Here is a 72,089-nt window from a genome sequence, read left to right as displayed (position 1 = left end):
GTTGAGAGGTTTTCCGGATAATGCACTCCATCTCCATCTTTTCCCATTCTCCCTAAAGGATAGGGCAAAATATTGGTTGAACTCCTTCGTTCCCAATTCCATTACTTCTTGGGCTCAATTGCAACAAGAATTCCTTAAGAAGTATTATCCGGCGAGTAAAACCAACCAAATGAGGCGTTCCATTCTAAGCTTTTCTCAAATTGATGGAGAACAACTCCATGAGACTTGAGAAAGGCTACAAGATCTTCTTCGGAAATGTCCTCATCATTTGATCCCAAAATGGTAATTAGTGCAAGCTTTCTATGCCGGCTTGACCGAAACCCATAGATTCATGGTTGATTCTTCTTGTGGTGGGATGTTCATGTCCAAGAATGCGGATGAGGCTTGGACCCTACTTGAGAATTTAAGCGAAAATTCACTTCAACATAATTCTCGTAGGGCTCCGACCTCAACCATTGCAAAGAACACCAACCCTTGTCAACCAAAATCAATAAGGGAGGAATCATCTCAAGTGGATGTCATCGCTCAAAAATTCTACTAATTGATGGCACCACATCTTCCTCCTTCATTGTCTCAAAATTCGGCAAGTTCAGTTTGTGCTTCATGTACTAGTCCATTCCATCTCTCGGAAGATTGCCCCACACCGGAGCAATTTCCCAATCCCAACCAAGAGCAAGCTAATGCCATGTTCTCAAGGCCCGAGCATAACCCGTATTCCAATACATATAATCCGGGTTGGAGGGACCATCCGAATTTTTCATGAAGGCAACAAGCCCCACAAAATTCCCAATTTCAAAATTAAGGGCCTCAAAATCAGCCCTCTTCTCAATATCAAGGTAGGCCTTTCCAAGCCTCTTCAAGCTACCGTCCTCCTTACAATCCAAATGTTTCCAATCAACCTCCTGTATGTCCAACTGACGAGATAGTGGCTGCAAACAAGCAAATGATGGAATCATTGAACAAGCAAATCATGGATTCCAATAAGCAACTCTTGACATCTTTGCAGCCTACTCTCCAAATGGTTCACTCCCATACTCAATCCATAGCTAAGCTCGAAAATCAAGTGGGCCAAATAGCTAACCAAGTGAACCAACTTCTTCAAAAAGATAAGGGTAAGCTTCCCGCTCAACCATTTGAAAATCCTATAGGAATGTATGTGATTGATGAAACCCCTCCTCCGAGTGGGCCGACTCATGAACAAGTTCAAGCTATCACCACCCTTCGGAGTGGTAGAGTGGTTGACAACAAGGTTGATGGAGACACAAGTGAGAAAAACCCTCCTTTGAAAAATCCAAATTTAAGCTCTTCAAGTCCAAATTCAAGCTCTTCTTGTCCAAATACCATTCACGGAAAGCCCACTCATGTCAACCCAAATGTGGAAACTTCTTATGAGCCAAAAGCTCCGTTTTCTCAACGTCTCCAAGAGTCGACACATTTTGGGAATAAGAATTGCAAAATTCAAGACATGTGGGAATTTTCAAGCAAGTAAAGATCAATCTTCCTCTCTTGGATGCTATCAAGCAAATTCCTCCCTATGCAAAATTCCTTAAGGATTTGTGCACTCAAAAGCGCACTTCCTGAAGTCATTTACCAAAGAAAGTGAGGTTAACCGAAAATGTTAGTGCGATCATTCAGCACAGCACTCCTCCGAAGTATAAGGATCCGGGTGCCCCCACAATCTCTTGTGTCATTGGTGACAACAAAATCGAGAGGGCCCTCCTTGACTTAGGAGCTAGTGTGAATTTGATCCCATACTCGGTTTACTTACAACTTGGGTTGGGAGATCTAAAGCCAACTCCGATAGTGTTGCAATTTGCTGATCGATCTATTAAGCAACCACGGGGAATTATTGAAGATGTGATCATAAAAGTGGACAAATTCTACTTCCCGATAGACTTCGTGGTTCTTGATACGGAACCAGTCCATGATCCAAGAAAACACATTCCCATAATTCTCGGACGTCCTTTTCTAGCTACAGCTAATGCTTCCATTAACTGTAGATCCGGATTGATGGATACCTCTTTTGGGAATATGAATGTTAAGCTCAATATCTTCAATGCTGTGCAACTTCCTTCAGATGACAATGAGTGTTTTGCAATCACTATTACTGATGAACACATTCAAAATCCAATCCCACCTCCTTCAACGGAGGATCCCCTACATGTTTGCTTGGTCCCTTTTGATTTTGAGGATTTTGGTGTGGACAAATCCATTCGGGAAGTCAACTCCTTGCTTGATATTCCATCACCATTTTCCTCTCCTTTATGGGAAGCACCAAATCCATCTCTATCTTGGGATTGTCCATCTCCTTCCATTTCTTCACCGGAGTTACCTTAACATTTTGAAGGTGAACCACCGGACAAGGGTAAAGAGAATGTTGGCAAGTTGCTGGAAATTCTTCTAATCATTCCGGCCCAATCTAGAATCATTGTCCATGATACTCAACCTATTAACAAACCATTTGAGTACAATAAGGTATATGACTTGGAGATTGCAAATATGAAAGGTCATGATCCTCCCATTGTTAGTCAAGACCGTGACATTCAACGAGCCTCCATAATCTCGAACAAACAACACCTTTGCTTAAATCTGAAAATAAAAGAAATGAGATTAAAAGCGATGCTCAAATCCTCTAAGGCCAAACTTGTTTCTCTTCGGAAGGATCAATATCCCTCACCATTCATTGATCCAAGTTTGAGACCATATGAAGAAGGCAAGTTGCATACGGAGCGTTAAGGATCCATCTCTCCAATGGATCCCGATCCTGGTTCGTCTAGCTATCGACATTAAATTTAGCAAAGCAAGGGAAGAAATTCTTTCGATGTTCCAAGCTTCCCTACCTTCTCAAATTGCTCGTGCCTTGAAATTTTCTGGGAAATGGTTAAGAAAAGCCAAAAATTTAATTTTTCTGGAAATCTCTTCAGTCGTGTTCCAAAATTTTAGACTGGCTTCTTAGACCTTCTCAACTCTAATTTTCCTTCCCGGAAGTTTCCATCGCTTTCTAGCAATTTCACCGCATCTTGGGAATGCTACTCATGTGCATAATGTCTCATTTTTAATGCATTTTTGAAGAAATTTCCCAAATTCCATCCATGCATTGAAACTCTTGCACCGTTTAAAATTTTTCCATGCATTTGCAATGTTTGAAAAAATTTCAATATTCTCCATGCATTAGAGAAAAATTGCAACTTGTGAACAATTTTCAAAATTTTCCATGCATTGGATTAAAATGAAGTTGCAAAGTTTTTTTTTTAAAAAAAAAAAAAAAATTCCATGCATTTGAGATGATGTGCAATTTCAACTTTTCCCTCCTTGCATTAGAATGGATTGAAGTTCAAAAGTTTAAGAATTTCCCATGCATTAGAAAGAAGTTAAAAAGTTTTCAAAATTTTTCTAAAAATCCATCCATGCATTGGATTGGAATAATGTGCAAAGTTTCAAATTTTCCATGCATGGCTTGAATTTAGGACTAACATGCAAATTTTCAAAAATTCTCTATGCATGAAAATTTCATTTTTGCAAATTCCATCCAGTTTGCATAAGGTTGCAATGTTTTGAAGCTTGAAATTTTCATTTTTGAGATTTCCATCCAATTTGAATAATGTTGCTATGTTGCATAATGTTCCTCATTTTTCAACTTCCATGGTGCTCACTGTCTTGCATGTTTTCCCTTTCACTCCTTGCTTCAGTCCTCATAGCCGAGCTCACCCCCTAGCCTACTGAGCCATTTTTAAGCACTCTAAATTCTAGTTTGAGTGCTCGAATTTCATGCACCAACCCACCCAACTCACTACTCTCAGTTCGAGCACTCGCCGAGCCTATTTGGAGTGCTCGAACTCCACCTTCTTTCTCTCTCAATAGCCAACCCCAACATACCAAACCTATTGGCTCCATTTTGAGCACTCGAGCTCCCCCTAGCGAGTGCTCGAACACCTCATGCCAACGCCCCGAGCACTCGTTGCCTCGCACACACAGCACTCTCTCTCTCTCGGCTACCTCACCAACAAACCAACCTCACACCAAGCCACTCCAAACCATCACCCCTAGGCAAACCATGCTCTTCTCTCTCTCTCACCCCAACCATCCCAACACTTATCATACAACTCCTTCTCTCTCTCTCACCTCACCACCATCCCCTCATGCATGCCCATCATGCATGCTCTCCTCTCTCTCTCAACCAACATCATACACACCTCCCCATCCACTCTTCACCACCCGGCAACTTCACCCTCACCACCATGCAATCTCCACTAACCCATCCCTCTTAACTCATCCCACACTCCAAGCCACACCTCTCGGCCACCCTCTCATCAACCCACAACCCATCCCCAAGACATGCATGCAAGCTCCATGCATGCATGCAACTTCAGCCTCAAACTAAACCATGAAACCACCTACAATCACACATATCTCCCAACCCATGCAAAGCTCTCCTCTCGGCAACTCAAACCAACTCAACCTCACCTCCCTTCCCATGTAGCCCCTCATGCATGCTTATCATAAATGCATACCCATCCCAACCTCCACCACCCTCTATCCTACTCAACTCACCATCCAAACCTAACTTCCATCCCCTTTAACCCCACCAACAAACCAACCCTGCTTGCTCCCTCGGCATCTATCCCATCCACCCACCATGAACCCAAGACCAACCATCTCACTGACCCAATTTCGAGTGCTCGAAGTGAAGCTTCAAGCACTCGACCCAAACCCACTTCCTACCTCTTTTAAAAACCACCTCACCCCACACACTTGAGCCCCCTCCTCTTTTAAAACCAACTCACCCCAACCACAAACCAACCCCCACCCCACCACCTTCCCCCTCTCGGCTTCTCTCTCTCCACACCAACTCAGCAACCCACCTCTCACTCCTACCAAACCACCACCACCCCATCACAGCACCCTCCTCCTCCCACATTTCTCTCAACATTCTTAAGGTCAGTTTCTTCTCCCTACAATTTAATTTCTTCTTTTCATTGACAGTAATCACCATAAGGAGGATGGGATTGCATGTTGGAGATTTTGTTGATGCTTGTGTTGCTTGTTGTTGATGATCGCTCTATGCTAGAGCTTGTTTTCTTGCCAAAATTTTTGGGTTTGCTCCTCCATCCCACTCACTTTCACCTTCTCCTTTTTGTGGTGCACGCCAGGTGTTCGCTGAAATTCCTCAACCAAGTCCACCTCTCTAAATGTCTCGTGCCGGTCCTTCTCGCCCTCCTAGACCCTCTGCGGGTGCCCGTGCTGTCAATCGTGAGCGACCACGTGATCCTTGGGATCGCAAACAACTCAACTACGAGCTTTCTTTTCTGCTCACAGATGCCTTTGACATTCTACCCACTACTTCGTGGGCTGTAGCCAAATTGACTAACCGGCGTCTGCAGCACATTTGCGCGCCCCTTACCAGGGTTGCCTACCCCCGTGTAGTGCGCCTCTTCTACCAGAATCTCCAATGCCCTGAAGAGCCACCCATTTCTCTCACTACATCCATTGATGGCACCACCTATGCTTTCACTATGACTGACATCATTCAGGTTTCTGGTTGCCCCATTGAGTGCCCTGATTACATTGTCAATCGTGAGAATCTCCCTTTATATGAGGAGCCGGATACATTAACTGTGGAGCGGGTTGTCACTGCCATTGGCAATGTTGACGATCCTAATAGGCCCCGGTTTTTTATCCGCAAAACCAATCTTCCGGAACGCCTCTGGTTCATTGACACTGTTTTCAAGCACAATGTCTGCCCTTTGGTGCATAGCACCGAGCGTGGGGGCCTCCTTTTGTAAGCCTTATATGCCATGGACCAAGGCCACTATTTTGTAAAGCAATAATAGTATAGCTTGAAACTTGTCGGAGACAAAGCATATGTTTAATACCTTGTGTATAGAAGCAATTGAGAATTTTTGAAAATAAAAAAATTTGAATTTGAAGTAATCATGCAAAATACAATGTAGTCTGTATAAATGCCTCAATTAAATTCTTACTGGATTTACACTCTTATAAGCTTCACAATGCACAGATGCACATTGGAAACTTAACTGTGAGGCATGCAACTTGATTGACCTTGACCTTGGCCTAGTTAATCTGATTTGATGAACCTGATAAATGAATATCTTTGGCATGATATAAGTTGTCAAAAAAAAAAAAAAATGAAGATGAGAAAGAAAGAAAATAATGACCAGTTGAAGTTCGTAGCCTTTCCAACTCGAGTTATTAAGCCCTATGGAGTGTCTCTACACTTAACACCCTAAAGTCGTCTGGTTTGGGAGTTGTTGGCCTAACGCTTGCTACATGGGTTGGTTAGAAAGCTTAAAGGACTTAAACATTGCACGGTCATTCAAAAAAATGTGTGTAATAAACATGGTTTGTTGGAATTCGTAGCCTTTCCAACTTGAGCTATTAAGCCCTAGGAGTGTCTTTACACTTAGCACCCTAAAGCCGTCTGGTTTGGGAGTTGTTGGCCTAACGCTCGCTACATAGGTTGGTTAGAAAACTTAAAGGATTTCAACACTGCACAACCATTTTATGTTTCACTTTTGAGTTATAATAAATTGTTAACAGGCAACAAAAGTTGTCTTGAAAATAAAATCATGCCTTAGGGACTTCATGTAAAGGGGAATTCATTAATTTGAAAACTTGTGCCTTGGAATTGGAAAAGAAAGTAAAAGCCGCATGTTGAGAATTCAATTCACTTTCACTGGAGTTTGAGTTATTTCCATTTAAGAGATGACAATTGAGTTATTTATATGGACGATGATGTTGATGCGTGCATGTTGAAATGGTTTTTGTCAATTTTTGTATCAAGGTTTCATATATGCATGGTAGTTTTCCCAATGACCCCGTCTCCAGCTCTTTGTCTGTTTCAAGTTGTATTTGAGCTATGTATATATTTATTTTTGCCATGGTGGATATTTTTGTAATAGCATTCCCATGTTTTTCATTCCATTGAGCTTTGCATTTTGGTTTTGCTAAGGGACTAGCAAAATGTAAGTTTGGGGGTGTGATAAGCGCCGAATACTGTATATTCAAGTGCCCTAAATTACATTAACAAAGTCCATTAATTGATTATTTTATGTAGATTATCTCCATTTGCATGTTTTTGTACATTTTCAGGTTAAATTGCAAAAAGGAAGCAAAAATGATGCCTTGTGGAATTTTGAACAAAAAGGGTGCCAATTCTGAAATTCTGGCAGCAGTAGAACCTGACTTTTGTCGCCATTTTCGACCTAGTAAACTCAAGAACTGGACTTCTATCATAACATGAAAGATTTAGACCTCTAAATCAGCTTTCCAAATCTTCAAGCGGTTCGTCATTCGGAGTTCGGAGCAGAGAGTTATGATCTTCTTACCAGAGGTGCGCAGAACTGCCTGGCAGCACTGAAGTGCTGCCTTTCTCCCCATTTTCGACCAACCAGACTTGAGAATTGGGTCTTCATCAAAACATGAAGTTTTTAAAGCTCTGAATCAGCTCTCCAAATCTTCAAACAGTTCATCATTCGGAGTTCGGAGCACAAATTTATGGTCATTCTTCCACAGTGGGTCAGTGATGGGCAAGAATTGCATGTTACACATTACACTAATTTCGAGTGCTCGAGGCCACCCTTCGAGTGCTCGAAATTTGGCCAGATTGCAGCTTAGAAATGAACCCCTCTTCAGCCCACTTGTGCATTGGTTTCCACATTTCCACCCTCCTTCTTTATGGAGTGGTTGGGAATGGCTTTGGAGGGGAGAGAGAGAGCCTTGACTTGAGCTTGATAAGAGAGAGCGAGGACCATATATATCATTAAGCTTCATTTTGGGAAGATAGAGGAGAGAGAAGAGAGCAAGGAAGAGGGGGTTCTTGGAGCAAAAAGAAGGAGCACGAAAATTGAGTCTTTCTTCAAGCTTCCTCCTTCCTCTAGTGCATCAATGGGTAACTAAACTCTATCTAGGGAGGTGATGAAGCCTCCCCTTGTTGTTCATGTTCTAGATTAGGTTCTATTTTGGGGATTTTAATGTATAGATTTTGGTCTTTTCATAGTTTAGAGCATATTACTTCTTGTAATGAACTCTATTATGTTTAAATGATTGATGTAAGTTATTTAACTTGACTTGATGATTCTTACATTAATCTTATTGCTTGTATTCTCGTGGTGACAATGGGGAGAAAACTATGAAATGTTTTCAAGGCATGTTGATAGAAAAATGGATAGTCCATTGCTTAGGAACTTCCTTTGATGGGTTATGCTAGTTTCCTACTTCATGTGCTTTGTCATTTGCTTGAATGCTTGATGGTCTTTAGCTTAAGATAATATATTTGACTCTACATCCTAGTTTAGGTAGTTCAATGTGTTAGCTTTTGAAGGATCATTCTTGTGCCAATTTAATGGATCTCTTAACAAATATATGGTAACTAAGTGTTGTCATATATTTCTTGACCATTGCATATATTGTCCATCCCCAATTTAGACTTAATCTAGCATGTACTTAGGGTGTAGTGTGAATTCATCTCCTTAGTCTTCTCTACCTAGATCTCTCTTTCTAAATTTCTTACAATTTTATTGTTAATGTATCTTTGAATTCCTAGTTTAGTGACAAACACACAAACCCTTTATAAACTCCTCATCACTCTAAAATGACTTTAGATACTTAGGTTGCCTTAAGACTAGCGCAGTCCCAGTGGTTCGACTTACCCGTCCAATAGTCCTATTTTACAATGATTCGTGCTATTGCGAAAAGGGTTGATTTATAATTGATTTCGACCGTCGATCATGACTTCAGTGAGAAAGTGTTGTCCGAATTTTTCAGGACCACCCTTTTTCCTCTCTCTTTATTTCAATTTCTTATCCCATTTACACTTGCATGTCCACTGTGCACTATTATTATCCCCTTTATTGTCTAATGAACTTTTATCCAGTGCCATCATTTCAGGACCACAGTTAATCCCAAGTTTGGGGGGGTTATACCACCCACTTTGGATACATGTGTCCCGGCCATTCTTTGCTTAGCTGCACTGGTTTACTCTTTCATTTGTTCTCTTTGGCACATTGAGGATACTGTACTATTTAAGTTTGGGGGGGTAATGGTGTTAATTGCAGTATTTACTTTCAATTCAAAATTTTAAGCATGACTTGTGTATTTAATGAATTTTCTATGATTGGTCCATAACTAGCTATGATTTTGATCTTTTGAGGACTATATTGCTTAAAATTTAAAAATTGTTTGACTTGAGAGTCCAATACTCCTTGTATGCCTTGTGGATGCCATTTACGAGTAAATTTTTCGAAAGATTGATGTCATGCTTGCACTTGTGATTCACATCATCCTGATTTTGTGATTGTTTTGAGATTCACTCTAGGATTCTACACTAGCACAGGCGCACACTAACATTCATTTATGGGGTACATGCTTTGTTGATTATTGAATTAGTTATATCCCAATTGGGCTAGTAGTGCATTGAAAGCTTTTATTTTGATAAAGGTGAATAACAAACCCTTTTCATTGAGTAATCGGGATTCTAGCCTCATCAAGCACTGAATTTCTCACGCCGAAAGGTGGAGGGCTCAAACTTTAGGTTAATAATTGAACTTGCTTAAAAAAAATAAATAAATAAATAAATAAGTGTTGTTGCAAAAGCAAATAAAAAAGTGAGGACTTCTCCTAAAAAGTGAGAAGTGGGAAATGATTAGATGGAAGTTATTTTGATTGTTGCCTAGTTGATTTGAGCTTGTAAGTCCTTAAGGGTGTTTGAACACCTAGTGCCCTAAAGCCGTCTGGTTTGGGAGTCATTGACCTAACACTCGACCTCATGAATCGCTAAAAAGCTTAATAGATCAACACATTGCACTATACATCCATCTTTGATCCTTAGGATTAAATAAATAAATAAATAAATCGAGTGAAAAGAATAAGCGCACCTAGTTTAATAAAGTTTTAATAAAAGGTCCACTCTTTGTTTTAATGATCAGATCTAGATTTGTGTGCTAGTTTGAGGGTAAGGATGTGATCATTTCTTTAGTTGGCTAAGATAGTAACAAATTTGGTGCCGGTCCACTCAAAAAGGATTCTAAAGTTGTTTTAATTTGCATGATCATTTTCTTGATGTGTAGAGGACCATATTTGTTTGCTTGATGTTAAAATTTTGGGAGATTGCTTAGAAATGGTTAAAAAATTGCATACTTGAGGTAGTTTTCTCCCAATGTTTGTTTGCAATATTGGTGTCTCTTTTGTGAGAATGAGCTTAATGTTTGTGGATATCATTTCTGGAAACCCTCACGAGACTTCACTCGTCTACTAGGGGTAACCTAAGGGTATAAAAGGCTTGTTGCATATGCTAAATGTAATCGTGTTCCCTACGAAAATAGCGTTATCTATTTATTACTTTCTAGTTCATAGTTGTACAGTTGTTCATTTCATTTCCTTACTTTGTAGTTCATTGCTAGGGACTAGCAATATTTAAGTTTGGGGGTGTGATGAGCGCTGAAAAGTGCGCATTTAAACCCCTTAAGTTTAGGTATTCTAGGACCTTTATCTATCTTACTTTTCCGTTTTAGATTAATTTCGTGTTATTACCCTTTTTAGGTGCTTATCCCCAAAATAAACTAATTCAGCCAAATAAGAGCTTAAAAGAAGCTAACTCAAGCTGGATGGAAAAAAGGAACAAAGTGGAAGCAGATTGAAGCAAAGTATGGATTCAGCAGGTTCGATCGATCTCAAGTATATTTCGATCGATCGAAAGTTCATCGATCTAGACATTTCAAGATGGATCCAAGCTCTTTTGTCCTTATCCAAAGATCCCACAAAGTTCGATCGATCCAACAATTCTCAGATCGATCAAAAAGATTTCATCTTATCCTGTTGTACCACCCCACCTACCACTTTTGTCTCTTTCCCTAAAATATCTCAAATCTGTCCTTATCCAAAAAAGCGCCGCCATAGAGGATCGATCTAGCTTAAGTTCGATAGATCTCAGCCATATTCGATTGATCTCAGAGAATGTTAGATTGATCGAACTTCCTCAAGCCCAAAAAAAAAAAAGACAAAATACAGCTCATTAAAGGTTGGCTCATGGTGTAATCATTGGAGGAATATTGGTGTACGAGCCTAGGTCATTGGGGGTGACATTTGACCTACCTATATAAGGAATATGAGCCATTTTTTTTTACAAAGAGACTTTTGACCCAATTTCCATATCATATTCTTAGTTAGGAAGAAAAGAAAAGAGGAGGCTAGAGACACAAGCTTAGAGTTCTTCCATCAACCAAGAAGAGGAACAATTTCTACCATGGAGTTAGCCCTTGAGGGTTGGAGGACACCATCCATAAGTGGCTAGACATCCTCTTGGGGTTAGAGTTAACCCTAAGCATGCTTTCTACATCTTGATTTATGTATTTTTGAGGGGATTTGTATTGTAATATATGTTTTGACATTTTTATATACATAGATCTTATTTATTCAATGATTTGTGTAGTTTAATACTTCCAATCCATATGTCTATGTATGAAAGAATAGATGTTCATGTGTTTGTCTTTAGATTTTGTATTATTGATGCATGTCTATGTGTATTGATGGTATAGATCTAGAGATTGTCAAGACATAGTGCTTAATAAAATGCTCTTGTGGTTTATTTGATGGTTCAAACTCATTTCTTGATGGATTGTACCTCTCCCTTAGTTTAATTAGTTTAATTTCATGTCATTAGCGTAATTGTAGTGTAGTTGTAGTTTAGATGTTAAATGTGAGGACAATCCATGCTTGTTACTTGATGTTTCATACTTATGAAAACAAATAGCATATGTCTCTAACCTTGTGATGTGTTTGGATTGTGAGCTTAAAGAAATGATTAATGGCTTAGTTTGATATATTGTGCTATCCACTATGTTAATTAGATAATATATACTTAATTAGTCATCCATGCTTGTTGAAACAACCATACACACACACTATTGTTGTAATACATGTTTTCCCCCTCATTAATCATTCATTAAGGGCATAGTTTAGCTATACTTAGTGGTGATCTCTAAACCCCAAGATCTCACTCTCTCTTATTTTCTCTCTATTGCATTTAATTGTTTACTTTAGTTTAAATTGCATCTTAGTATAATTCAATCACCAACCAATCTTTTGATCACTCGACCTACTAACCCTAATCTCGATTCCACAACCTAATACGACCCACCAATCCCTTGGGACGATCCCTACTCGCCCTAACTATATTTTTAGTGAAAGGTAGTAGTGGAAAATTATAAATATAAAACTTGGCCACACTCATCTTAGTCCACTTTGCAAGCTTTGGTCTCGTGACACACCAATGTGCAACTGTGAATGCAACACTCCTCTAAAAATATTAGTACAAATAAATTATTTCTGTGGTACCCGAATTTCATTTGTTTTCCAAGAGTGTTTCTTATTTGAGGGATGAAGTAGGAGGATTCATCATTTATCAAACAAAATAAAATTTTATATATAATAGAAGTTAAATACTTAACGACAAATCACTCAAGGGCGGGTAAGGAATTATAGTTTAGGGGGGCGAACTAAAAAATATATATATATAAAAGGGGGGGTTAATCTAGTGCATGAGATTCCCCTCGTTACAGAGTTGGGGGTCGAAGATGTTGTAAAGAAAAAATGTTGTTCAATAATTAAATTTTATTTCATAATTGTTTATTTTTATTCCACTTTGAAACAAACAGTTAGCAAGCACAAAATAGAGAAGTGCTTTAATAATTTATATAAGGAATAGAATTTGACGTTTAACACGTGACAACCAAAAAATAATAGCATTATGTGATTATATTTTTTGATAATGATTATATATTTTTGTAGTTGGCATTATTGTTATCTTTGCATCAGAATATCTTAAATATTTTTGTTTTTACTACTTCTTATGAACTGATTCACAAAGAAGGTTCATGTATTTTTATTAAGGGTTAATTACAACGACACCCCCTGAGGTTTGCTATAATGACACTTATATACAAGTTAGACATTTTTTGAACAATGACACCCCCTGACAAAATTTGAAGCCAACTAGACCCTTAAAAGGTTTAAAAAGACAAAATTGCCCATCAATATTTAACTAATTTTAATTGTAAAATATTATATTTTTAAAATGACACTTTTGCCCTTCTACTAATCTCTTCTAACCCATCGAGCCGGCCCTTTCTCTCTTCACCCACCGCCATCATCTCCTTAACCATAACCCCTTAACCACAGCCGCCACCACTTACCCTCAACCACATCGCGCCGCCACCATCTCCTCAACCACATCCCTCTGGCACTTCTCTTCAACCATAGCCGCCGCCACCATCTTTCTCCACGCATCGGTGATTACATAATATCACATCTCTTATCACCACCACCATGCTTGATCTGTGCAAAAATGTGCAAAAACAAACAGAGGAGCAACCCACAGATCAATCAAGATCCATGATTAATCCAGATCCATTTGCATCATGAGACCGTGGTCGGAGGTTACGACGGAGGTGGTGGTGGTATCACCAGAATCAACTGAATCAGATTCACTTGATTCATTTGCGAGATCTGAAATCTCGCTTGAATCTACTCCGGGAAGCAAAAGGCTCAGAGCACTTTGTTCTGGCCACAAATTAGTATATGTGAGTCGATAAATATATATATATATATATATATGGTCTGTAACTTCTATATATATATAATATCTCCTTATTGGCAGAGACCCAGATCGCATAACTGGTCTGTAACTTCTATATATATATAATATCTCCATATTGGCAGAGACCCAAATCACGTAACTGGTCTGTAACTTATATATGTATAATATATCTCTCTATGTTGGCAGAGACCTAGATCGAGTAACTTCTATATATATATATATATATATATATATATAGGTTAAACCCAAATCGCTTAACCTATATATATATCCATATTGGTAAACCCAAATATAGGTTAAACCCAAATCGCTTAACCTATATATATATCCATATATAGGTTAAACCCAAATCGCTTAACCAATATCTCCATATTGGTAAAAACCCAAATCGCTTAACCTATATATATATATATATATAATATATCTCCATACAGATCGCGCAAAGTGAGTTCTATAGTCTGCATATATATATATGTCAGGTTATGTATATATTGCTCATATTTGTATATAGAGAGATGTGAGAGTGGTTATTTTGGACATTTTAAATTTATTAGAATGGGTTATTTAGTAATTTTGCTATTCAAAAGTGTCATTTCATAAGTCAAAGGGCACTTAGGTTATTTTATCACATATCAGCCCTCAATGGATGTCTTTGTCAAAGGCAACAAAGCTTAGGGGGTGTCATTGTTCAAAAGTGGGCTAACTTATATATGGCTGTCAATAAGGTAAACTTCAGGGGGTGTCATTATAATTAACCATTTTATTAAATACGAAGAGAGATTAGCATAATTTTTTCTTCTCTCTCCTAAATTCATGTAATAGATATTATACTTGTGTATATGTACATGTAAATAAAACAATGATGTATTGCTATAAACTTCTACCAACAATGAACTTATATATTTATTTTACCAGATTTAAGCTTTCAAAGTAAGCTAGAAAGGTTTGAAATAAAATTTTATATGAGTTTTTAGGTGACACAAGTTATGCTTATTTCTGAATTTATAATTAGTGAGACCATAAATAAGTGATTTAAAAATTTTGGAGGGACCAATTAAAATTTTATATCAATTTTAGACGTCACAAGTAAGGGTATTTAAAAAACATAATAATTTAAATGGAGGTATAATAAAATTTTGAGGTGGCCATGGCCCCTTGTTGGCCCCCTCTAGCTCCACCCCTGAAATCACTTTTAAGTAAATGTATCCTGCATCCCAAAATAAATAAATAGAAATAGCAACTAATTTTTCCAAGGAGTACTATAAGAAGCTTTTAATTTCTTTCTACCATGTCCTCAAACAGCCTTAATAAAAAATGTAGAAATTTTAAAAGACAACCACAAACGCATACACACACAAGATGCTGCAAAAAAAATTAGGTACAAACCGAAAAATATATATATATATCCATACCTAATATGATGTTTTAACTAATAAAATGTCCAATCTATTGTATGGCATTTGTATCGATTCTTCAATTTATATTACGGGTGGGTTTGGGGTTTAAGTATTCATGGAATTAGATCAAATGTATAGCCAGACGAGTAGGAATGTGGTAACCTGGGAGCGAAAATGAGCAACCCCATTAATTCATCAGTCAACCAACGGTGATCCTTAAATTAGGACTGATTAATATTTATGTACCTCGTATTGTAAAAATAGAGAAATCTCATGATTTCATCAAAGAATAAATTAAATGGGATTACTATAAATAGACAGCTCATAAAATTTTATATAAGGATGGAAAAAAATAAATAAATAAATAAATTGGGTTAGGGAAGCAACTTCTCCAGGAACTATTTCTATCTATAACCCTCCTGGAAGCGAGGCTTGCTTTAGTCCCTTAATCCATCCCCATAAGTTTCACCAAGTAATAAAACGACCTTCCAACTTCAAAGTTCAACCCCCTTTTTATTTATGCAAAGATTAGAATTTTTTATTAAAACAATAAATAATAATAATAATAATCTAAGCATATACTACTAAGATGATTAAAACATATTATTGCAAAACAACTAAGATGTTATTTGGGCGCTGGATGGCTTGTTTATTGATGAATGAGTGAGCTTGAACATTGAGTTTTTTTCTTCAACATGTTGAGCTTGAGCAACACTTCCCTCGGCTTGGCTCGGCTGGACTTGGCTCGGCAAGTTGCAAGATGGTTAAGAGATTATTTTTCCGAGTAGGTATGGTTCAGAGATTATTGGCAAGGTGTAGGTATACCAATGATGAAAAGTTGTTTCTCGCACACAAGTTAAATGGAAGGAATAAAAGAACAGACTTAACCATCACACAATAAAAGAGTAAAACGGTTTGCAACTTCAAACTGAGCTTAGTACCAATTGATAACTTCGGTAATATTTAACAAAGGACTTTTCCTCTCCCTCTTCCTACTTTTTCTTTCTTTATGAATCTTCTTTTTCATTGGCTATTTTTAAACTCCATTAATTATTATCCAAAAAAAAAAACTCCATTAATTATTTGTAGTCTTATTAGTATCCTGGACATTAAAAATAATATTTTTAGGACAAAATTACCTTTTTTAACACCTCATTCTTATGGGCCTTTCTACCATTTCCTCTCTCCATTCATATTTATATAAAACAGAATTTTTTTCCTTGCCTTGGAGACGTCTTCTTCCATTTCAGTCATGCAACACAAGTGCACAGCATAAACCTGAAGTCTATTTTGTGACCCAGGCATAAATTTTATGGCTCTTCAATAAAATTTATTACTAGATACCATCCATTTTTCATTTCTAGATACCAACTCCTGCATGACAAATCATGTAGTTAAGTGTGGCAATCATTTATATATAAGGGCTGCAACAATGATACAGAGCAATACTTCGTTTTATATAATTTTTGAAGAATTCATAGCATCTTTTATATTGATATAAGAGAAAATTCGCTTGAGATATTAGAGGAAATTAAAAATATTACTTGATTAATCTAAACAACGAAATTACACCATCTTGAAGAGCCTCCCAACTGGAAGCCTCTCCTATCCGGCAGATGTCTCCTACACGCACTACTCTTGGCGCAGTTTATTTCAAAACTCCACCAAATTGTCCATTTCCAAGCCAGCCAACTCTTTCACTTGCTTTTGGACATTCGAAGCGACGGTTGAGGATGAAGTGACTTCTATTTGATGAGATTGTTTCCGAGATGTGACCTGATGCTCACATATGCGTGATTGCTAACACTAAAATTATCCTCCTACCCGTAAGAAGGATCTTCTTTTTGATTATAGATGACCCTAAGAAAAAACAACATTGTTCACGCCCTAACCACTGTAAAAGATTTCTTCTCTATCCATGGTGATTCCATATATGGTGAGATTGGGTGATTGGGTTACTTTTAATTTACTGAGGAAATTATGGTTAGGGTTGATGAGGGAAGACGAAATCTATGGTTAGTGTTTGAGGGCGGTGAGGGAACAGAGATTGGAGGGAAAGAAAGGGGGGTTTGACCATAAATACAGAAGAGGAAGGGTTTGCTTAGTCTCCTTGGAAATCCCCACTAAGAAAGGCTGTAAAAAAAATACAGGTCTCTCTTTGTAGATTGGAAACAACAAATTACGGTGTTTTTTTTACTGATTAACCCATTTTTTTCAGATTTTTTTTTTCGATCTAATCCATTATTAATTTTTATTCCCTCATAAATGCTGTTATATATGTAGTTTCATTACTTAAGAATAGGTGACTTGGGTAAAAAATTCAACCACAAGCTTTGGGTTTGCTAGTAACACGGAGTAATTGGATAAATGATTTTGTGTACTGTCCAAATAGTTTGTTAAATTCTGTCCTATCCAATTTATTGTTGCTACTGAAACAGGAATAAACTTTGTTATGGTTCTGCAATCTTCATGATATAAATGGACAATTATTTGAATTCTATATTTAAGGTCAAGCAATTTAACAATCTGGTCCTAACAAATCTGTGTAGTTGATAATAATATAAATCAAAATGTATTTATAGGAGGTTCCAATTAAAGGGTCTGCTGCAGGAAAATTTTACAAGTAACAAGCACCGTAAGTAGTCATTTGCAGTAATAGTTGCTGATTTTTGCTTTATCCCCAACTTTTAAGTAGCCATTTGCAGTAATAGTATTAAATATTCACCACTACAAGTCTTAAAAGTAGGGGATAAACCAAGAACCAGCATCAGATCACATGTTATCCTACTCAAAATGTGCAAGTCATAGCTAGTAAAAAGTTAAACCATTTTCATAAGCTTAATATGAATGATTAAAAACCATTTTCATAAGCTTAATATAATATGAATGATTAAAAATCATTTTCACAAGCTTACTATCATATACCAGACGTGTGACAAAAACTGGCTGTGCATCATTGCACCAGAGAAATACTGAAAAACTGACCTAACAAATTTGCATATCCCTTTCTCATGCAAATTATAAAAACTTTTCGCCTTAGTTGTTACTAGTTATCCATATTGAAGCAGTAAACAATGAGATCAGACAATGGCCTCAAAATTTGGAAAGTCTAACCGATGCTGAGACTGACCTCAACCATATCCCAATTTCGAACCAGGATTCAAGAGCATCACAAATAACCGTAAACAAAATTTGGCTTCATTCTTGTCACTCCATTCCCTTCAAAATTCTTGCTCTTCAGGAAGCCCAGCCTTTCCTGGGTAGATATATTGCATCTCCTCCGTCCATGTCTGCAAAACCTCCAAATTGTCAGAAGGAGATTCTCATGTTGGGTACATTTGTCTTCTGAATATCGTCCCCTTCAGGTCCTCTCTTGAATTACTAACTGCAAGCCAATGAAACTACAACATTAACCAACAAATGCAAAAGCTTTCTACAATTTTCCCCTCATCTGCTCATGATTAACATTAAATTTCTAACATCTTGCTGGCATATATACGCCCTTAATATTATTATAACTCGTGCTTACGCAATTCTTTCCCATAGCACAAGTTGAAATCTGGTGGGCTACAATTATCAATTCTATTTTAAATTCATTCTAATGATGCATTATTATTGGGCGAATATACTAATAGCGTGGTGTGAATGACGCACCCAATATCTACTCAAGTATACTAATAGTTAATTGTTGTCTCTCACGCACAAGTTCAGCGGAAGAAATTCAAGAATATACTTAACCATCACACAATAGGAAAGTAAATTGGTTTGCAGGTTCAATTTTAAACTGAGCGTATCATCAATTGATGACTTCTTAATTACCGAAAAAAAAAAAAAAAAAAAAAAAATTGATAACTTCTTAATAAGGGAGTTTTCCTCTCATTCTATAACATTTCCCCTGTCCCTACCTTCTTCTTCTTTTTATCATGAATCTCCTCGTATATTTAGAAGTATCGAATCGGTGTCTTAGATGAGAATTGAAAAAGAATTAATTTAAAATTATAATTAAATTTTTTTCGATTTCAAATTCAATGTGCAGATTCTATGCTACTAGCATCTATTTTCTCCCACCAGGTATGGATGTACTTGTGGGCTTAGTGGAGACATCCGCCCTCACTGAAATTTTTTGTTATTGCATTTTATATCCATAAATTTGTACTTTTTTTCATTTATACCAATAAAATTTTGAAATTACCCCACTGAAATTATGAAAAAATCTCTTTATAAATTTGCCCCCCCCCCCCCATTCCCTGTCTCCTACCATTACAAGTTGATTTAGATTCCAAAAGCTCAAAAAAAAAATTAATAACATTAAACGAGGGAGCTGAAAAATAAATATAGATCACTAATATATTGATGCACTATTGAGTAATTAGTGCCAAATATCAAAATTCAAAAAATAAATGATAATAGATGATAATGTATCTTTTTGGCACTACTCAAAGCATCCATCATGTATCGAGAAGTCCTGGAGCAGTCGCTAAACGCTACCTTCTACTATTTTTAAATTTACTAATTATTAGTATCCTATTTTTATGAAAAATTAAAAGTAAATATAATATTTTTAGGACAATATTACTCTTTTAATATCTCATTCTGATTGGGTGTGTGTGTAATATCACTGGCGGATCCAGCGTAAGGCTGGGCTGGGCTGGGCTCCAGCCCACCCCAAATTTTTTTTTTTTTATTATTACTATGGGAATTTTTAGCCCAGCCCAAAAAAAAAAATTATTATGCCCACCCAAATAAACCCAACTCCACTAAGCCACAATACTAAAATAAAGGCTAAAACCTAACAAGCCCTATTAATGATGAGTATTAAGATATGAAGTAAAACACATTTTGAGAAAAAATTGTTGTTGAGGTAGTTCTAAAATTATTTATATAGAATAAATTTATAATTTCAACACTTTCAAATCATCATGAAAAATAAACAGAGCTTCTGTGTTTATCTAAAAAGTTTTCAACAAACAAACAAAAAAAATTATGGTACTATAAACTACGAAAATTTGATGATTTTGAACTCTAGTAGACAAGAAGTATTAGTAGAAAAGAAAACATCTAATCCAATAATTCACAAATCAAAAGTTACTAACTTATTACAGATTTAAATAAAACAAATATAGATGGGTGAGTGTTAGAATTTCAAATTGATTTATAAAATAAAACCACAAACAAAAATTTCAATAATTCTATCTTTAAAATAAAAAAAAATCAAATATGAAACGTGTTAAAATATATCACGATGGGAGATGAATTTCTTGCTGATTGCATGACCGTATAGGACCTTATTTGAAAATTTTACTTCGAGTCTATTATCGACGAATTCGAGTCTTTAAAGACTCGTTGAGCACAACTTAGATAGATATTTTGTAATATTTGATTTCAAATATTTATCTAGATTATGTTATAAAAAAATTTGCTTAAGAAATTGTGTTATTAAATTTTTGTTTAATTTTAACCCACCTTATTGACAATTTCTGAATCCGCCCTTGGTGTGTATATATATATATATATAAACCGCTACCCTTATATGAATGGAACTTTTCCTTGCCAAGAGATGGCTTCTTCCATTTGAATCATGCAACACAGGCACAGAGTATGAAACTCCATAAACCTGAAGTATATTTCGTGACCCATCATAAAAACAAAACGTGACCCAGAATAAATTGCGTGTTCTTAAATGTGTTATGTCCTATATATCATCGACTTTTCATTTCTAGATGAGCAACCTCGTGCATGACAATCATTTATATAAGGGGATGCAAGCACTACGTTTTATATAATTGTAAAATATATTCCTAGTAATTTTTGTACTGAGATATTAGAGACGTTTGTAATATGGAGATATTTGTATCGAATCTGCATGAATATACCAAGAGCGGTGACGTGCATGACGCATCCAATATCTACTTAAGTATACCAATGATGAAAATGTTGTCTCTCACGCACAAGTTAAGTGGAAGAAATACAAGAATACACTTAACCATCACACAACAGGAAAGTAAATCGGTTTGCAGCTTCAAGTTCAAATTGAGCTTAGTATCAATTGATAACTTCAGTTATACTTAATAAAGGAACATTTCCCTTGTTCTCCCTCCCTCTCTCTACTCCCTTCTTTTTTTTTTTTTTTTTTTTTTTTTTTTTTTTCATGAATCTCCTCATATGTTTGGAAGTATTGAATTGGTGTCTTAGATGAGAATTGAAAAAAAAAAAAAAATTTAATTTAAAATTATAATTAAATTTTCTTCAATTTCAAATTCATGCAGATTTGATACTATCAGAATCTACTTTCTCCTACCACTAGAAGTTGTTTGGAAGTATTGAATGGGTGTCTTAGATGAGAATTGAAAAAAATAAAAATTTAATTTAAAATTATAATTAAATTTTCTTCAATTTCAAATTCCTCGATACTATCAACATCTATTTTCTCCCACCACTACAAGTTGCTCGGAAGTATTCAATTGGTGTCTTCGATGAGAATTGAAAAAAAAAAAATTTTAATTTAACATTATAATTAAATTTCTTTCAATTTCAAATTCGTTGATACTATCAACATCTACCTTCCCTTACCACTATAAGTTGATTTAGATTCCAAAAGCTCAAAAATAAATAAATAAACATTAAAGGGGAGCTGAAAAATAAATATAGATCACTGATAGATTGATGCACTATTTAGTAATTAATGCCAAAGAAGTTGACACTATTAGGAAATGTATTTCACTAGATAACCAAATATCAAAATTCAAAAAATAAAAGACAATAGATGATAATGTATCTTTTGGGGGCCACTCAAAGCATCCGTCATGTATTGAGAAGTTCTGGGACAGTCGCTAACGCGACCTTCTAATTGACTATTTTTAAATTTACTAATTATTAGTATCTATTTTTATGAGACATTAAAAATATATACCCTTTTAATATCTCATTCTGATTGACCTTTCTTCCCTCCTCCCTCAATCCATATACCTATATATATATATATATATATATATATATATATATATATAAACCGCAACCCTTATGTGAATGGAACTTTTCCTTGCCAAGAGATGGCTTCTTCCATTTGAGTCATGCAACGCAAGTGCACAGAGTATGAAACTCCGGAACTATATTTCGTGACCCATCATAAAAAATAAAATAAAATCGTGACCCAGAATAAATTGCGTGCTCTTCAATGTGTTATGTCCTATTTATCATCGACTTCTCATTTCTAGATGAGCAACTCCTGCATGACAATCGTTTATATAAGGGAATGCAAGCACTACGTTTTATATAATTGTAAAATATATTCCTAGTAATTTTTATATTGACATATTAGAGACGTTTGTAATATGGAGATATTAGAGATGTTTGTTTTAATTTGTTTTAAAATTAAGTCTTCACTTGAGATATTAGAGGAAATTAAAAATATTAATCCATATAAATTATTTTTTTGTTACTGAAATATCTTTTCGAGTGTTTTTGTGGCTGTAGTCGCAACAAATTGCTACCATCAATAATTTCAACAAATTGATTCCAATAACAATCTTACAGATGTAATGTTGTACCATAATTTCATAATTTATATGATCCCATAGCGCATGGAGGCAGTGGCAGTTCTGGAATATACGATTTATTTGTGTTGTTATTTTAATTTTAATCTGAAATCGTTTTTATATTTTGTTGATTTAGAAGTGGTAGTGATTTTCTGGGATTTGGATACTGGAATACAACTCTATTTATAAAAATAAATGTAGAAATTCAATAAATGTTCTCTTAGTTATCGGTTGGCACATGCAACATTTCCAAAACAAGTGGTCCAGGGCCACTCTTTCTTTGAATGAGCTCTCACCATTTGCGCTCTTTCTTTGAATGAGCTCTCACCATTTGCGCCTATAGAAGCACGTGAATGATTACCCACCAATGAATCATTGTGAGTTCTCTCCACAATACAAACTTGGTCGTCCCAGCTATTACTACGCAGTCTACGCGGGATAGTGAGATATCATCTCATACAGAGTGCATATTATAGATCTTGCAAATGGTTATGTGCTGACCTTTCCTGGGTCAGAATCAACTTCACAAATTTTTCATATACGCTTTAAATAGAATTAGCACAATTTTCAATTTTGATATTTAAAGTCTTAATTTTCAATTTTATTATTTGAAGAAAATCTGACAAATAAATGAAATATTTAGTGAGGTACAGAGTGCATATTATAGATGACTAGAGCTATGTCCGTAAGTTATGTGTGTTAAATGATTACTTTATCTCCCATTACCTTTCCATAGCTTGCACTGGTATTTGACACTAAAATGGATCATTTCTTCCAAATGTGTGATTAGTTGGTTTATGAAAAAATCAAAGTTATAGCCAACCAAAAGTGAGAAAGAAATAAATATTAATAACCATTTTCACAAGCTTAATATCATGACCTGCTCATTTTGAGACGCCTTCAGATCAAACCCAATTATACAAGGCTTATAGAAAATACAAACTTATGACCAAAATTGGCTGTGCGTGATTGCACCAGAGAGAGACCTCACAATTTTGCATAATTTTCACCTTTGTTGTTACTAGTTGTTATCCATATTGAAGTAGTAGACAATGAGGAAAAGGCAATGGCCTCAAATTTTGGAAAGCCTAACCCATGCTGAGACGGACCTCAAACCATATCCAAATTTCGAACCAGGATTCGAGAGCATCGTATATAACCGTAATCAAAATTTGGCTTCATTCCTATGACTCCATTCCCTTCAAATTTCTATTTCTTCAGGAAGCCTGGCTTTTCCTGAGTACACATGTTGCATCTCTTCCTTCCATGTCTGCAGAACTTCCAAATTGTCAAATAAAGTAGTAGTAACAAATATACAATTTATACTTAAAATGAGATCATCATAAAACACGATTCTTTTGTATGTGATGGGTCAGTTAGACTCCGCTTTTCAGAATCCTTGACCTCCTGCTTGGTGGTTCATCCACCAACTAACATGTAAAATGTGGTGTGAGCAAAATTTATGAATCTCACCTCGTGACGAAACGAAATTCTCATATTGGGTACATTTGTCTTCTGAATATCATTTCCTTCAGGTCCTCTCTTGAAATACTTACTACCAAGCCAATGCAACTACAACATTAACCAACAAATGGAATAAATCAATGAAATATCCAGCAAAAAAAAAATTTGTCGACCTAAAACAGATTAGCTTCTTAAAAAAAAAAAAAAAAAGACAAACTTGAATTTATTAGTATTTATGGTGTATCAAACAAAAGCTAAATTGCTACATCAGGCATCTCAGAAATATATCCAGCAAAGATGCTGCAGAAAACTCCCCCTAGTTCTCTTCGTCATTTGGCCACTTGAAATATTGTTGTATAGTTTCCTATTTGTCTCACCGCGCAGCAAAACTAGAAAGAACACTCTTTCTGTTCAACAAGGAAAATAATATGGGACTGTACCAGCTCTATGCCACTTGCTAAAGAAATGCACGATATGATATGGATGGTGTATGACAAAATATTCTGGAAAAAACAACTCATTCTTCTCCTTTATTTTCTTCTTGTCCGAATTTAGGACATTCCCTTCTTTTGTTAAAGAAAACCATAAGATATGTTGTCAATTAACAGTGACAGCTTTGCCATAATATTTTTCTGGTAGTTAAATCTGCTGCACCCTACTTGTAGGGAGCCAGCTTTTACTAATACCAATGGTTCAGGTCTTTCCCTGAGTTGGTATTCCATGGTGTCTCTGCCAAACTTCACCAGTTGCAGGAAGCCACCGGTTCATAAATATAAATTAAAATCTTCACAGATTTACCAGCTAAACATACGACTGCCAATTTGGGTGGAAGATTGAACATCACTATGCATGTATTACTGATATGAGAGGAGCACTGTCTGAAATTATTTCTTGATTACACAAATATAGGACCAGCCGTGAATCAGTACAGTATGCCATACTTCTCATATGTCATTTCAGTAAAAGACAGAATTACTTGGCTCCAAACAGAGTAGGATGAGATTCCCTCCAACCAAGCAACAAGTCGAGCCTATCATATAATCAGCAGCACATCTCTAATTTTATGATTTGTGAGCCGGGTTTGAAAGACTTTTTGCATCTCTTATGCTCAATGAAAAACTTAGTGTCCTTCTTAACCACACAAATGAAGATGAATCAATCCTCAACTCCAGCCACAGACCCAATACAAAAAAGAGAGAAGTTGTTCAGTATTATCAATTTTGTTCTATTGAAAATTTCCCAATATTGCTCAAAAATAAGATTCTTTCATTTAGTAACGAGAGAATTTCCAATAACCTGCATAGTTCAAAACATAATCCTTCAACACTATGCTGTTATTGTCGACGATGAGAGGATTACAAGAGTTCAAGGTCCTCTAATATCAGGAATTCTTCTTGTCTTGATGTGATGAGAGAAATATTACACACTTTATATCTACATGGTTGGGTATGAGATTGGAAGTTGCTCGGTTTGACGAAGCTACTCAAGCCAGCACTGTCCTTTAAGTAATACTAACTATTAGCTAAAAGGAGGCACTACTAGCACTCCCTAGTATTCCTCTTGCATGTCTCTCATCCACAGAAAAGTCATCCATAAACATTCTTGTCGTCACTCTTAAAAACTCCCCCAAAGGAAGTTTTCAGATCTTGCTCTCATCCCCATTGCACTGCCCAAACAAGTAAAGCTAAATCAAGAAGAAGATAAAGGGGGTGGAGGCCGCCATTTGTTGTTTAACTGTGATGACAGACATATTTTCCATCATCAGATAGTAAACCTAGTCATTGTAACCATCCACCCATTCATCTGTTCAGTTAAATGAACCACCATATCTACCAGAATGATCCTGGAATGCCACCAATGCAACCACTAATGCCATCTCTGACTGTAGTATTAAAAACCTCAGTTCCCCCATCTATTAGACGAATTGACCTCTATTACTGGAAGTCTTTTATCATTTTCCCTATCTTTACTCTCATTCATTCCTTACCACAACCCATTCGGCTCAACAGTCATGTTCTTCACCTGATGTGTTAACAAGAAACCACATTATTAAAAAGGAGGAAATTTTGATTCTTTACTAATCCTTGCTATATGTTCCTCCCAAATTTAATTTCACCATTCGGATATTAAACCATGAAAACCCACGTAAAGGAACATTTTAGCTTTGAAGAATCAGGGCCAACATGGAAGTTGCCACTTAGGTAAAGAACACAACAGTTACCAAAACAGAGCAGTAAATCTAAAAGAGAGTTTGGATGGTATGAGAGTTTCTGGCAACAAGTATATATCACTTTGAAGTTTGATGACAGTATCAGAGGATAGCCCGAGGAATAGAGAAGGAGATGCTAGCATGCATTCACAGAAAATACAGAGGTAAATAAAGTTTTTATTCACAGAAAATACAGGCTAGTGGCCTAGCGGTACCAGGTTCCTACTTCCCAAAGGGAGGTCAGGGGTTCAAGCCTCAATGGAGGCATGTCTGTATGAGTACCAACTAAGAAAAATAAAAAAAAATAAATACCGTTTTTAATAAGTAATGGAAGGGAAATTTAATCTTTCAAAATTATCAGATTAAATGTGGAGTGCAAAAGAGTTATTGAAGTGTGAATAGCGACTCCCTAGCTAAAAAGTGAATAATATATAAAATTGAATGGATTTCAGCAAATTGACTTGCACTATAATCTACAAGCCATGAATAAGAATGTTTACAGACACTTATAAATTGCTGTTTCTTTTTTATATATATTTATACTTATCAAAAAAAAAAAAAAATTTGCTGTTTCTTCAAATTTCTTACCTTAGCTGCATGCGAGAATCCAGACTGATAGACAGAATTTCTTGCTATCTCACAGAGGTCACAGGAAGTGAGCTTCCATACCTGAAATATTTTTAAATATGTAAGACACAACACCATGACCATTACTGTGACCAATGACAGACATATAACAAACCAACCTTTGCTGCAACACTATATTCTTCTACAAGAGGTTCTTTTGTTAAATGGATTTGCAGGGGATCATCACTTGAGAGTGAAACATTTAAGCCACGCTGGAAGAAAATAGGAAACGGGTTCCGGTGATAATCAAGGAAAAGGGAATTATTGCTCAGTGGAGACATCGCCAATCCAATCTGAAAAATAAGGTCAGTCACTACATATTTCCAACAAAAGGGCAAAAGAATGTATGGATACTTAATAAATGGTAAAAAGAGGAGACTAGATGGATAATCCATCAACTCCGAACTGGAATAGAACGAGTTTTACATATCCACCAGGATGATGTCTTCTACTAAAAGCAAAAACAATTTCAATGTAACCTTAACTATTATAGAAAGGAAAATAAAAATGATACGATCATGATGGGTTTTGCATGATGTTCTCCAGTTGGCAACTAATGAATAATTACTGTCATTCCCAAGCATATTTTTACCTTCTCCAATATACAAGGGATGCACCACACATATTCTATATCAGGGCTAACACACATTTTCTCAAGAATAACATGGCAGAGCCAGTTAAGTGACTAACCTGAGCAAGATAATACAGATACTGCAAGACGGGAGACTTCCGCAAATTGATACCATGAGAAATATTATGGCATAGAAGGAAAGCAGCAGCCAAATGGTCAATGTCACCTGCCTGAGCAGATTGTAGATATATCAAACATGATTTAAATTTTCAAATACCATGAAAGAAAGGTGAAATGAAGGCAAACTCTAACTAACCTCTCCACAGTGAGGCCGGAATCTGATTGTTGGCAAACCTTTTGATTCACGAAGCTAGGAAGAAAAAGATAAACAAAATCAATTTCATTATGATCCAGCAGAATACATTATCCAACCCTCCAGAGAGAGAGAGAGATACAACATGAGGAACAGAACACACTAGTGCTATTGCCTTGGACCAGTGAGATTAATCCTCCAACCATAGAAACCCAATACCACCAGATATCAGCTTTAACTAATAAAACTTGTTGTAACAACAAAACTTGAAAAAATAATTTGCTGAAACTTAATGGACCAGTGCACTTTCATGTGTTGCCCACAAGCTTTACAGAAGTAACACAACTATGCCGTGCAAGAGAACACTAGAATAAATTATCATTAGTTGGTTCTACAATAGCACATTTAAATGATTCTGTGGAAATTAAACTTCAATTGAGGCACAACCAAACACTCTTCTCATGCATATGCATCAATTTTTTTTTTTTTTTTTTTTTGATAAACGGGGTGTCCGGGGCTTTGCCTCGACTAATCCACGGGACCTGTATAAGGCGACCCCCCCACACGGATCGGGTAAAACTCGGACTATATCCGCGGTCGTGGCCCCAAAAAATTGCTCGCACCTAAGGGGAATCAAACTTGAGACCTGAAGCTTAATGAGGCTCCAGGGCCCAAGCCTTTTCCACTAGGCCAACCCCTTGGGGGATATATGCATCATATTTATTAAGATTTCTGTGAGTTATAAAGGATGAAGGAAGGGGAAAGGTTGAATCTATTTCTTTGAGTGTGCATGGCCATATGATTAGATGATAAAACTCAAATGCCACATGTATATCCATTGATCATGCAGTAACACTGATTTTTATAGCAATTGGTTTCCAGGAGGTCATAATTTCAAATGCATTTTATATGAGGTTGATAGAGTGAATAGATAGGATGGGCAGATTAAAGGATTGAGAAGAGCAACAACAGAGGGGAAAGAAAAAAAGACGAGAGAAATCTAAACAATACGATAATCGATATTCCATTAATTATAATTGAAAATTTTAATTACATTGTAGACATTATTTAAGCAAGATCATGACCAAACCCAAAAAACCCTAAACTAAAAATACTACCAAAACAAATAAAGTTAAACCCTAATTACATCAAGTCCCTAATTTCATCTATCTTTGACCCTTCTCCAAAAGTAGAGACAAAACACGTGCAGCTCATGCATGCGAATCATAACTCAAGTCTCCATCACCGAAATAAGCTCATTTTTTCCTTGACCCTTCGAGACAAATATGAGAATTGGCAAAATTAATAAATATGTAACAGTTATTGCTGCAGTTGTCAGCAAAAATAGCATATGGAGACAATTGAATGCCAAATCCAGATTAGAGAAGACAAGAAAGTAATATTTTCATGACAGAACAAGTGTCCGGAGTGAAAGAGGAACCATGAGTATGACAGATCTTGTGGCTCCCAAAAGAGAAACTCAAATTAGCTAGCCTTAGTGAAACTACTTGGTATCAATTAAATAGATCTATATCCTCCATTCGAATCTGTGTAAAGCCATAGAGTCAACTGGAGAAGACTGATCCAAGTGGCCAACTTCCCAAAAGGCTAACTACTTAAAAAAAAAAAAAAAAAATGCCTATTTTTGGGACTCCTTTGAAGCAAAGCAAGAGACACTGTATCATACATTATATATGTGTTGAAAGTAGTTCTTTGTAGGATGAGGAGATCGTTCCACGTAAGCCAAGAGATCTGAGATCAGTATCCAAGTGGAGATCCAAGCAATACAAGGGACTCTTTTACAATAAAGATTAAGAAAGGGAAGGCCGACCTCGGTATCCAACGAATACGAGCTCGACTATGTCTAGCTATTAAGGTGGTAGTTGTCTACCTTTAGAGGCTGATTAATGCCCCTATTTATAGTGCTAACTCCCTCGGTCAATGTCTTTCAGTCTTTCGGGTGAGCCCGCTCTTACCCAAGGGTTTGAGGGTCTCCCCTCCAGACAGATGGGATGTTGACGTATGGATCGCGACACTTTGCCCCCCGGTCCAAAGAGGTAATGGCGCTCCTTAATTAATACAAATCTTGTCAAACGTCTTTCGTAATTAATGCACTCTTTATCACTCCTAGCTCGAGCTTGGATACCGAATGTCCTGTCCCCCTTGTATTGGCCTCGGACTGAGGCGATACCTCGGATCCCAGCCACCTGTCCACATGTCCTCAGATTCCCGAATCCAGAATGGGAATGAACCTTCTTCGAGGTCCTGCCTTCTTGACCTCGCAAGGTCATACCCTAACTCTACATCTCAAGGCCCTTCTAGCCAGAAGGGGAAATTTACAAAGAGGAAAGCTCGAGATCGCTCCAGCAGGAAGCAACCTCGGAAGAGTAGGGAGGAGGGGCCCATCCAACTGGAGTGGGGCGCGTCCTCAAGAGAGGAAAGGTAGCGACCCCTTCCTCGGCCAGCGAGTCCAGTCGTGGGACAAGTAACTCGAGGTTACTTGGTCCCTTCAGTGGGCATGCCAAATAAGTATTGGCCAGGTGTGCTTACTTTCAGAGGTGGCGCCACTCGGACAGCCCTCGTGGCGCGATTATCAACAATATGTTTTGAATTCCAAATACTGCATTTGCTATACATTACATGTTAGCCATATTTTCAGGAATTAAATCTCATCATGTATTTAACTTGTACACTCATATACAAACTTACATAAATATCAATATTCAAAGAATCAGGATACAATGTTCTAAAGAATTTATGGATCAATAATATAGAGTATGAAAATTGACATAGTTCTCAAAAGAATTTCTCCACATAGTTGAAAATAATACGAAGTCTCAATCTTGCAAAATAGAACATTAAGAATGCCAAAAATGTTGAAGTTGAATGTCACCCTCAATATTTCCTGCCTTACAACTACAACAGCATAAATACTGCCAACAGTTCCAATCTAATATATGATATGGTTCTACGGCTCTAAGTTTAAGTAGTATTTTGGCAGGCCTAACTTCAAAGTGGATCAAGTTCGAGGAAGAATCCAGGAACTTCAAAGTTTCCCTACGCACTGACACAATTCAAAATTAATACATATCAGACTTCACTTGCATCAATTTAACTGAGCTAGGATAGTGATTGGATGGAACTTTCATCCATTTCAAGTTTGTAATATCAATAACAAAAATATTAGAAAAGTGAAATCATATGTAGAGTTTTTGTTTTCCACTCAAAAACTAGTAATTCAACAGTGAACAAATTTTACAGCATGTACAAGCATAAATTAAAACAAACTTTTTTTCCCATAATTGAAATCCAAGAACAAATTTTTACACCAACACATATATGGAAGTCAAGAAAAATTATAGTACAAACCTTATTGAGCGTATAGAAGTTCGCATAGAAATAATAAGCATAATAAGAGTATGCGGGATTGAACTCATTCGTCCATTCAGACGGCTTGGGCATGTGTTTGGTTGGACGTCTTTCTGGTTTACTCTCATCATCTACAAGGTCCAAACCCACAACCTATATCGACAACCAGATAAACCATATTAGACACCTGCGGAGGACTTCTCATAATGTGAAAGAGAATGTGATCGCATACGTGATATGTAAACTTGCGACTCAAATTGTGTGAAAGCTGTATGAAAGATGAAAAAAAAAAAAAAAACTATAATCCAGATAACAATAGAATAAATATTACTCCTTCGTTTTGAATTTAAGGATCACACAACAATATTAATGCTAAAATTTCCCTAGAATGCAGGTGACCCACACATGATACCTTTTTGAAACATAAGGAGAAGAAACTCGCTCAGGTAAAGAAACTGACCTATAAGAAATATCTTAACACAAAACAATGGGCAATTGCCAGAAAAAAAAAGTTGATCTATTCTAGATAGGTAAATTCAGTTGCCCCAACTGAACTCCTTTTGTTTCTCTTACTTCTTAGGTTTATCTATTTATAATTGTAAAGTCGCACCCATACTTATCAAAAAAAAATTGTAAAGATGCACCCATAGAATTATAGATTACCGTTTGTCTTAAAATCTCAGGGCAAAGGCACTAGAGAGAGAAGAAGAAGAAGACAACGAATGGAATTGCAATTAAGTGCATTTTGTCTGATAACTCAATTCATCACTAATTCTGAATAAATTAAATATTATTTGATTAAGTGTATTTGACAATGCAATATAGCAATTAGAAATTAATTTCACTTTAAATTTTAGGTGAATGAGACCGTTTATTTTTAAGCACTAAATGCTTAAAATTCTAATAAGTATAAATAAAAATTTTAATTCATATTGAACAATTAAAATTCAGCTTTTAAAATTTCAAGTACTTAATTTTCAATTTTATGAAACATCACCCTGGTGACTAGGTTTGTCTAATGACTTGTAATTCAGGTCTAAACTTTTTCTTTTAATTCTTTTCTACCAAAAAAAAAAACACAATAACAATTTCATATTTGGTTATACATCATCACCATCATTATTCTTGCCTTTATCCCATACAAAAGGAAACGACCACATGGATTCTCTTTTTTCATTTTTTTCTATTATAAGCCATTTCTCCTACTAGATTATTTTTTAAAAAACTGTTTTTTATAACTTCATTCCATGTTAATTTTAGTCGACCTCTTTTTCTTTTATCTATGCAAATCAAATTTTCCTCCCCTCATTGGTGCATCTATAGGTCGAATATGTCCATACCACCTAAGTTTACTCTCTCTCAAGGGCGGAACCAGGATTTCAATTCAAGGAGGGCATAGTGTTAAAAAATAAAAATAAAATAAATATAAAAAAATCATTGCAAAATAATATGCTATTCAAGAAGCAAAGAAAAATGAGAGAATTTTGAAAGGAAAAAAATTAGTGTGTGATTCAAGAAGGGAAATTTAACTTCTTCTTTTTTAAAGGAAATTAAAGAAAATAAAAAATTTAGGGGGGCACTATATGGAATTTGGCATATATATGGAAAAATTAAAAAATATATATTATTATTACATATATTATAGTGTGTGGGGCCAGGCAAGGGGGGGCACATGCGCCCCCACCCCAGGCTTACATTGGCTCCACCCCTGCTCTCTTATTTTTTCGCTAATACCCCACACAGGCTACTTTCTTCCTAATCCATTGTTTGTGTTTGGTTATACATATTACGATATATATTATATATAATATTGACAAAAAAGTTATTATACAGATTTTAAAACATAAAAATTTCTTGAGGACACTTGACTTTTATATTTTTATATTTTTTTTCCTCGGTATTTACATTTTTGTATTTCCCTATTTGGTTAACAAAAATTTTAATCCTACTGTTATTCAAGATTGGCCCCATTGATGAAGATTTCTGGCTCCGCCACTGGAGAGAAGTCTAATAACACACAAGGGAATGAGATAACATGCATACTTAATTTATAGCAGTTGCTTGTGAACACTTCATTCAACAAAAGGTGAAAGATAAGATCGTTTCATGCAAAGGTCTTCCTCAACTTACAAAAGCATCATTGATGTAAATTCAACATGTTTCAGTATATTAATTTAGATTTTTGGATGGGAAATGTAGTGTTCATCAACTAAAGTGTCCAGCACTTCGGATATCAAGACAGGGACCAAGATATCCTATAGTAATAACAAGACATGGCAATACTGCTAATGTGGCAGTTTGTTGTAACTCGTTAGAAACCCGATGTCATATGGACCTATAAATTAATATATAATTCTTTGTATTGTTAGCCTTAAATTCTTAGAATTTGCAATAACTAATAAGTAAATTGGTTTTAAGAATTAGTCTTGTCCCTGAAAATGTAAATTGACAATATTCATTAATGACAGCTTTAACCTTCTGAAACTTTGTATTAACAGATGAAATGAGCACAAGTAGTGTAAATTTTCATCATCACCTCTTTTAATCCTTCCTCTGATATATACTTTCCAATTGTGCTTAGATTAATCAATTTGAGTTCCAATATAGATTCAGAAAGCCATTATACATTGCCATAGGCAAGCCAAGCAAGTACATACCAAATGATTAACATGAATATAAAACACAGATGAAAATTACTGTTAATACAACCAAAAAACCATCTTACGAAACCACAAAACAACCTGATGGATAAAAAAGAAGTATGAGACAATATCATATGGAAGCAGAAAGTTTAAACAACCAACACCATTAAAACCAATTAAAAACTTGAAACAGTAATAAATCCTCAGCGAGGGTACATTAACAAGTGAACAAACCTGCATTAGGAACACGTGTAATTGAGGATGAGAGTTTGGATCAATTGTGACCTCAAAAAGTGGAATGAACACATTATCTAAAATATTCTGGAAGGATGTAACGATTCCCATGCTCTTGTACACGTTGTATAGCCGTGGTAACTGCAGTTGTAGTGAACATGAAAATACTTGTTAGGTTACTAAAATCCCAATACTTATAAAGCAAATTATTTGCAAAAATTGCATGGGTAAAGCAACAATGCAAAACCTGAAAGAAAATTCTTTATGTAAGCCAACTATTGAGGAACAGAAAAATCATATTAGAAATCAGGCATTACTAGACAGTGCTGGAAATGGAGATACTCTGGATCATGTTGATGCAAAATAGATTCCGTTATTCGTTTTCACTTGTAACCCACTGCAAAACAGTTCCTTTTCTTGGTCTTGATATTTTACCAATACTGTAGTAACAAGGCATATGTAAACCCTCACATTACCATTTTTTTTTTAGGTACCTTGCAGTGGCAACATTGGTTTGGGTCCAGTTGGAAAAGTACTACCTTCTTTGGTTTATCTTTGGTCCAAACATGTGACCCATAAAATATGGAATGCCATGCCCAATAAGCATACACTTAAGGAACACGCAATCACACATGAGAACTCCAGGCCTTGCACCTGATTGTCTCCAACTATGGTGATAATTTGGAGGTTTCTCATCATATAATGACAACAAAAAATGGAAGCACATCCTCAACTATCCTGGAAGGGAGGGCCTTCACTGCTGTCCTGGAACTAGCTAGAATGTGTCCGCTCTAGCTCCTATTCTGTATTCAAGACTATTGCAACATTTTCAGAGAGACTATTCCAGCATGTGCCAAGTATATTACACAGTAACCCTGTTATCGGCCTCCAGGACCGTGTCATCTCTGCACACCCCATAATTTATTACTACCGAAATATCCTTAAACACATAGATTTAATTGAAAATGATCACCACAGGTGTTTAGCCCAAGTGGCAAAGAGACGAGGTCATAGTTGTTAAAGGCGCCGAAGGCGCGCGCCTGAGGCGCAAGGCACCTCCAGGCGCCACCCTGGCGCCTTGAAAGGCTTAAGGCGACTCTGTTGTAGTAGGCGAGCGCCTCTAAGAGAAAGGCGCAAGGTTACAGGCGCGCTAAAGGCGCGCCCGCTTGAAAAATAGTTTTTTTAAAATTATTTTGTTATTATTTTGGATGTGTATGGTTTATTATTTGTTTATTCTTAGTATTTATTTGTTTATTACAAAACCTATACAAGACTTACAAGTTACAAAACAAAAAAAAAGAAAAAGAAAAGAGAACCAAAAAGCGAAGAAAGAAGAGACAGAGAAGTACAAGACAAGAGTGAAGAGCCTGATCTGCGAAGCCTGGACTGAGACTCTCGGATCTGCGTCTGCAGGTAAGTTCTCCTTCCCTCTCTTCTTCTTCTCTTCTTCTTCTCTCCTTCTTGCTTCTTCTCTTCTCAGATCTGCCGGAGGCCCGGATCTCTCAGATTTTTTTTTTTTCTCTATTCTTCTTCTTCTTTTCTTCAGTTCTTCTTCTTCTCTCGGCTCTCAGCCTCTCTCGGCTCTTGCTCTTCTTTTATTCTTTTATTTATTTATTTATTTATTTATCTCTATTTTTTAATTTTTTAATTTTATTGTTCTTCTTTTCTTCTTCTTCTCTCGCCTCTCTCGGCTCTTCTTTTGTTTTCTTATTTTTTTATTTTATTTTTCTCTATTCTTCTTCTCTCAGCTCTCTCTGCTCTACTTTTATTTTTTTATTTTTTATTTATTTATTCTGGTCCTCTGTTTTTTTTTTTTTTTTTTTATGCTTGTCTAGAATAGTGCCTTGCATGTGTTTGAACTTTGATGATCAATCTGTTTCTGTTTTTATGCTTGTCTCTGTTTTTATATTCTTTGTTTTACAGTAATTAATTAATCCAAACAGTTTTATTGTGATAGTCCAGAAATGTCTATTCTTTTTAATTGTTTGACACTGATAAAAAAAAGTCATTGAGTGAGTTTGTGCATTTCTGTAATCTTGTATTAGGTTGCACGTGTAGAAAAGCTGACACACGCATATATATAATAAACACACACACCCATATATATATATATATATATATATATATATATATATCTTCTATATAAAAATTATAATTCTGTCAAACCTTGACGGCAAATTTTACAATTTGCTTCAATTTAAATGTACAATCCACCTTTTAAATAATGTTTTAGTGTGAAAAATTATAATTCTGAATGTTGACTTTATTGGGTGGGTTTTATTTTTATTTTTTTTCAACGTGCGCCTCGCTTCAGTCGGGCGCGCGCCTCGCCTTGCGCCTCAGGCTCCAGGAGGCATTTGCGCTTTTGTGCGCCTTGAGCCTTTAACAACTATGGACGAGGTTCTCGTGCTCAAGGTAGGGGCCTTGGGTGGGTTCAAGCCCCACAGTAATAAACTGAGGTTCACAAAGATACCAATAAATAATAAATAGACATGACCACATGTGCAAGACCATAAATTTTAGTGATTTCTCCTCTTCCTTTAGCCTAAGGCCAGCCTCACAGGAAATTTCTTTAGGCTAACATTGGCTCTTATGCAATGGGGTCTTCCAAGTGTTTGGAGGAAACTAGTCTCTCACCCAAAGGGTGGAGACACCCCTCTAACCAAAATAAAGAAAGAAAGAAATTGTAGTGATTTCTGATTTCTCACATCATTATATCATCAATTAAAACAACGGTGAAATCAAGACAATGAATTTAAATGACACACACCAACAATGTGGATGAACACTTGATGTCAGTCACATAATACCACAGCTACACTAAAAACCCCGACAATTTAAGTTACCTGGATTAGCCAAACAGCATTGTCGCTATAAATTGCATTGTTAATGAACCAACTTGCTAGTTGATCCCATTCACTTTGTTTCCTTCCATATATCGACACTCTGTATTCAGCCATCTAGAAAACAAAGAATGACCTATGTTAGACTTTCCTGCAAGTATTCTTGTGCAAACAACAAACAAATTACACACAAGCAATAAATAAAATTCTATAATGGGTAAATCACCTTTAAACTCTCTACAGTGTTTTTAGAGTTCAATATTACCAAGCTTATAGAGTCTAAAGAGATTCAATTAATTCTCAGCCCAACCAGTGTAACTATTGCATGTAAAGAACTTTTCAATGCATGCCGTTTTTGTAAGGAACGGCTGTAAGAGGTACAAAGTGCCAATTCGAACAAATAAAGACCAGTCTCCCTGAATGAACCGAACCACCCCCCCAACATTATTTTCCCAATAGAGAAAGAAAAATTCCAGGATCTGAAGTTAATGTTCACCAACAAAAATCTTCCTTTAATATGAAAACAACAATAATGTTTGAAGCCAAGTTGGCATAACTATTGCATTATGCTGAGCAGACAATTTTCCACTCATTTGTGTAGCACTCATGGATGGTTGTTCAGAAGTGAGAAGAGTAGCAACACAAACAAAAAGGAAAAATAGAGAATGTAAAACCCCAAAATCTGAATTTAAGGTTCACTGACGCAATCATTTCCTTCTCTGCAAAAGCAATGAGAGTAATAATGACAATAGTGACAACCAAACATCCACCCATTGTTAACAGGAACATGGTGTTAGCCCCAAGGTTTCAAGCCAAGTGAAACTTGGTGATTGTGATGATAACAACCTATTAATGTGAGTGTTTAACGGCCTACTTGAGTGTAATGAATTTAAGGATTTATATTCAATCTCAAGTAATTAAGTTGAAACATGGATGGTGAATCAAACAATATTCAAATCAAGCACATGGACTCAAGCTTACAGCTGAACCCAGCACATGGCGAAGGAACTACAATTATTGAAGATCAAGTTCAAGACCATGGGGCATTTTGGGTTGGTGACTGTTAGAATCAATGTGAAGTATTGGTTATGTTGCAAGATGATTCTATGTTCAACTATAGGATATAATAACCGGACCCAGTCAAAAAGACAAACTATTTTCTTGCCCCCTAAGGAAAATTGACTCAGCTCTCTCATTTCAATTCAAATTCAAAAAGCAAGAACAATGTAGTCATAAAGGGTCACTTGGAGTTTCACTTTAAGGAACCAGAATGTAGCAAGAGCAATGTAGTCATAAAGGGTCACTTGGAGGAATGTATCAGCATTAGTTGCAGCATAAGTTTCATTGTAGAAATCCCTGTAGAGCTCTTTGAGAAAATCAGAAGAAGCTTTTCAAATTTCATTCAAATCTTTTGAAAAGCTTTGAGAGAAAAGAAGGAAAACAAGACTCTTCAATTATCATTGAATATCTGAATAAGTCTTTAGAAATCATCTCTAGAAGTTGAGCTAGATTACTTGCTTCATCCTTTACTATAGAGACGAGTGTGCTGATTGTATATCTTTCTTTTAAGAGAAATTTGAAGTGAGGAATTTCATTGTATAACTGTCCAAGAAGGGACACATCCATATTGAGCTTATTGTATATCTCTTTGAGAAGAGAACTGAAGGTCGTGCACCTTCTGGAAGTCTGAACGAGTGTTGTTCCTCAGGGAAAAAAAAGTTTCTTCTCAGCCTGGTAAAAGAAAGGCTGGTCTTGAGCCTGCGAAATGGACCATTGTAAAGGTTTCTTCTCTACCTAGTAAAGAAAAGAGTGATAGTGAGATTTGAAAATCCTCGGTAGGCTCTCTTGGAGGCAAGAATGTAAGCAGGTGCCGAACCTTGTAAATCCTTGTGTCTTGTGTGTTTTCAATTTCTCTATCCTTTTTTAACTCTTGTTTCTTGTGTTTTTAAAAACTGTTGTACGCCTTGCATATATTATATTCTGTTTGCTCACCCAAGACAAAAATGTTTATCTAGTTAGCAAACTTTGTTTTTCATCACATCCCAAGTGTTGAGCTAGAAAACAGAGCAACCAAATCAACCCATAGCTAGCCCTTCTCACTTCTCTTTGTTAGAGACTGTTTTGTATATCATCCCTCAATCAACCTTAGTCTCTTGGAGTCATTGTCTGGGTAACACGTCGATCATCATGGTAGAAGGAAGGGAATGAAAACAAGATTCAGTACTCAATATAGTTGGCTAATAAAATGTGACAAAGGGGAAGCTATGAACGTTCAAGATTGAACAACAAACGACCTTGAATCCACAAAGTATTAGCAAAGAGAATTTTGAAATTTTATTAATCAATGAATATTCTGTTCTGTGCAGTACATACATTTAAAATAAAGAAAACTAACATGATGTAGGACAAGAACTAGGGCTGCAAGTTGGGCTGGCCCAACCTAACCCAGTCCTAATCCAACCTCAACCCGAAACGGGTTGGGTTGGGCCAGCCCGAATTGTACCCAACATAGGTTATAGTCATAACCCGGACCGAATATTTTCGGTCGGGTTGGGTCCAATGGGTTGAGTTTTTTTTTTTTTTCCCGGGGAATTTATATATATTTGATTATATTATTATTAAAAAACAAAATATTTTTAGGGCAAATCATTTTAGCCTCCCCAATCGCCTCCATCTCTATTCTCGTTCTCGACTCTGAACTTGCTCTCTCTCTCTCTCTCAGGTGGCAATTCAGGTTCGCGTGTCATAATCGTGTCGTGTCGACCTAAGGGTATAACACTAAACATGTCAACTCAAACACGACACGATTAATAATCGTGCCACATATCCTAAACCCGAACACGACATGTTTATTAAACGGGTGACACAACACGACACGTGTAACCCATTTAATAAACGAGTCGTGTTAGATATACCAAACACAACCTGTTTAACATGTTTACCCGTTTAACCTGTTTAACAACTTAACCTGTTAAATGTGGCCAAGTATTATATTCTATGTTCTGTATTTGTCTTTAGTTAATAATTTTGATTAGAGAAAGCATTTGGTTCAAACCATTTTATATGAAGGAAAAAAAAAAATACATATATTAATTCAACAAAAAGTTACAAACCAGCAAAGAACAACAATATAAGAAAAACACAGAAAATCTTTGTCTTGCTCAACCATCATAATCAACATAAAAAGTAAAAACCACCCAATCACCAATAAATCATTCACCACAACAGAATTCCAATAAATATGGCATATTTTTTTCTTCCAAATAAAAGAAAAACAGTTTTTACCGAAACTTCAAATTAATATTGTAGGAATTCACGTGTAAGAGAGAAGAGAGTCCATGAATGAAAAATAATGGATAATCATACCTTGAAATTTTTAAAGATCAAATCATTTATATGGAAAGAACAAAATTTTCCCTCATAATTTGTAATTATAATAATTAAATATTTAATTCAACAAAAAAGTTTCAAACCAGCGAAGAACATCGTTCAGAGAAAAACACAAAAAAATCTTTGTCTTGCTCAAGAACTCATTCAACACAACAAAATTCCAAGAAATATGGCATCAAAACTTTGATATAACTATGCAATCGTAAAAGCTGCAAAATATTTTCTAACGAAACAAATAACCCTAATATCTCTATAAGAACTCACAAATCAAGATCGATTCGACCAGAAACCCAAGACTATGAAGGAGGGTTTGAAAAATCAGATATTGAGCAAATCTTGTCAAATTTAGATAGAGAGAGGAGGACTAAAACAATATTTAGATAAACCATATATAATTTTAGTATTTTACAAGAAGATAGATCCGGGTGAGTTCACTGAGTTGTAGAAGAATCAGGTGCAACAAAAAGATAGATCGCTGATAGAGATGGAGGATTGGAGACTGGACTGAAGATAGATCGATGATAGAGATGATTTTTCTCTAAGGAAAAAATGAAAAATCGAGGATTTGAGAGAGAAAGGGAGTTGTCTCGTCTGAACTTTGAAGAAGAAAGAGGAGAGAGAGACTGAAGAGAAGAGAGAGAAAATATCTGCTGCTGCGTAATAAGTCTAATGACTAAAGGCGTATAGTGATAATGTGATATGTACAATAGGGTTTCTTATGTATACTATGAAATGACCAAAATGTCCCCTATCAGGTCAAAACAGGTTATACGGATTATACGAGTTCACGGGTGACACATTTAATTAAACGGGTCAAAACGGGTTAAATGGGTTGAGCCCTAAAACCATAACACGACACGTTTAACTTAACGGGTTAATCGTGTCAACCCGTTTACGACAAGAACCCGTTTATAGTAAACCCATTACCCATTTAACTCGTGTCGTGTTGGCAAGTCGTGTCGAATTTTGCCACCCCTACAGTCTCTCTGCAACTGCAAACTACAAAATCTACAAGAATCAAAAGTTCAAAACCCATATATTTCAGTTTGTCTATCTGTCTGCAAGAATCAAAAGTTCAAAACCCATATCGACATATCATTTCAGATTGCTCAAAAAATCAAAACCCGTATCAGTTTCCATCACCCCTTTTCCAGTTCGGGTTCGCCATTCGCAAGCTTCAGCCACTGTCTCTGAACTCTCAAGCTTGCCCCCCTCTCTCTCTACAACTGCTAACTTGTATGTATGGGTTTTATTTAATTTTTGGAAGTGACGGCGACGGCGGCAGAGGCGGAGGGACTACAGCGGCGGTGGATCAGCGGCTGAGGGCGAGGGACGGCGGCGGCAAAGAGAGAAAGAGAAAGAAGAGAGAGAAAGCAGAGAGACGAGAGAGAAAGGAGGAAAAAAAAAATTATTTTGGGTTTTGGGTTGGGTTCGAGTTAAGCCCGAGCCCGACTCGAATATGTCTGGGTTTTGATAAAATCTAACCCGAACATGAGCCCGATTTGTGAATTTAAAGCCTAAATTTCAAAATTCCTGGGTTGGGGTTAGGTTGGGCTGGGTTAGCCCGCCCAAGTTGCAGCCCTAACAAGAACAGACTCAAAGAGAAGAAAGCAAATAAGAATTATGGGCTGGAAATTCAGATAAACAGAGCTATTGTTCAAGAGTCGCTAGTAGAGAAATAGAATTGAGGAAAACAAAAAAAAAAAAAAAAAAAAAAACAACCCTATTGGAATCACTCCAACAAGGCCTAGGTATCACACTTAGAGAATGTCCCACACCCTCAGAATTTGAGAATCACTCTCACAAAGAAATCTCAAAGGATATTTTTTATTCATTCATTCACTACCTCACCAAGATTACATTTTACCCCTTTTATAACATTCTGTGAGTGCAGCTCATTACCCTTGGAGTACCCCATAATTAAAGTAATCAAAAAGTGACTCTATAACATAATAAAAGTAATCACCCCATAATTGAAGCAATCAATATTTGACTCTAGGATTAACCCATAATTAAGGTAATCAATACTTACCTAATAGCATAATTAAAGTAACTAAAAGTTGACCAAATCTCCCAATTATTCAAAACTCCATGTGGACCCATATTATCTAAAGCTTATGCCAGCTCGAATCTTAGAATCCTCCTTTTGGCGCCTTTTATACACCTTTAGAGATTTCTGCTATTGATCTCTATCAATTCTCTTTGACTTGGAAAAACTCGACTCCGATGAGATAAAGGGATGAAATTGCTCATAAAGGTCAGGAGCTAGATATTGGAACTCACTATCAGCAATCCAAGTACAATACAAAATTGGAAGGTACCTCCCATGTAACAAGGAACTTCTGATAACCACTCTGACAATCAGCTTGTGCCTTGTGACTCTCATTGCTTATCGCAATCTTCCTTTGAACTTCAACATGAATATCTTGGATATGCTTACTAAAAGCATGTGCCTGAATTAGTAAAGGTACTGAACCAATTGGCTTCCTAGGACGTAAACCTGCCACAATTTCAAAGGGGCAGCGCCCAGTGGTCCTTTTTACAGAAATGTTGTATGCATATTCAGCCGTAGGAAGAATCTGGTACCAACTAGTAATATGGTTACCAACAAGGCAACAAAGCAAGTCACCCAAGCTACGACTAAAAACCTCGATTTGGCCATCAGTTTGTGGGTGAAAAGAACCAAGAAAATTCCAGCCTGGTATTCAGCAACTTCCATAATTTGGGCCAAAAATAACTCGTAGACTTCACATCTCGAGCAGAAACAATTGTAATGTGCAACCCATGAAATCGGACAACGTCTTAGAAAAAAGGATTGACAATGTAGACAGCATAGAAGTCTTAGAACACAAGGAAATGTGCCATTTCTGAAAAACAATTCACAACAACAGATATAGAATCATGTCCTACACTAGTTCTAGGCAAGCCAAGTAAAAAAGCATCTCTTGTCTCATGATTCTCTATCATTCCAACTTCCACACACGGGTTTTTTTTTGCAATGTTAACGTGTTGGCAAAGAACACGCTGCAAGTTATCATTCAACGCAAATTTCTTGCATAGAAGTTCCTCATCTGCGGTATTGTTTACAAGTATCGCAACATGGTTTTGGCGAGAATGACATTGATCAACAATGTCAGCAATCACCTCTTGCTTTGTGCCCTCACGATTCTGAGCATCCAAGGCACCAAGCATTTCCATTAACCAATTTGTTAGTCCCTGAGCATTTAGAATCCCTGCCACGCTGAGTCCAGAAGCATTGGACTGAAGAGAGGCTTGAACAGCAGCTTCCTTAACCACCGGCTGGATTTGTGGAGTAAGCAACGGGACACTATTTTCCTCTCATGGTGGAAATTCTACTCCAACAGCCTTCAGATGATTATGTGCAGCACAGTACTGAGTATATCTTCCCCTGAGCCCCCTAAAAGCTTCTGGAACTGAAGTACCATCTATCCAAGCCACTTTGAAAGGTTGTGGATGTGGTTGGATTGAAAGCTTGAGGCGCTAAACCGTGGCTATGGAGACAACACGTGTGCAGCCGCCGCCATCAATAATAGGCTTCCGAGCTTGGTTTCCACAACGAACTTGCATCTGAAAATTAGAGGTGAGCCGCCCATCTTCGTGTTCAACATTAGGGGCTGCGAGGATGTTCCTCCCAATAGAGATGGATGGAACATTCTCTTCATCCTCTTCCGGATCATCAGTGTTGTAGGTTTCATGGTCAAGCAGGTTCTCATTAACCTTGCTAGCCATAGTACTCTTTCCTTCTTGATTAGCCATGTTAGAGAAAGATGGTTTTGATCCACCATTTGGCAGCATTGTTGTTGTTTGTGTGCGGCGAGTTCTCACTTAACTTCTTTGTAATATCTCGAGCAACATCATATGGCTCATGATGATTCACCTCTAATGGATTTCTTAGTAACTCCAACATGGGATGGAGTGGTGGATCAACCTTCAAATTACACCTTTGTTAAGAGTGTAAAGGTTGTTGACTGTGTTACCTGGACTCAGCAGTTTAGGTTAGGGTGTCCGTGTCGACACAACACGACACGGACACCGACACGAAATATGGGTCGGACACCCCTTACTTCCATTGGACACGGCTGATCAATGACTGAAGAAGACATGCTCGCGTCTGCTGGTTAGAAATTAGGGCTTTTTTAAGGTTGAAGATGGTTGTTTTCAACGCGCGGCTGTTACACGATTTTTAATTTTATGCGAGAGTGAATTCAAGCCACTCATCTCTATATTTAATGGTCTGACGTGTGGCAGATGAGTGGTCATTTTTACTGCCACGTTTTCTTTGTTTCTACGTTCCTTTATCACATTCGGCTCAGTGCGGGTACTTTTTTATTGGACCCAGTGCATTTACTTTTTGACTTTTCTTACTTTTACATTTGCTTCGTATCTTTTTTAGTCTTAGGAGACTTGCTTACTTTTCTTAGTAGTATTTAAAAAACAATATATGTAGAGCCTTGTGCAGTTACTTTTTACTTTACCATTTACACTACTTTTCTTGTAAAAAACCATCTACCTTACCAACTAAAAGACAAATGACAAGGATATATCTCTTTTTTTTTCTTTTTCTTTTTTGTTGAGAGAGAGTAAAACATAATGTCTATACTTGAGAGACTGCGATAAATAGGTAATACTTTTATTATTGTATAATAATTAAGACGTGTCCAATATGAGTATGGGTCTAAATATATAATAAATTCTAGAACTATTGAACTAATGATCGGTGTTTTTTTAAAAAAATAAAAAAATAAAAAGAAGAAGAAGAAGAAGAGAGATACAGTAAAAAGATGGCCTTCAATCCATCATAACAGAATATTTTATATATGATCTATGGTAGAAGACAATTTTTGTAAACTACGTGTTGAACCACAACTATGTAGTTATGTAAATAAGTAGTTCAAGTTCTGTTATATGCCGTGTCTAGGTACCCGTGTCCGAATTTGGGACACTTTTATTCCGTGTCCCCGTGTCCTATAATTGAATAGATTGGTGGATCCGACCTCTAGACACGTACCCATGCCCGACACCCATACCCGAGTCCGGGTAACATAGGTGGTTGATGCTCGCGGTTTCTGCCATCATTAGTACCACATGCAGATCCTTCTTCAAGGGCTACCGATTTGTTAAAAGGCCGCGAAATTCAAGCTCCTATCTCATCGCATCGAGCATTCAGCCCTTTAAGTTGTTCCACAATTTGTGAATCACTCACAAATAAATCTCAAAGGATATTTTTTATTCATTCATTCACTGCCTCGCCAAGATTACATTCTACCCCTTTTATAACATTCTGTGAGTACAGCTCATTACCCTTGGAGTACCCCTTCAATCAAAAGTTGACTCTATAACATAATAAAAGTAATCATCCATAATTAAGGCAATCAATATTTGACTCTAGGACTACCCCATAATTAAGATAATCAATACATACCTAATAGCATAATTAAAGTAACAAAAAGTTGACCAAATCTCCCAATTATTCAAAAATCCATGTGGACCCATACTATCTAGCCTATGCCAGCTCGAATCTTAGAATCCTCCTTTTGGCGCCTTTTATACACCTTTAAAGATTTGTGCCATTGATCTCCATCATAACATCACAAGAAAACTAACAACAAAAGGAAAGCTAAAATAAGCCAAAAATTCAACTATCTCTAAAAATTACAAAAAAAATAAATAGAATACGAAACCTAATCACTAAAAACTCCTAAATACCAAAAATCAAAATAATCTAAGTCCGTTTAGGCCACGCACAAAAATATCAAATATTCCTAGAAGATAGACTTTGGTCAAAAAACAATGTAGGACAAGTGTGGGACACTCTCATACAAAAATCAAGAGTCCTCGTGATGGGAGAAAGGGTCCTCATTGAACTCGTTACTAGAAGACCCACAACTTAACCTACCATGCTTACTACGAGCTTCTTAGCATTCAAGTCGCAAAGTAAGCTTCTCAACTTGTCCTCAAAGTGTTTGAAGTTCATCATCTCTTTCGTCTCTCAAGTCTATCATCATACAATTATCACGTATTCTCGCCGCTGTAAAAATAGTGAAGAGAAGTAGGCCTTAGAGCATACCACAACCTTTGATACCAAATGATGCGGGTGGATAAGAGTGAGGAAGACGAAGTTAGAACATAAAACACAACCAATAGAAGAAGCTGGATAACGATCTAAGCTCTAATTTTATTCAAAAAGCTAAAATTCCATCTCTCCACCCATATATCTACTACTACATCATTAAATATGGCTAAAACTTTAACACAAAACACAAAATGACAAGAAGATAAATTACTTAAAGGAAACTTATAAGACATTAAATACTAGGCGGGTAGTTGAATGAAAAGTCGTATATTCCAAGTCAAATTTCAAGTCAACCCAAGTGGTGTTGACATGGGTAGTCTTCCAATTATGCCACCTAGGGATCCATATGGTGTCGACGTGGCTGCCACTTTGGCACTACATCACTTACCCAAATAACAAGGAGCTCCTTGCAAAAGGAGGTTCACAGACTTGTTGAATTTTTGTTGCCAACATCAATGAAATAACCAAAAACAACTTAATATATAAGAAAAGAAACTCAAAAAAACATAAAATGTAAAAAAAATAAACATATAAATAGCCATACCTGGTATTTACTTGCTTCAAGATCTGACAAAACCTGCTTTGTCACTTCTCCTAGGAAACGACCTGAAATGTTAACCTTAAAAATCAAAATTAACAAATATTTTCTGTGCATAATTCAAGTCAACAACATTATATTATGACCTGGTTTCTATAAGTATATATGGCGGAAACTAATGGAAAAAATAAAAAATAAAAAAGCAAAATTGGAGCAAATATAATATAAGAGGGTGAAAAAGATTCAAGAAGAAAAATAACTTGGCGTATTAGATCTCGAATAGTCAATCCCCAATTCCAAGTCTAAAACTTGTCTAAATAAGCATCACATTCTGATTCTGTTTGATAATAGGAGATGTCAACCAATTTAGGTAGGAAAATGAAAAAGGAAGAGGAAAAGGTTTTGAATATGCACCTCAATGAATAAGTCTGAAAACTACAAAGGAAACGAATTATATTTATGTTTACCACTGCACCTAAACACCCAAACAGGGAAAAACAAAATAACGAAGGTTTGACAGGATTTGTTGAAATGTCATACAATGGTCCAGTATGGTACCAAAAAAATTGGCATCCCTTGTAACTTTCAAATATATTCCATATTTTTTAGATGATATAATATAATAAGGGAAAATATGTAACTTACCAGTATTCTCTCGTAATAATATAAACAGAAATAAAGATAAAACCTAATGTATATGCTAGTGTTGCTGAGATCACAACCTCAAGGGAGATTAGTAGGGTGAATATGCCATACATATTTGATCAGGAGGTTTCTTTAACAATCTCCCTCTACCCTAGTGACTTAATAAGAGAACATCTACCATTGAAACAAAACAGACACGTCATTTCTTTTCTTTTTCTTTTTCTTTTTCTTTTTCCTTTTCTTTTTTTTTTTTGATAAGCAAAAATTGTATAAAAAGCGTACAAACAGGGAACGCATCCCTCAAAGCAACAGACACATAGCGTTCAAACAGGGAACGCATCCCTCAAAAGCAACAGACACATAGCGTTCAAACAGGGAACGCATCCCTCAAAAGCAACAGACACATAGCGTTCAAACAGGGAACGCGTCCCTCAAAAGCAAGACACATCATTTCTTACTTTCTTCTCTTTTTTTTTTCTCAACAACCACATACAAAGAAATGATTTCTACAAAATTCTCTGTTATATTATATGCACTTTCCAGAACCTAGTAAAACTCATGGATTAAGAGGTCCAAAAGAATGGTTTCACAAAGATTTTCTAACATCTATCACAATTCCAGTTTCAGTTCGACTTCTTTGCTATTGTGATAACTGATAAGGGACTGACGCACTTTTGTCATATTGTGGTAAGATAAAGCTTATGTACATGGATTCAATCTAAAATATATTGAAGAAACAACTAAGGTGTAATGAAATGTATAGCTAAAAATTATTGGAGCCGCTCGTCAAAGCGGTACGAGGGTAGCTCCCAAGATCAAGAGAGGTAAACATTAATACAAATCACCTTCATGAAGTTCACAGGGACAAGACGAACATGTATTTAAATAGATAAATTGCATTATTCAAAAGTATGAGATGTCAAGCTGGCAGCTTGCATTGGATCTTGTGGCAAAATCCATTTAGAATTCAAATGAATACTGTACAATGCTACTGGCACCCTTCCCATTCTTTCCACTTTATAAAAGCAGAAGTCTAGACAGAAATTTTCAAACCTAAAACATCCCAAAATGGAAGAAATCTCAGGCACTTCTTTCTCCTCCCCCACTTCAGCGCATCTTTCAACAATCTCAAGAGTTGGGAGTTTTTTTCCTTCTTTCTTTTTCCTCCCTCAAAATTTGGAGTTGGAGAACATCAGTTTAGACAAATTAGTCATGACAACCTATTGTAAACTAAAGCTAATAAGACCATAAACCACTGTCTGCTAATTCGGTGTGCCAAAAAGGGTAGAATATATAAACTTAACCATTGGTATAACTTGGGAACCAATAATCTCATACTTGAATGACTGGATCCAATTTGCAGAGGAGAGGCATCTCACTTGCTTCAGTGTGCTGTTTATGCTGTAAGCATGAAGAAACTGTGGACCATTTATTTGTAGCCTGTGATTATACCTGGCAGGTCTGGTGTCGTATTGCTGACATGTTTAAATGGAGGATTTGAAAACAGTCTTGGATCAGTAACTTTGCTTTTGATTTGGTGCAACAATTTGCAGTGAAATCGTTCAGGAATAAGCACTCCAAGATGATCTTTTCTGCCAGTTTGTATTTTCTATGGAGTGAAAGAAATGGAAGACGTCACAATGATGTAACTGGGTGTCCTAGAACTCTTCTGAAGTGTATTGTCTGGGAGCTAATGGATGTCTTGGGGGCCTGTCTCCAAGATGTCTTAACCTAAGCTCTACAAGTTTTTCTTGTTGAAGTAGGGATTATACCTCTGCTCTATATATGTGATCCTCTCAAAGGATTTTGTCTTCGGTGAGGGTGCCTTCCCTTTCTGCATTGTACCATAATGTTTATATTTATAAAAAAATTCTTCATTTAGGGAAAAAAAACTCATTCTTGCGAAAGTGGATCAGCTGAGGTTCTTGAGATGTGTTTTGGCTTGTTTCCAAGTTGTTTCAGAGCTGAAAATCAACATTGGAAAAAGCGAGTTGGTTCCACTTGGGGAGGTTGAGGAGATTCATGGTTTAGCTAACATTCTTGGGTGTGGTGTTCGCTATTTTCCGATCTCCTTTTTGGGGCGACCCCTGGGAGCCTTGTCGAGGAGGACTTCAGTTTGGGACCTTGTGGTTGAGCGATTTGAAAGAAGACTTGCAGGTTGGAAGAAGCAATACCTTTCGAAAGGAGGGAGGCTTACTCTTATGAAGAGCACTCTTTCGAACCTTCCTAATTTCTTCATATCTCTGTTCCCGATGCCTATGTCTATTGTTCGGAGATTAGAGGAGATTCAGAGAAAAAAATTGTAGGGTGGTAAGGTGAAGAGTTCAAATGCCACTTAGTTAACAGGGAAAGAGTGCATTCCCCTTTAAAGAAGGGTGGGTTGGGTATTACGAGGTTGGATTTGTTCAACAAGTCTTTGTTAGGAAAATGGCTTTGGAGATTTGGGGGCTAAAGGTCCAAATTATGGAGGATGGTCATTGCCTGTCAATGCGGGGAGGGAGAGGGAGGGTGGGTTTCTGGGGAGGTGAGATCCCCAGCGGGTGTGGGTGTTTGGAAGCTTATCCGGAAGGGTTGGGATGAGTTTTCCAAACACATTCGGTTCAGAGTTCGAAAAGAGAGGCACGTCAGGTTTTGGGAGTATCACTAGTGTGGGGACTTAGTGTTGGCTCGTAGGTTTCCTCAACTCTTCAGGATCTTTGCAAATAACATGATCTGGTTGCTTACTGTTTATCGACTTGATGATGGGAGGATTACTTGGGACATGCACTTTCGTAGAGCATTTCATGATTGGGGAGCTTATGGACGTCACGGAGTTCCTAGCTTTGCTCTATAGTCGGGTGGTGGAGGGTGAGGGAATGGATGAGATGATGTGGGTGAGTACCCCGATAGGGGTCTTTGAGGTTAGGTCTTTTTTGCCACAGCCTGGCGGAGACCCCAGGTTCTACCTTCCCTTGGAAGGCGGTTTGGAGGACAAAGGCCCCCTTGAAGGTCGCCTTTTTTGCTTAGTCAGCTGCCCATGGAAGCATTCTCACTCTTAACAATCTTAGAAGGAGAACTGGTGTTGCATGTGTAAGAAGACGGTTAGACGGGAGAATCTATGAACCATCTTCTTATTCACTGCCCGGAGGCGAGGAATATTTGGTCTATGTACTTGGTTGTGTTTGGCATGGTTTGGGTGTTTCCAGATTCCACGATGGACGTGTTAGAGGCTAGGTGAGCGTGTATAGTGGCAAGCCGAGTCAGAGATGCTTGGAGGGTCACTAGCCTTTGTTTATGGTGGGGCTTGTGGCGTGAGAGAAATAGGAGATCATTTGATGGAGAGGAATCTCCACTTTGGACTATCAAATATAATATATTCTCCACTTTATTTTTTTGGGTTAATGAGCAAAATTGTAAATCTATGGGGATCTTTTGGATTTTGTGGATAGCTTGAAATTTTAGTGTCGCATTGGGCGTCCTTTGTATTCTTTTGGGTTCGCTCCCCTTTTTGAGGGCCTTTAATGATATCTTACTTATCCAAAGAGAGAGAGAGGAATGACCAATACACTTTAGGAAAATGCATATAAAATAAAAATAATGTTGTAGCACTGGCTACAAAAACACTATATAAATAGGAATTCCACTTCATTTTAATTTCTCCTTTACACGTATCTCAATGTTAGCATTTCAACCATGCTTAATTTTTTAACATAAACTTAACAATTCTTTTTTGTTTTTACTACAATGTATTGTCGTCCCGCCGCCAAGTTCCTTTATATACTAGCACTTTTCCTTCTGATTCTTCAATAACTTCTTCAATTAATCTTTAATACATTCGATTATCCTATTCAACATCAATTGCTTTTTCTACGTTTCTTTGAGCGTCTTATTTAAATAATATCCTTTCTCCCTAAATTCCACCACCTACTTCTTGAATGTCTAATATCATTTCTCTTCCTCAATTTCCCTTCAATGCATACATCCAAAACCATCCACCTATATTTTGATATATTGTTCTCTCTTGAAATAACCTTACAGCCTTTACACATTAGTCGATTTACTATTCTAGTTAGAAAAGAAAAATAAATAAATCTGGTTCCTATTTAAACAACTTCTAAAAGATAATAATAATAATAATATCAGCCTGATTTTAAAATAATCTATTACCAGCGGAGTTTCTTTGTCTCCTATAATCTATTACTAGTGGAGTTTCTTCGTTTATTTTTAAAATGACTCCCATATAGCATATTAGAGTAGCGTATTTCCCGTAATTTTGTTTGTCAGATTCCTAGTCTTCACTCTCTCTATACAGTTTCTCTCTTTGAAAACTCTTCTTTCTCTGTACATAAACTCTAAGCCTTATCATCTCCTCTCGTCTCTCTTCTCTCTTCTCTCTTCTTTCTCTCTCAATAGACATGGAACCCTAACCCTAATTGTCTCTCACTAAACATATACAAAAACACGACAAACACATTTTCTATTGCATTACTTGCCCATAATCAAACATTCTTGAACAGCATACATTGCATTTAACTAACATGGCAATTCATTGGTGCCAATTAACCAATCACACTCTTCTGACATTCAAATAGCTCCATAAGCACTGGCATTCAAGATTCTGAATATCAATTGAAATTCTTTAAATCATCAGCTCTTTGAATCATCAGTTGTGAATTCAAATTTGGGGATGAAAGCACTGATTCCCTCATGATCACTTTGATCACTCAAAGGCAATGTGTTATCAGTCTCATCTCTCTGTCTGGTGATTTCAGGGTCAAAAGTAATCATATTTGTCGGAGACCTTATCGACAGGCTTTCCGTCAAGAGCTTATGCAACTAGGCCAAAGGGTTTGAACTCACTGAGTACTGTGAGGTTGTGAACCACAGGGTCTTCTTTGCTGAGCACTGTGGGAGTCAAAGAGGCAGAGAGAAAAAGCTGACGAGGTGGTGGCGGTGGGAGGATGTGGTGCTGGTGGTTGAAATAGAGAGAGAGAGGTGGCTGTGGGACAAGGAAATGGTGGTGGTGGTGGTGGTGGTGTGTGTGTGTGTGTGTGTTTGTGTAATTTCTAATTTTGGTATTTAAAGGAAATTTATTTAACAGACTTCACCGGCTGTTAAAGGTGTTGGCTATCTGTATTTTCATAAAATCCCAGGGGAGGTCGACCACGACTATTTAAAAAGTTCCATCCAGGGGTTATTGCCCAAACCTTGGGCAGGTCAAGATAATTTATCCTCAAAATAACAAGAACATTTAGTACGATACTATGATTTTGATAAAATCTACTAACAATTATTTACCCAAAAAGAATCTACAAACAATTGAATTTCTTCATCTATTTTGGTATCATTTCACATGTTCTACATTATTCCGATAAGGTTTCTAACCATCTTCAGAATTTGCTAGTGTACTTCTCATAGTATGTGAGTCACATTTCCCAATTCTAATTCCCCCAGTGTTTCGTGTTTCCATTAACCAAAGCAACACCTATGGTAAAAACATAAATCACATTGCTTAAAATTTCTGAACCAAAATATAATATAAGTTTCTGAACTGAAGAAATGCATACATATTATATATATATATATATACACATATACATATAGTGAACAAACTTCTAGATCCCATAGTGTATCATCAATCATGTTCCCATTTCAGAAAGGAACACCTATAGTCAAAACTAGATCATATATTTAAGTAACTTCTAAATTTTAACAAATATATAAAACATGCATAAATGAGAATATATGTAACATATATATATCAACTACCGTTACACATGGAGTAAAAAATCAAAGAGAACATTTTCTATTGATTCATATGTTTCACTAAATGTAACTTAATTCTCCTAAAAATTTGCAAACAACCACTTCTTATGTTCGTCATTTTAACGCTTGTAGTTAAATTTCCATTCATTGTGCACCAAACCTTGGATGAGATTATCCTGCTTTAGAAAGATCTCTCTCAGTCTGCTCTGTCCACAGGGATTATACTTCAGATTGAATTTATCAAATCGATGGAAGGTACTCTTGTCAGCATGAACATCCAAAAGATCAACATTAAGATCATGCCTGCAATGCAATTGTTCACAATTGGAGACATACAGATGGAGACAGAGACAGAGACAGAGATAGAGAGAGAGAGAGAGAGAGATGGGAGGATTTGCACTACTAGAAGAAAAATAAATGTCAACAAAAAAATTAGTGAAGCAAACCCTGTTAAATCCAAACTCTCGAAAACTTCCTTGAGTGTAAAATAAATTCCATCACGGAATATGACAACCTGCATGGTGGAAGGCAGTAGTACAATTAAGAAGCATCAATAAAGAGAAACTTGCTGAACAGTTCCCACTAAAAAAAAAAATCATAAAATCAAAGCAGGATTAATTTAATCTCTCACCCAAAACAGTTCAAAATTTAAGCAACTGCTGAAAGAATTCAAAATTAAATAAAAGAAATAAATATTTTACCTCATCCGGTTCTTTTCTTAATTTTGTCTTAATAAAGTGCAGAAGATGTTTCTGGTTCATGCAAGCAGAATGATGCACATGCGTATCAACTTTTCTGATATTGTAGAAATCACGATGGGGTGCACCTTTCTGGTCAAGAAACTCCCGATCTGCATTTACTAACAGATGAAGGCGGAATTTCTGTATGGTGGTCAAATTTAAGTTATAAACACATATGAAACCAATAAGAGAAGGCAGAAGTCCCAAAGTCTGAAGATTATCACCTCCTCAAGAAACCGCAGTCGATGATGGCACATAGAGCGAACATTTCCAATGGACATAATTTTCAGAAGGTGATGCATATCAGTGAAAAAAGTCGTCGAACTCGCAACAGGAAACAGATCTGTCAAGTCTTAAGGAAAAAACAAAAAGGTTCAACAGAATGCTTGAGGTTTTCATACTAGGAAAACAAAATAACCAAACAGATGTGTCTAGCCATTGATCAAAAACTACAATAATGGATTATTATTATTATTTGTGCATTATGCATTGCCATGCAAAGGTTACCGTTTTCACTTGCATAAACATGTACAACTCCATCTTCCATCCTAAAGGTGTGCTGTTTACAAATTAAAGAAACAACATCAGACAAAATGCTTAGAGAAAAATGAATGGCTTCACTTGACTGCTCTGCAAAACAAATTAAGAAGATAATTTCAGAACATGTTACAAATTTCAATGAGCGAAGTACAACTCACAGCAGTTGCTTCAACGGGGACAAAGTGAAATGGATCACTCTTCGTCTCTGATTCACAAGATTCTCCAATAGTTGCATTCATCCACGGAGCTACTTTTTCCCTGTAAAGATAACTCTCCCGCAGATCTAAACACTCACGAAGCATCTTCCGTACCTCTTCCTCTTCAGTATTCACGGACTCTGACATAACATAATCACACACCCATTTAGGTCACCTATTGAAAAAGTAATCAAGTATGGTTTTTCATTACTTTTCCCACAATACCATGAAAATATTAATAGGACATGAACAATTAAGAAGCAGAGATGTATCAAAACAATTGTTAAAACAAATATGCTAGTTGGCCAACAATAGCCAGAAAACCTATGCAGAAAAACTTGAAGCAACAAGACCAACCAGAAATACCCAATGAAAATCGATACAATCAGGAAGTTGAGAATACCATGCGCTGCAGTTGTCAAAGGAATAGTGTTGGCAAAAATAGGATCATTCCACAAATTGTGCACTGCAGCTGTATCTACCTTTTCATTGCCATGTTGATCAGCATAGGCTTCAGCTCCATTTTCAATTTTACCACATTTCTCATCTTGAGTACGGTTCCCAATGTCAGTTTTTGATGGAGCAATGGATGAATTCTGAATGTTTGAATAGCTGTCCTGCAAAGCCATCAACACTTAGTAAAGTGTACAACTGATTCTTTCAGAATGCTGCTTTCAACCATTTCAGCTGAAACAAAATTCGTAGAACTGCAAAAGCATGAAATGTTGCCATAGAAAAGAGATTATCACATACAAGTAAAAAACAGTCAGGGCTTCTTGGCCAGTAAAATGGAGTGCTCATTTCACCTGTTTCTACCAGCGAGTTGGGACTGCCGACTACCACAGTTTACAAAATTTAATTACAATAGGCCAAAAAACAAATTTGAACAAGTCACACCAGTTAACCAATAGTCCATAGCTTGCCTCAAAAAAATTACATTTCAAAAAAGCAATTTTGATTTCATATCTAAATAAAAATATCTCTTAACATTGTCATGATCCATGACATCATAAAAAACAATAGAAACTGAATTGTCATGACCATATCTTTTTATAATTCCCTTTCTTCAGGTTGCTGTGCCTGAAGATCCCTGATCACTGTTGGTACCGATAACATCTCTGTCTTAAGATCAAGTAGCTCCATTCTAAGTGTAGTAAACTAGCTGAAAAACTTATGGACCTCAGTGCATAATTTAATTAGAAAAATAACAAAAGTAATTTAATAATTTAGGAAAAGATAATAACAAGGCATTTACATTCATATATTCAGTTGAAGAATTGATGTTCTGATAAGTAAAAAGTGTGTCCTCTCCAGCCGCATTGTCAGTTCCTTCCTCATCAGAATCTCCAGCACTTTCAAATGCATAGCCACCGGAGGATCTAGGAGTCATTAGCCTACCACCAGAACCCACCCACATCTTAGAAGCAGATTTATTAACAGATTGATCCTCTCCTGCACAATGAAATGGAATTTAAGAGTAAGGAAAAACATTGAACATTTAGATTAAAAGGATGAAGCCTTTTCAGATATTTTTGTAAAATGAACCAAACAATAATTCCATCAAAACCTAAGAAGCATGGACACAAACACAGGACAAAAGTACAATACGACACGAACACGGCGATACGGAAAATTTTAAAAAAATAGGACACGGACATGGGATGGATACGGCAATAAAATAATAATATATATTTTTATTATATATAAATTTTTAACTTTTACTCAATTTCGAAATTATGTTTATAAACAACCCATTCAAATTAGGTCCACCAAATAGCCCATAAAATCATAGGCCCAAATTCCATGAATGTACAAACAAAAATAATATTATTTATATATATTTGTATCCCATAGTAGGATTGTTATCTTTGTAACCAAACACCTCCACAATAGAGATGAGATTGAAATCCCTTTCTCTCTTCCCCAAGTTCACGCCACTTCTCTCTCTCCTTAACACCAGCCGAAAGCCTCCGGCATCTCCTATTCTCCTCTATCTCTTAACCTCTCTCTCTCCCCCTCACTCTATCATTCATGATGGGTCCAGTACTTCTCTCTTTTTCCGGCTGTTCTCTCCATCTTTTCCATTTCTAAACACATTTAGATCTCTTATCTCGCTTCATTGATCTCCCTTCAAATGAATACACACACACATACAAACATATCTCTTCATCTTCTCTCTTTTTATCAAAATAAAAAATCTAACGGCCGGCCGTGTCTTCTGCGTGTCCAGCGTATTGAAAAAAAAAAAAAGAGGACACTAATATAGAGTGTCAGACAAGTGGCTGACACAAGTGCAACCCCCTCCTGAGCATGTCCATGCTTTTTTTTTTTTTTTTTGATAAGTAAGAATTGTATAAAAAAAGCGCTCAAAAGGAGAGCACATCCAAAGGAACAACAAGAAGCAAAAACCACTAAGCCTTCAAGGAGGCCAAAAAATCAACAATGTCCTCAAAAGATCTATAATCTCTACCCGAAACCCAACAAAAAAGAGTGGAAACAATGGAGAATTTCATAACAAAAATAGGAGACTCTTTTCCCTCAAAGTATCTCCTGTTTCTCTCAAGCCAAATGCACCACCAAATACAGAGAGGTGTGGCCCTCCAAGCCTCTCGAATGTGAGCCCCCACAAAACAGCCTTTCCAAGCCTCAATCAAACCTCTAGCAGAGCCAAGCATGACCCAAAGATAACCAAACAGGCCAAGCATCAAATCCCAACAAACCTTGGCCACAGGACCATGCAAAAGAAGATGGTCCACTGACTCTTCATCCCGACGGCACATAAAACACCGATCAACCACCACCCGATCCCTTATTCTCAAATTATCCTGAGTCAAAATCTTTCCCAAAACAGAGGTCCAAGCAAAGAAGGCCACCTTAAGAGGAGCCTTAGAACGCCAAACTGCTCTCCACAGGAAAGGACCTACAGGCTCTTGAGTGAGACGCCTGAAGAAAGACCGCACATTAAAGCGACCCTGAGCATTGGGAGCCCAAATCCAAATATCAGAATCTCCGACCATAACACCCTACCGATATAAAACCTCCAGAAGACGAATTGCATCATCAACTTCCCAGTCCTGAAACAGACGCCTAAATCGAACATCCCAAACCAATCTCCCATTATCAAGATGATAACAGTTGATCACCCTGGCCTGCCTATCCGAAGCAATCCTGAACAGTCGAGGGAAAGCAAGAGCAAGAGGGATGTCCCCACACCAGATATCCTCCCAAAAGCTAATCCGCCTACCATCCCTGAGACGAAATCGAACATGATTGGAAAAATCAACCCAACCCTATCGAATAAACTTCCAAACCCCCACACCCCTAGGACCACGCACCTCAAGAGAGCACCACCCTCCTCTACTCTCTCCAAATCTGCTCACCACGACCCTCCTCCAAAGCCAATGCCTCTCCACCCCAAACCTCCATAACCATTTCCCAAGGAGAGCTTTATTAAAAGGCACCAATCTTCTAAGCCCCAACCCTCCATTCCGAATCGGCCTACAAACATGCTCCCAACGGACCAGGTGAAACTTGAATTCCTTCCCTTTCCCTCCCCACAAAAAATTGCGTTGCAAACGCTCAATCCTCTCCGCCACCGAGGAGGGAATCTGGAAAAGGTAGATAAAATAGGTGGGAAGACAAGAAAGGGTACTCTTGATTAGAGTCACCTGCCCCCCTTTGGAAAGATACTGCTTCTTCCACCCTGCCAACCACCTCTCAAACCTATCCACGACTGGATCCCAAACTCCCACACATCTCGAAGGAGCACCCAGGGGCAACCCTAGATAAGAAATGGGAAAAGAGCATGTACGGCAACCATGCTCACAAGCATCCTAATGTCAGGGACCTCAGCAACTGGAACCAAAACACTCTTTCCAACATTCACCTTAAGGCCGGACACAACTTGGAACCAAATCAGAACACATTTTAGATATCTAAGCTGGGACACATCTGCATCACACAGAACCAAAGTATCATCTGCAAACATCAGGTGCGAAATCTCCAACTGACTGGCAACATCCCTGCCCACCCGGAAAACCCTTAGAAAACCCAGCTCCACAGCTCTCCTCATCAACCTGCTGAGGGCTTCCATTACAAAGAGGAACAAAAAAGGGGATAGTGGATCTCCCTGCGTCAACCCCCTCGAACTAGAGAAAAAACCCGACGGAGCTCCATTCACAAGCACAGAGAAACGAGCACTGGAAATACAAAAATGAATCCATTTCCTCCATCTCACTCCAAACCCCATCCTCTCCATCAGATAAAGAAGGAAGCTCCAACTCACATGGTCGTATGCCTTCTCGATGTCCAACTTACACAGAACGCCTGGATCCCCACTGTGCAATTTGGAATCAACGCATTCACTAGCAATAAGAATTGACTCCAAAATCTGACGACCTCCCAGAAAGGCATTGTGAGAGTCAGAAATAACTCCATCCAATACCTTCCTCAATCTATTCGCAAGAACTTTGGCAATCAACTTATAAATGCACCCCACCAAACTAATAGGTCGAAAATCCCTAACATCCAGAGCCCCCCCTTTTTTTGGAATGAGGGTGATGAAAGTGGCATTCAAGCTCTTTTCAAAAGAGCCTTGAGTGTGGAAAGTATGAAAAGTGCCCATCACTTCCCCTTTGACCACTTCCCAGCAGTCCAAAAGAAATCTCATAATAAACCCATCCGGACCTGGGGTTTTATCCCCATTACAACTCTTCAAAGCAACCAGCACTTCTTCAGAAAAAAGCGCCTCCAAACCAAAGCCCCCCTCACTAGAGATAGAATCAAACTGGAGCCCCTCAAGCAAAGGTCTCCACCCAACATTCTCTGTGAAAAGCTTCGCATAGAAGTCAACGATACCCTTGCAAATCTCATCCTCCTTGCACAATAACTCACCTTCCACCCGAATCCTACCAATATGATTGCCCCTACAGTGGACGTTGGCCAAGCGATGGAAAAACTTCGTGTTCTTGTCACCTTCCTTAAGCCACAAAGCACGAGACTTTTGTCTCCACGAAATCTCTTCCATAATAGCAATCTCAGCAAATTCCGCCTGACATTCCACCCTCCTAGTCTTCAGGGAGTCCGCCAAGGCTCCCTGACCTTCCATCCGGTCAATATCAACAATCTCAGAAAAGACCCGATTCTTACTCCAGATAAGATTCCCAAAAACTTCCTTGTTCCAAATCTTGATGTCTTCCTTAAGAAGACGCAAATGAACCGCGAGCAAATGGCTTGGGGTACCGACCCCCCCAAACCCATCCCACCAAACTAGAACTCTATCCAGAAAACCCTCAGCACGACGCCACATATTCTCGAATCTGAATGGAGATCGTCTTCTACGCAACCCACCACAATCCAACATCAATCAAGCCGAGATAGGGCGAGCCAAAGTAGCCTGAACAACATCAGGAAACTTCTCCTCCCAGTCTCCCGACACAAGAAAACAATCAAGCCGAGATAAGGTAGGAGGAGAGCGACCACTAGACCAAGTAAAAGGCCCACCCTCCAAAGGCAAGTCAACCAGCCCAGAATCATCAATGAAAGCCGAGAAGGACTCCATGTCAGACGTCCACCTTCCCCCCGTCGATCTCTCAAAAAGGAAGCGAACAACATTGAAATCTCCTCCAATACACCACGGCAGCAACCAATGCCCACCACAATCCCCCAGCTCCTCCCACAACATCGGCCTTGCCAGATCATCCGTAGGCCCATACACACCCGAAAAGACCCAATGGAAACCATCCTCCACCATAGAGAATACACATGAAAAAGAGAAGTTCCCAATCCGAGAATCCACCAAAGACACCCATCTACTATCCCACAAAACAAGAACACCACCCGCAGAGCCATTGGCATCCAAGGCACACCACTTCACAAATCTCCCACCCCAAATGTTTCGCACAGTCAAATCCGTCATCGAAGCAATCTTGGTTTCTTGCAAACACACCACATGACCTCCCCCTTTACGAATAACCAACTTCACCACTTTCCTCCTCACCGGGTCATTAAGACCCCGCAAATTCCATGACAAGATTTGTAGCTTCATAGGGAAACAGTAGCAAAATCCGTCCCACTTCTCCTCCCATTATCCCTCTCCCTGGACCCCTATTTCGCCTTTCATAAGTAACAAGATCCGCAGATCTCCGCACCTCCCTCTCAGCTACCCCTTCCTAAACACCACCCCTACCTCCCATTCTTTCAAAAAGCTGTGAATTAAGGATGCCAAGAAACATACTCAACGCCTCCTCCATTCGCCCTTCAAAAGACACTCCCAAAAGAGAGCCCACCTCCCCCCCCTTTTTCTCGAAACCACTCCTCCTCCAAAGCCCCCCTTCCAACAACAACAGCAACGCCTTCCGAACACTCCTCTTCCGGTCGAATGACAGCCAAAGGAACACACATCTCCACAGCCTGCTCAGCTCCTTCCCGCTGAATCAACCCCAGCTCCCCATCAAGAGAAGAACACGAAATTCCCTCCCAATCCTCGGGAACAGAGGTGGAGGGAGCACAACCATCCATCGGAGTCCCAAATTCCTCATCAGAAAGAAGGCCCCCTGGCTCAGCCTGAAAGTCTTTCAATGCCAAGTGAACCCGAAGGTCCTTTAACAGAGCTGCAACAGAAACATCATCCAAACATATCTGCACATCCAGTCCCACACAAACAGTGACGCCCTCCCGCTTTTTATCAAGAGACTCCACGGATCCCACCAAACAACCCTGCCCATCGCAAAACTGCTCATCTAAACGCTTCTCTGATGCTGCCTCAAAAACCGGAGACAACCTTTTGGAAAAGAGGACAACCCTTCCTTCCCCAATCCGGAACTTCGCTTTGTCACCCCACAAAGAGGAGAAGAGAGGACGAAGAAGGATGAAAAAAAGAGCAACTCAACTGAGAGGAAGACTTACCCGGAGATGAAGCAGACTTCACCACCCATTTCTGTTTCTCCTTGCGAGACCATCTCCTTCGGATTGCAGGGAGAATAAGCTTTTTCTTATTTCTCAGCCGGCAACCTTGTAAAGGCCGCACCTCACGCCGTCCGTCCTTTGGAGAATCAGAATTCTTAAAACCAGGTCCATTAGATGAAGAAGCAGGTCCATCAGATGAAACGGGTCTGTCAGTTGAAGAAAGAGGCTCAAACCTATTAGCCACCTTCAGCTCAGAGACAACAGAATTGAAACGCGGCCCACCCTTCAGATTGTAGCCCAAGACAGAAGGAACCTTGTCAACCTGGGCCTTCTTTGCACAGTTCGGATCACAACCACGAGAGTCTGGGCCTCGACCCACCGTAAGCCCATGAGGAACCGGACCAATCAAACTAGGCACAATGGCCCCAACCTCCAGCCCAACCAAAAGCCCATCTGAACGTGAGGCCTAAAAAGTCACACGTGGTTCAAATTCAAATGAGGAACCAGTTGTATCCCACCCCGAACGTCCAACTCCAGAGCATCAACCACGTGTCTGGTCCCCGACCCTTCCCCACCTACGCGCTGAAGGCGCGTGAAAACCACCTCGATTTCTTCTCCGATCTCCCACATGGGAATCCGGTAGACTGTCATGACCTCTGAAACCTCCCCTCTGAAAATCCCGTCGAAAAACAAATCTGCCACGATTGAATGATGAAGAAGAACCAATCTTCCTTTTCTGATTGAACATTCTTTTGAAGCATTCCGCGTTGCGAGCCCAAACCTTATCCCTCCATGCCTTCCATTTCTGAAATTCAACTTTCCCCTTCAATCCCATGGACTCCCATCTCAACCAATCAACCTCCTTTAATAGAAGCGAGCCATCTCCTCCTTCCAAGCTGTCCGTCGTTGGAACCAGAACAAGGTGCTTCTCCTCCCAAACAACCACCTTATAGCAGAATCGGTCATCATGGACGAAAACAAAAGGAGGGCAAGCACGTCCCACCGAGACCGTGATCCGGACTCTTTCAGCATCCTTGGATTCATCAGCATCAACCCAAATAAAGCCACCACAAAGGTCGCCGACCGTCACAAACAAAGCATGGCTCCAGAGATGAAGAGGGAGACCATAAAGCGTAACCTTCTTCAATCCTTGCACCTTCAAAACCTCGGAGCAACCCACTCTGAAATTCCAAGCCTCCACTCAGGGAGAAGTACTACCCCATTCCCGACGGCCCTCCTTGAGAACACGAGCTGCCTCCGCCGGAGAAGGGAGACGAAAGAGGATCAACGAGTTCGGCAAAGGCGAAACCACCACTTCAGCTGAAATCTTCCAAGCCCGCGTTGCCCAAGTGGCGATCTAAGCCAAATCACCCACTTCCTTCTCAAACTGACCCACCAAACACAAACGCAGGTCCTCTTTCCTCCTACCAACCGAATCATCTTCCAAGAAAATCGAAGGACCCCTGTACGTGTTTGCAGACCTGGCAAACCCACCTTGAAAAAGACGAGGTAAACGAGCAACCTCCAAGAAAGTGCGCATACTAAATCAATAACAGAATTCCCTGGAATTTCTAGAAATAAGTTGAAATCATGACTTCTTTTCTTGCAACAACTCCACTCTTTGATCCCGTCATGAAATAAAGGACCCTGATGAAATGGATATGTCCATGCTTTGGAGATCAAAACCATGATATTCAATGCGTAGCTAACTGTTATCAGCTTGATAGTAGTGGGATGTGCGCTTTAGGCGTTCTTTTCAGGATTGGGAGATGGATGAGGTATGTGCCTTTCTGGATATGTTGTATCAGTAGGAGGTAGTTGGCGGAGATGGTGATGACATTTTGTGGGTTCCTTCCTCCCATGGAAGATTTGGTGTTCAGTCCATGTTCCTATGTCTTTCCAACTTCGTTGGTCCTTCTTTCCCATGGAAGACTATATGGCGCTCTAAGGCTCCACTTAGAGTAGCATTCTTTGTTTGGACTACCGTCTGGGGTAAGATTTTGACGTTGGACAACTTGAGAAAGAGAGGCAACACTATCTTTAATTGGTGGTGTCTATGCAAACGAGGCGGTGAGTCTGTGGATCAAATTCTTATGCACTGTCCCGTGGCATACGATTGTTGGAACCTCATCTTCGGTATATTTGGTATACATTGGGTAATGCCTCAGTCTTCCAAAGGACTGATTAACACGTGCAGAGGATGCCCAGTGCGAAGCCACACTCGCCATTATTGGAGGATTGTTCCACACTGTGTTTGGTGGTGCCTATGGAACGAGAGGAATAGCAGAATTTTCGAAGGAAAGGAATTGCCTTTGGCAACCTTGAAACTTCATATTCTTTGCTCTATTTTTTGTTATGTGAAAGGAAGCGTTTGCTCCTCTTCTGATGACTTAGTTGATCTTTTGGCCTCTATAGGTCCTAAGGTTCAGCTTTTGTTTTTTGTATTAAGGACGCGTACCCTTTTTGAACGCTTTTCTAATCGATCATTACTTAAAAAAAAAAAAGCACATAAATACACATCCTAGAATAATACTTGCAATTGAAGTATTAACTTCAGCAGCTAAAATTCTCCTAAAGAAGCAGTTTCCATACTCATACAGCTTAGATGTCATAATTTACTGTGTCAAAACATTTGAGTAGGAAACTCTAAAACCTTTGTCAATCCAAAGGACAAAAATGAAAACTGCTGGAGCAAACTTATTCTTCTAAAGCTTTTAGTGGCATATTATGTGACAGTTAGGAATAATCCCTTGGAGTAAACAAGTTTCAACTGAAATTTTCAATACTGATTCTATTGTCTGGTTCATAAAAAAACCTACATTTAATTGGTTAATAATGCTGGTTTATGCCTTATTTTTTGTGCATACTAATAAATGAAAAGGAAAAAAAAAAAAAAAACCAACATTACAAGTCAGCCTTATCCCCAGGACCTCAGCTGACCTGGTTCTTAGGTTTCCAAACATCCCTATAATCTAGAGTTATTGATAGTCTGCTATTCGGGTTTTATACCATTTTTTATTCTTGACTCAAGGACAAACCATTAACCATCAATAGGACCTAATGGTCTATTGATTTTTTCCTAGGCCAGCAACACCTTTGCGTTATATAAAAAATAAACAAATAAATAAATAAAGTGAAACTATCACCACCTGACATGATATTAAATAGTGAATCCTCTCCCTGTGAACAACTTCTTCCACCAGCAACACCTTTGACTCTACGAAGAGTCTGAAGAGTCTTGTTATTAATCATTTGCCACCATCTTTATCTGTCTGTATCTATCACTGAGTTTCATATTATCTTTGACCTTTAACCATCAACTTCTAATCTTATGAATACTTGTTATACCCCTGGCCTAAGGTTGCTAACATGTGGTGGAAGGCACACAAGCATATACATCAAATTAGATATCCCAATTTAGTATTGGAACTAACCTTTAAAACAAAAATCTATTAACTTTGAAAATTCTCTATGTTCTTGAAGTAAACGTTTATTCACTTCATTTACAAGTTTTAAGTTGTAGAATATTGAGTCATAGCAGTGTCATCAAAGGCCCAAGGCGCAGTAAGGCACTAGGAGCCCAAGCGCAAGGCGATGTGCATGCCTGAGTGAAGCGAGACACACAATTGAAAAATTAAATTACTATTGACGCATATTCATATTCCATATAAAAAGCACACATGTTGTCAAAGGCGCACCTGAGCACACAACAGTGCACACAACAGTTGCCTGTATGAGCCTGGAGCCTAGTGATTTCAAAATAAACAGATAAAACACGTAACCTTACACCACTAAGTACATGGGGTTTCCCGCGAGAGTTCGAATCTCTCAGGCGACGTTTAACCAATTTAATTGTTTACTTATCAAAAAAAAAAACCTTACACCCCAAGGCTGGATTCATGGGAAACACTTTCGAGTCCTAATCTTCAGGATTAACTAAAGTTTCAATACATGACAGACATGCAGGTATGCAACTCTGTGTGCAACCAAAAATGAGGTCTCGGGGGATTTCCACCAAAAGATTATGTGTTAAATCATTCTATTCCTACCACACATTTTGCAAGAGTATTTTAAGCAAAGATTTTATTTACTATTACTCATATTGTATTAAGACTTTTGTATATTCATCTAGATAAAAATAATAATAATAATAAAATAAAATAACACAGAATGATCTTCTGTTATCAAACTAAACAATGAACTACCAATTCAACACATTAAGCACCAAAATCATCTATCATTGTTTATCTCTTTCAATTTAAACTACAACAATCACAAAACTGATCATTTTAGAAAGTGAATGGAAGGTTAAAAGAAATACCATCTTTTGGAGCCGGTTGAAGAGGAGGTAAACCAGAGGGAATGAAATTGAGTTTGTCGAAAGAAGATGCTTGGAATTGCATTGGCCGCTCATCATCATCCAACCATTCACTCGATAAACCGACATTCGGCATCGAAGACGAGACTCTGTAACTATGAAGCGCGTTCTCATTTCTTGGCGGCCTTGGCAGTCTCTGCCTCCACATACTCGTATCGATGTCGTTGTCAATCTCTCCGCCTCCGTCGTGATCTTCGTGTTCCTCGTCATCGGAGGCGAAATGATCGGCGTCGTCGGCGGCGGAGGGAGGGGATTGGCGGCGGATTTTGATGAGGCGTTCGAGAGCTTGGTCGAGGCTGCGCTTGTGGATGTAGAAGGCGGAGACCGCCATTACCGAGGCTCCGAACAAGGCCGCCAACGCAAGATGGATAGGCGATACTGGTTGAAAGGAAGAAGCTGATGACTCCATTGTTCTGGTTTCGGTTTGGTTTGGGTTTTGTGGGTTTATTATGATCACTTCATAGTTGCTGTGTGTGAGCATATGTTTCAAGTTTTTAACGAAAGGTAACCCTTATTGATGGATTGGCGCTTTGCACGGGACTACGAAGTCAAAACTAAAGACCGCTATTTCAACGTCTTAGACCCACCCATGTGCACCTCCAATTATTGCTGAAAACTCCTGGTCAAGTATAAGATTTTGCAGCAGTAAAAAAAAAAAAAAAAAATTCCCAGCAGTTAAAAAAAAAATTTGGATGAGACAGTTTTTTTAGAGAAGGGTTGGTGTCTTTTTTATTTTTTTATTTGATTAAATGAAAAAGAAGGAATGGAAGTAACACATCTTCTTCTTCTTTTTTTCTTTTCTTCTTTTTTTCTTTTTTCATGAATAGGGGTATATATTAAGAAATAAAAATAATATGATACAAGAAAGAGAAACCAGTGAAGGCCATACCTTCACAAGGAAAATAATTATAAGAAACATAAAGAGGGCCTTAGAAGAAGCTAAAAAATACAAATTAGAAACAAAAGATCAGAATAATTACTGTAAATCCTGAAGGTCAAGTTGAATAGCTTGGAGACTTTCAAGGCATGCTTGAAGGACAATAGAAGCAACTGAATTAGTTGTAGAACCATGCAATCTCATATTCCTCTCATCCCAAATAGACCAAAGCACTGAAGTGGAGGTAGTTATGCAGAATCTGGACCTCAAAGATGAACCTTTCACAGCAACAAAAATTAAAAATAAAAAATAAAAATAAACCAAATTAGAAAAAGAAGAGCATGACTGAAGCAATTGTCAAATAAGTGTTTTTTATTTTATTTTCTCATAATAACATTTTAGGTATTTCACTCTTCAAATTAAATTATCAAATCGATATTGATTATTTAGGTTGAAAAATCAATATTAATTTAATGTGGTCCTACTAATTTATCAAAAATATTATTTGGGTAACAGTTAATAACAACTGCAGCTCATAATAACTTGATTTTCTGAGGCTTGATTTGATTAATACTCGAACTCCAACTTCTCTCTCTCCTATATATATCCACCAGTCAAGTCTTCCGTCTACTTCTTCTTCCTATTTAATTTTTGTGTTCTCTTTCTAACTTTCTTTCCTTCGACATCTTGTACTTTTTTCCAGATTTTCCTTCTTTCTATATTGTGGCGGATGAGCCAGAGATAGTTTCGGTTGAGTCAGAGTATTTTTCCGTCTAAGGCAAAGTTTTTTTCCGGCTACGCCATAAATAGTTCCAGCTTTTCCAGAGATAATTATGTGAGATTTAATTTTTGTAATCGGCTAATTTCTTCGAATTATAATGTTCAAGTTACCATATCAAGATCGAGATCAGTTACGAAATTGTTCAAGTTTAATACACTATGATCTACAAAAAAAGTTTGAACGCCACTTTAAGGAGTTGTTTCCCCATTAGGACACTATACATTCAATATTTATTCTTCAAAAGTTACCAAAACAGTATTTTTCCAAACTAGTAAACCTTACCTTTCAATTTTATTAAGTGGGAACCGGTACCAAACTTCTTCTGCCAGTTCAAAAACTATGCTTTGAAGAAGATATTATGTCCTTTGGAACCGGTTCCAAAGTTGGCTACCGGTTCCACATGCTGATACAGTTTAGGTAATTAGTTTCCTGTTCTGTCTAAACTTCCTATTTAGTTTAGACTTCTTTCCAAAAGCCTTATGCATGAAAATTTACCTTTTCTTATGCATATGTCTTTGAAAGTCTATATAAACCTTGATTTTCATCTAGGTTGATATGGCTTTTGCATTACATCTTTAGATTTCTTAAAAGCCTATTGGAGATAAATATTGCAGAATCAAAACTGATTTTTCTGTTTTTCTTTCTAGAACACACACAGAAACATAAGAGTGATTTTAGAGTGTTGTTCAAATCATGATCATGTTCAAAGTTTATTGAATATTGCATCTACAACAATCAGAGAAAGCAGATCTACTTCTTCTACATCAAATTCAAATCTTGAAGAACAGAGGTGAAGCGATTACACTTTGAAAGGGTCAAAACATTCGAGGAGTGTTGTTTGATCTACTATCAATCCTTCTACAGATATCAAAAGTAAGTCTGAAGTCAAGAGCTGTTGGACGGGACGTCGCAAAACCAGAAAATTATCAGCAATTGGAGTTTGGTAGAACGATAGGGGTATAAGCCTGAGTCAAAGTCCATTGTACTTTGTTTCAAACATAGTGGATCGCTTTACTTTGGACTATACAGTCCACAAGATTTTTCCCACAACAGTTGGTCTATTATACCAATTAAGGTTTCATAGCTAAAAATCCTGGTGTCTGTGACGGCCCAAGTTTTATAAACCCGATTCGTCAGCGGTGACCAAAAGATGACCCATTAACGGATCCGAAGTGCGGAAGCGAAAGATGATCAAAGCAAAAGAAAAGAAAGGTTCTGAGGTATGTACGAGCGCTTATCCAAAACTAAAGCACCGAGCACCCGTTCAGCACTGTTCAACACTGAGTGCTCGTTCGGCACTCTTCAACAATGAGTGCTCGTTCGGCACTCTTCAACACTGAACGCTCGTTCAGCACTGAGTGCCAGTTCGGTATGACTTACAAGGTCGGTCGTTCTGACTTACATGGTCAGGCGTTCGGACTTACATGGTCAGACGTTTTGACCTACATGGTCAGGCGTTTAGACTTACATAGTCAGGCGTTCTGACTGGCGAACGACGAAATAGAAAGCAATAATCAGCCGAACGACGAAACAGAAAACAACAATCAGTCGAACGACGAAACAGAATGCAGCAAAAGCTGCTGCTTCAATGCATGGGGAGGTGCTAGGTCCAACCTTAAGCTATACATGCATTCCAATGGTCCGAAACAAGTTCAAAAACATTTCCTAGCTTCATTCAAGCATACACAACATGATAAATCAAGAGGAAACTTTAAATCATAACCCAATGCATGAGTTTTGCTTGAAATTCCATAAACAATTATGAAAGTAAATTAGCATACATGTCATATAAACATCTTTGGCCCATGGCCTCATTACATACACAACCAATGAGTGACAAAAGGTGCACTTAAGTGCACATTACATAGTTTGAATAAAGCTTACAACTTTTGCCATAATAAACCAAAATGAAGTATGATATGCTAACAAGTGCATATTCTAGTATAACAAAAATACTCCAAGTAGTCAAGCAAGCCTAGGGGTGTTGTGCATCCCACAATAACGTTTCTTTACCTTAAAAATAACCCGATAACTTTGGGGTGAGTAAATAAGTTACTCGTACGGAATGAGCATGCATAGACCTAACTTTACACAACCTTTACAATTCAATGTAAATCAATCCATAATGTTTAACCGACATTGGAACTTCCAACACAACGCAATAAGATATAAACTCACAAAGTTATCAACTTGGAATTTAAAATGCGAAATCAAACAAAAGTGGATACTCGGACATCACGCTGAATCAGACCGACAACGTGGTTACTTTAGGGTTACTAGCCCACGGGTAACCTCCCTATGTGGGCACTAGACTGTAGAGGGACAATCCCCCATACTAGAACCATGCCATAGCCGAAGTCATAACAACGACATCCCAAGTTTCCAAAATCAACAAATTGTGCAAGTCATTACACTTTATAACAATATGATTCAATATTTAGAACATAATCTCACAATATAATACAAGTCTAAAATCATAATTTAAACCAGCAATCAACATAAAATACATACTCAAATCATTAATACAACAAGGATGAAAATTAATTAAATAAAATAATTAATTTCTCTAGATTTCATTTCTCATCCAAATGTCCTTAATTTAATATATGTTAAAAAACCTATCATGATCATTACATATATTACTTCAAAACTTGATTTAAATCATAGAAACATATAAATAAAAATTAATTAATTTTTTCTAGATTTCAAAACAACCCTAAATGACTTCAAATTAATGTAAGTTATGAATCAAGTCATGGCCTTTTCAAAAATCATGTCTTAGCTTAATTTCATGTAAGGTACCATTACTTACCAACTTAAAATTTAGATTAAAAGCATTTATTCAATTCATACCAAGCTATAAAGTATACAAAACAACAAAAACATAAACTTAAATTACCCACTACCTCACAAGAGGATTGTTCCTCTTGAATTCAAGGAAATGAAAGAAATTTCAAATTTTTCTTCTAGTGTTATAAAGAGGAAGGTGAGACAAAGCTTTTATATTCCTAACTTTATGGTCTAAGGTGAGTGGAAGTAGGCCAAAATGAAGTCAAGAGCTCTAAGCCAAGCTTTTCCTTCAATGGAGGCTAGGTTCGGGTTTGAGAGCAAACTGATGGGGAAGATACAATAAAGTGAGGTGAGTGGAGGATTTAGCATTCCTCCACTCCCCAGGTGATCCTACACCATGGTCTTCACACACACATAATGCAAGATCAAAAATGAAGCCTACACTTGTCACTAATCCATGACTCCTAGGCTTAATCCTAAGCCCACACTTGTTAACTATCCAAGCCAACAAATGCACCTATCCTAAGCCAACAAGTGGGTGAATCTCCACCCTCTATGTGTCATCATACTAAGCCTCCAAGTGTGTAACACCCCCACATTTTCCACGCATAAGTTGATCAGGCTTATACACGAAAAACGAGGGATATCAAAAACAATTGGCAATACACAAGCATGGAATACAAAATGATGATAATAAAAGAATTTAGACAGGAAAGGAACACTAAATAATACAACATCCATCCATCCTTTATTTAATACAGTACTTCATTACAACTTGGAAATCCTATGTCAAGGATCCCTAAATATAACCCTGAGAGTTCAACGTCAAAAGTAAATAAAAACTGAAACTGAAGTAATACATAAAACTTCTACCCTGAACTGGATCGTAAGAGTAGATAAGTTCGGATGGTGGTCCCTCACTGCTAACCTCAACCTTGGAACGGGTACTGACCGTATCCTGAAATAACAACAATGGTGGGTCAACCCCACGAGCAAGTCCTCTCTACTATGACCCAAATCAGAGAATCAAATAAATTAATCATTATGAATCGGATGAGTACTATGTCTGTATACATCATAAGGGAACTATCCAATGTATAACATGACCTCAACCAGAATAGACGGTGATCACTTAGACTCACACTAGGTGGTTAAGTGTCGCCTTTCCCTACCCGGGAAATCAGCTATTATACATGGTGCACGGTACTGACAACACAGACTATAACGAACTACACAGTGATAACACCTCTCAAAGTACTGATGAATATACTGAGCATATAAATTAGGCAACACATGCCAATAATATTACTAAATATACTGAGCATGTCAATTAGGCAACACATGCCAATAATATTAAACCACATACCCCGACAGCCACACATCTGTCTATAGCAACGAATGCATAAGGTATAAATGAGTCTAAACTTATTAGCCAGCTCACATGGTTCTATATGGCAACTCATCCATATAATATAAATGTGACATAATTAAACAGTCCATTTATTTCCTGAAATGCACACAGCATAATAAGCATGGTTGGTATATGATTAACAGTATAAATATCCCATAATATATATTGGATAATTTATATGACTAAAACATGGCATTATTTAATTTAACAGTAATGTTTGATACCATTTAATAAGATAATA

At 37.5% G+C, this 72,089-nt stretch overlaps 1 protein-coding gene across 1 annotated transcript; it reads right to left on the bottom strand.

The window, feature by feature from the left end:
• Positions 1–23,373: 23,373 nt before the first annotated feature.
• On the bottom strand, positions 23,374–66,517 carry LOC132294900 (probable AMP deaminase). Its single transcript, XM_059792922.1, has 19 exons — positions 65,933–66,517; positions 55,961–56,157; positions 55,109–55,322; positions 54,667–54,845; positions 54,476–54,527; positions 54,193–54,320; positions 53,930–54,109; positions 53,675–53,742; positions 53,389–53,531; positions 46,845–46,906; positions 36,820–36,933; positions 33,974–34,114; positions 31,098–31,250; positions 27,732–27,785; positions 27,535–27,645; positions 26,964–27,137; positions 26,806–26,886; positions 24,018–24,116; positions 23,374–23,814 (listed from the first exon to the last, which is right to left on the bottom strand). Exons 1-19 carry the CDS (start codon positions 66,468–66,470, stop codon positions 23,746–23,748), a joined length of 2,757 nt encoding a protein of 918 aa, XP_059648905.1. The 5' UTR covers positions 66,471–66,517; the 3' UTR covers positions 23,374–23,745.
• Between the last annotated feature and the right edge of the window lie 5,572 nt (positions 66,518–72,089).

The sequence above is a fragment of the Cornus florida genome, unplaced genomic scaffold (assembly GCF_030987335.1).
Source record: "Cornus florida cultivar Cherokee Brave unplaced genomic scaffold, ASM3098733v1 CherokeeBrave_3.0.0_Hap2_Chr02, whole genome shotgun sequence".
Classification (NCBI taxonomy): domain Eukaryota; kingdom Viridiplantae; phylum Streptophyta; class Magnoliopsida; order Cornales; family Cornaceae; genus Cornus; species Cornus florida.
This window is presented reverse-complemented; position numbering and strand designations above follow the sequence as displayed.

Bases quoted from the DNA above. Each gene is read 5' to 3' on its own strand.
- LOC132294900 (XM_059792922.1), bottom strand. From the start codon at position 66,470: ATGCTCACACACAGCAACTATGAAGTGATCATAATAAACCCACAAAAC. The intron at 54,528-54,666 runs GTGAGTTGTACT...ATTTGTAAACAG, and splicing joins TCCCCGTTGAAGCAACTGCT to CACACCTTTAGGATGGAAGA. The intron at 54,321-54,475 runs GTAACCTTTGCA...TTTTTCCTTAAG, and splicing joins TGTTTATGCAAGTGAAAACG to ACTTGACAGATCTGTTTCCT.